Here is a 71655-nt window from a genome sequence, read left to right as displayed (position 1 = left end):
TTGCATTTTTAGTGATCTGCATTACTGATCAGCATTTTAAATTCTACATTTCATCCAGCATCAGGTGCTGTCTCCTCACCTGTCATCAGCTTAGGAGGGATTGACAGAGACAAGACAGGAGTGATGTTAGAGTGTAAATCTGCAGGTTGGCACCCAAAGCCTGAGCTGCTGTGGTTGGACGGTGAGGGAAACCTCCTCTCTGCTGGACCTACAGAGACCCTCAGAGGTCCTGATGACCTCTATACTGTCAGCAGCAGAGTGACTGTGGACAAGAGACACAGCAACAACATCACCTGCAGAGTCCAACAGAGGAACACCAACCAGAGCAGAGAGACACACATACATGTTCCAGGTAAATGTTGTTTATAAAATGTATAATGTGCTCAATTTTGGTTTGACTAAATCAAAATCTATTAAAATAATACGTAATTCTGTTTTTATTATTTCAGATGATTTCTTCAAGCTGACATGCAGTTCTTCTGCTCCCACCAATATTGGTTTGGCTGTTAGTTTGGCTGTAAACATCGTCTTGATTTTAATTGGAGTTTTTTTCATCTGGAGGCAAAACAAAACGAGTAAGACACAAATTAATTTATCATGTTGTCTAAATTACAACCTAAATTTACTCTCATAGGTTTTAAACGAACAGACATGCAAAGTTGTCAGAATGACCCTTGTTTTTGTTTGTTTTTTTCTTCTAAACTTCTTTCTGTTTTGTTTTATTGGAAGAAATCTTACAGCATATGTAATGAATTCATTTTAAAATGAGCTGATAATGTGCTGTGTTACCTTTCTGAAGCCCAGGAGGACATCATATTGACTTTCTTTTCTAAACTTTTAACAGATGTCAGGACACCCCAGTGCTTACGAAAAAAACAAGAAACAACAAATCGCTCTAAAAGAGGCAAAACTGAAACACACCAAGAGCAGGAAACGAGCTTGATGCAGGACAATGTGCCAGTGAGTGATATGAAAGAATCAGACAAGAAAACATGTTTGAAATATAAAATTACAAGATTTTATGTATATGGGGAAAATAATGTGTGGAATGAAAATAGAGACATTTTAAAGAAAAGAAAGTAAATTTTACTAACAGTAAAATGAAAATATAACAGTTCAAAATATTTTCGATCTCCACTGATCTGTCTCTCTCTCTCTCTCGCCCTCTCTCTCACACATACACACACTAATCTGTATATGTTGTCTCTCTCAGCCAGAGATGAGCAAATTTGAACCACAGCCTGAGAAATCTCAGACAAGTTTCAAGGAAAACCATAAGAGTGGTTCAGTCAATCACAGCTCAAAGAGAGGTGACATCATTTTGGACAAGGTCGAGAGATGTGGCAACTATATCTGTCTGAGAAACACTTCCAGTGAGGTACTGCTGCTTGCTTGCTGATGAACAACTACCTAAACACAAACAACAGGTTTTGTGTTTTCAAAAATATTTTTGAGATAAGGTCCTTTTCACTTGTAGATACAACTGAAAGACGTAAATGACACACATTCACTTATAAACACTTTGGATTTCACACAATGAACTTTATTATTGCCTCATTCCCCCTTTCCCCTGTTTTTCATTCTCTTGATCTCTCTTTTACAGGATAAATTGATGTCAGGTTGGGAGTTAAAACTACAGATCCACAACAGAGAACCCATCACATACACATTTAAAGAAAACTTTACACTGAAAGCTGGAGAAGGACTCACTGTGAGTCTCTGTGTTATTAGATTCTTGTTTCAGTCTGTTTTATTATTACTTTTACTTGGACATCTGTGACATTTTTATTGGCTACATTTACAGTTACACCGAAAAGGTGGCCAGAACCCAAATCCTGACAATGTTGATGTGATGTGGTTGGACATGATCGAATGGGCCTCTGGAGACCGTGTGAAGATCAGTCTCATCAGCAACACTGGAAAAGAGCACAGACTAAAGTGATGATTAGTAAAAACAGACTATATCATGTGAATTCATCAGAATTACTTTTTTATGAGTAATACAAATTTCATATGATGTTGAGTAAATTTACCATTTTTATTTAACTAAAAACTTTAAATAAAAAAAGTAAAATCTTCAAAAAGGATTTGGATTTTCATTTAGATACATCGGAAAAGTATTGAATGTTTTATATCAGTTACTGATGGCACTACTGACGACATGTTGCTGCATCGATTTCTAGTTTCTTTTTCTTTTTCTCTCTCAGATTTTCAGCTTCACCTTTTTTTTGTTTTAGCTTTTCTTTGTCCATCTGTGTCAACCACTTCATCCACACTAAACTCTGTTCTACAAGGTATGAGTAAACATACCTTGTGCTTAATCAAAAACCCAAATTTTATCTATTTCAATACCGTGAACATGTGCTTCTGTTTCAGTAGTACAAGGAAGCAACTGATTCACTGTCCAGTGTTCACACGGGAAATGACATCAGGGTTTCAACCATGTTTGCTGGGATTGTAAAAATTTTGATGAGATTTCAATTTTTAAGCCCCTTTCTATTTAAATATTGTTTTTTTTTTTTATTATTTTAATAGAGAGATACAATTTTGTTGCATAATGACTCTCAATCCTTAAAAAAAGCATATCTCTTCTTTGATATCTCCTTCACTCTCTTTTCATTTGCTGCTTGAGGAAAATTTTTCTTTTTGAACTTTTTCTCTTTATGTGAAAGATCAGTAGTGAATGATAGAGAGGAAAGAGCAGAAGACTTGCCGCAAAGGCCCACAGTCTCCACTCAAACCCAGCCTGCTGCATCTCAGCCATAAGCCATATGAACGTCTTTTCAGTCAGTCAGCTGAACTGGCCACCAGTAAAGAATTCAAGTCACGATTCAGCTCCTGCAGGACAATCAAAGAAGGGAGCACACTGAGAGGAAGGAAGAGACTCTGGACAGTCAGTTGGAATCAAACACGATTCATTTTTATGGTTAGATAAATGACCAACCCTGAGATTGCTAACAGGTTATGTGATTTCTTTTCCATCTTATTGGAACTTATCTTAAAATATGTGCATTACAGTCTATTAATTGTTTCTGTGTCATTAAACAAGAAAAAAGCACACTGTTCAATTTGCATCAAAGTAAAAGTTTTTTACAACATGATTTTTTATACAACGTAAAAAAAAAAATGTCTTCTAGAATGTCAACCACTAATAATTACTGCCTTCATGATACAGTTTTTTGTTTTTTTCTACTGTGAGTTAAACAGTTTGTAAGGCAACACTTCTCCAAGTACTGGAGCGCAGCTTTTATAAAAGTGTGTCATTACTCTCTTAAAATGAGCATTCTCCAAATGTCTTTCTACCTGCAGCTAGAACACAAATAATATTCATACCAAACAGCTTTGGGAGGTAAGACAAAAAAATGAAGCAGCTGAGAGTGAAGAGGGGAACATGAGAGATCTAAAAATCCAAGTCCCAAAATACAGAAGGGTCCTGTCACCATTGTAAACTTTTTGAATTTTGAAGACATACATAAGGGTAAAGCAAGCTCGCATGCTGGAGTGTGACAGTTATTGGAGAGCCAGTCAATAATCCATGATAAACAGTCAGCCAGGGTGGACAAAGAGGGAGTGTAACTATTTATTACAGTGGATGCTGATTTAGTTCATCTTACCATAGTACTCTATCTCTCTATGTTTCTTTGTTTGGTTGCGCAGCTCCTTGTACATGATGAGGGGTTGCACAACCAAACTCAGCACACAAGTACATCTTAGACCCCTGAAACTTTTAATGTTATAATGTGAAATTCTGACTACACCCATGCATAAGCTACATAAGCTAGAAGTGCTACATAAGCACTTGTTTTACCTTATTTATTATTTTCAATGCTCAGGGTTAAGTTTATTCTTTATTTTAGTTAGTTGTTTATGTAGTTGTGTGAAGGGAACTTCCAAAGTAAGAATTTCATTGCTCTGCATAACCATTTGTGTTTTGCTGTGTATATGACAATAAACCTCTTGAATCTTACCTAGCAACCACCTACCTACAGGCTAAAATGACCTAGTTTAACATTCATGCACCTGTAATACTTAAAGAAGATACCATTTTAATCTCATGGCCAAGAGTAAAAACAGGCCAAGTAGTGTTGGAGCACAATCATGTCCAAGTAATAACTGTATTTTAGAAACCTCCTCCCTTTCCTGTGATTATGTCTTATAACCAAATAGTGAAAGGTTCTTCTGCTGACTGGGCAGTTGTGTATATTCAATGTAATGCAATTAAATGGGGAAACAAATTATTTGTGCAAAGATCTTTGCACAAATTAATGAAATTGTGATGGAAATTTTACCACATGCATAATAAAAATAAAAAATAAAGAGTAAAGCCACAGTCTGCAGGATATTTGACAAATAACAAACAAGTATAGAATTCTATGCAGGAACAAGTTATCCACCTACCGCCATTACAGAATACAATAAGACTATTCCATGCAAAGATTATATCAGTTTTATTCTATACAATATTAGTCCAGAATAACATTTCTGTAGAGAAAGTCAAGTTGGTTTTTTGCATGACTTTTATATTAGTTACAGTGTTGATAGAATTACTAATGATATGAAACAGAAAAGACCTTGATAATGAGGGCAGCATGCGGCTACCAACAATGTGATGCTCATGCCCTACTGGAGTAAGCAATGCATCTTATACGACATCACACACTGTGGACACACTGACCACAAGCAACATGTTCTCTACATTTCATTTGTTTTCTTCTCTTTTATTACTTGTACAAGGTCAGTACGTGGACTCATGCTACTCTTTAATCATATCACTGTGACACTGGCACTGAGGTACTTTTAATGAACTAAAAATACACATATGAGAGAGTGCAGGAATTCATATATTTATAAGAGACATAAAAAACTAAGAAAAGTAAAAATGAAGTTAGTTAAAAACAGCAAACGAAAGACTGACATTGTGTTTGAGAGAAGTGCAAATTGCATTAATAAATAATATGTACACTAAAGATCAAATAATCTTATACACATTTTGTTCATATTTTACCAGTTTATATACTGTTGTACATGTGTATATAATGTATTTTTAATCTATTATGTTTATAAATGTAAAGAAGACAAAGGGAGACCAAACATTAGCTCATGTTTAAACAGGGAAGGATTATTCATTGAATTATTTATGCGCATATTTAAGGAGACTATTACTATTATTAAAACTAAACATTTTAAAACTGACTCAAAATAAACTGAATTTATAAAGAAACAATAAAATATTCAATTATGACATATTCAAATGGTTTATCAGATGTGGATGTGCTGCTTGGGGAGATGGTGTGCCTCTCCTAGATTTGTGTGTTGCACAGAAAAGGCATGGCTGGCAAAGCTTTTGTGCAAGTAGTGAAGCCTTTAGTGAAACAGTCCTGTTAAATTGGGTCAACCACTCACCCAGCTGAGAGATGGTCAAAACGATAGGTCCATTTAGCAAAATAAGAAAAAAAAATGTTTCAGCAAACACGACAGGCTTTTCTTTTACAGTTTATCAGCATCAGTGTGGAAAACTGTTGCATAGCTGTGAGGGAAGCTGGTATATTAATGTCAATAAGAAGCTCCTGCCACCCAGCTCCTGCATTCCCCATTTAGCATAGCCACACAATTATTCTCTACCACTTCATCAGCAGCAGAGTCCATTGTGGCTTTTTCAGCTGCAGCAGCAGCTGAGACACAGTGAGAACTCTGATCTGAAAATCTGTTCATGAGTAAAGTGGACTAAAATGGGTTGTTTTTTTTTTGTTTTTTTGCAAACTACCAGTTTGCTTGTAAATAGATAATTGTGAATATTACACTGTATATATTGAGCTCAGCAGTAGTAATAGTAGGAGTGTGACAGTAGAAGCAGTTACAATTTTTGATATGTTATGAATTGCTTCAGCAAACTTGGGGGAGAGTGAACTGTCCTAAGCTGTGATCACATGACCTTAAGATGTAATATATTACATTATCATCATTTATATTATTTGGATGTCAAATTATTACAGGTGAAAACACCTGTAATGGAAACCACTGAAAATAGAAGTAAAATACAAGTGCTGTGTAATCTCACATTGTGGTTCCTATTAAAAGACAACATTTTGCCAAGCAGTGCTCCTCATGATAGTTTGCACAAGGTCACTGCTTCACTTGAGGTTTGCAGATGAATTATTTTATGACACCAATCTGTTACCTGGCAACACTGTCAAAGTTCACTTCTTCACTTAAACATGACTGTTTTCAATGAGAAAAAAACATCATTCTATGTGAATTCTGTGCTATTTGAACGTTTTCATTAGGAAAATTGTGACACAATACTTACTATAAAAACTAAATCCAGTGCATGAAACTCTGCTGATAAACAGAGCAATTGAGTATTTTGAGCCTGTTAATTATTTACAGATAGTCTGTTTATTTTAAAGGATGGGCTACATGCAACATGTGCGTCAGCCTGTCACATTAATATTGGTTTCATATTATTTCATGCATTGTTTTTAAAGTGGGTCTGCATTCAGAGCTCTCTTTATTTTCTTATTCTTTTCTTCTTGTACTTTGTGCAAAACCCTCTTATTTTTAACAACAACTCAAGAGGTTAGTCAGTGCGGCTAAAACCTGGCCAGGAAATGCAGTTTGTCCTCTTTAAGAACACTGCAGGCTCCGTAGATACCTATCAATGATTTACACACTGTGATGAGATAATGGACAGCGGCATTCAGGTATGTATTTGTTTGTTTAGTGTTATCTAAAATTTATTTTAGAACTTAACTTCACAGAAAATATCACTTTGAGACTGTTCTGTGGTGTCTTAATTTAAAAGCATACTGGTGATTATCAGCTGTTATTTATGTATAATTGACACCGGACTGTGTCACATGAAAGGTTTTATTGTTCACTATAATATTCAAAAGACGTCAGCAGAAGTTTTTACGACCCTTTGGGAGATTTTTCAAAATCTTAACACGACAAAAGTAATTTTATACACGGTGACTATTAATAAAGAAAGGATCGACAGCAACACGATGAGAAAAACTGGAACAGAAGCGAAAGCTTAAAGCCACGACACATTAGCATTTATAGCAGTGACATCACCATGACGTTGGAATACATCACGGATCAGTTGGCTGTGGTCGCGAGGTCTCAGAATCTGCTCTGTGAGCAAAAGAGTGACAAGATCTCGGATTCGAAGGTAAATAACATCATGGAAAAACTCGCAGCTATCCAACGGATGATGGAGGGACCAGTGTCGGAGTGCTAAAAGAAACAGCTCGAAATTCTCATGAGTTGGTTGGAAGACAATTGCTATCATAATCTGGCTACCCCTCCGGCGCCAGCTGCGGGCTCAAGGCTGGAGCCGATCAAAACAATCCCTGATAACGACTATGTTGAGACTGTTCCTTCCCATCCCATGCAAGGCCACCTGGGTTGGCTGGTAGACTGTTTACTTAGCCTGGCAGGGCGAAGGACACTGTCTCAGCTGAACTCTGGACACGCACACACATACATATACTGATACTGATAAGCACTCACCGACGCATCACCCTCCCTACCCCGGATCCAACGCCACCTCCAACGCTTACCTCCCCTCTGATGTGGACATCGGGTCAGCTTGAGGCGCAGTCGAACGATTGCAGCGGTCCCAGATCAGATGTACACACTGGAACTCTTTCCCATGTTGCTCGTCTGTGTTTTATTGTGCTATGGTGTGTTGATATCTGTCCATTCCTGTATTATCCTTTTGTGTTACACATTTCGATGTTTTTTCCTCGCTACCTAGCCTGACCTGTCTCCCCAATGTGATGTTGTGTAATGTATGTACAGTCGGCAAGGTCTGTCATCTCGGTTGCGGGCAAAAGACCTGCAACTGACAAATAAAGGCTATCTCATCTCATCATCTCATGACAGTAAAATGACCAATTGAAAAGCTTTGTTCACCTTCAAGTTGCTTAGGTTAGGAAAGTTTTGAACTTTGTCTGCAGACGAGTGCTATGTTTTTCTAGTTAATTTTGTGTCACTCAAGCTGAAACCTCTCTTGTCTCGTTCTCTCTTTGTTTTTTTAATTGTCTTTTTACTTTCAGTCATCTTCGGTTCTTTTCCAAATGGACAGTCTTCGCATTACGTCTCAGTCCCGAATTCTCACTGTACTGCTTTTTCATTTTTTCTTAATACACATCTGCAGAGGTAAATACAACTGTGATGGCAAACACTTGAGAAATTATGAGTTACAAACAAAATAAACTGTTAGTTATATACTGTCTTATTGAAGCATGAAGTGCTACAGACCTAAAAAGAAAAGAATATAGATATGTATTTTTTAAATAACACAGAGGCTTTGGATTTCCAGGTCAACCTCCAATCTTAAAATTGGCAACACTTGGTGCTGACATCATCTTACCATGCCATGTCGACCCTACTGTATATGAAACTGACTTTACGTTGGAGTGGACACGACCTGATCTGAACCCCAGATTTGTTTATGTGTGGCGCTCCGGTCAGGAGCTTGTAGATAAAAAGCATGAATCATTTGTGGGAAGAACATCACTGTTTCCTGATGAGCTGAAACATGTCACTGAAACTCTCTAATGTGAAAATATCTGACCAGGGAACGTATAAATGTTTTATTCCAGCACTGGAAAAGAACTCATTCATTCAACTACTTGTTGGTAAGTAAATATAATTAGATTATTATGTATCTGGACAAAGGAATTAAAAAAAATGTTCCAAGATATGATTCAAGAGCACAATTCCAATATTAATTCAAAGGGATTAACAAAAGTGTTGCATTGACTGAATTATAGTCCCCAGTTTCACAGCTAGGTGAGGCCTGCTACCTGTTAATCCCTAGCAAATTGAAAGGAATTAATTTTTTTAACTGTTAGAACTTGCATTCGTTAGCTGGTGAAATTAACTCCCCATCACTCGTCTTAACTGATGATGTAAATGCTAAAACCACACTCTGCTTAAATTCAGTCAGATGCTCCAAACTAACTGACCGTGGCACAAAACCCCCTTAACCCTTTAATTAAAAGTAAAAGGCTGCACTTTAGTAACATTGTGATCATTTGATTTAAAATCTACTATTGTACTTTAAAGAGGCAACATTACAAAAACTGTTGCTGTCCAAATACTTATGGATCTGAGAGTAGGAAAGGTCTGAGTACATGTTGCAGGTTTATTTTTATACTTCAGTTTTATTCTTTGTCTTCTGCTCAGTATCAGATGCCATTTCTGTGCCTGTCATCAGTTTATCAGCCATTAACAAAGCCAGAAGTGGAGTGGTGTTACAGTGTGAGTCTGCAGGCTGGTATCCAGAGCCTGAGCTGCTGTGGTTGGACGGTGAGGGAAACCTCCTCTCTGCTGGACCTACAGAGACCCTCAGAGGTCCTGATGACCTCTATACTGTCAGCAGCAGAGTGACTGTGGAGAAGAGACACAGCAACAACATCACCTGCAGAGTCCAACAGAGGAACACCAACCAGAGCAGAGAGACACACATACATGTTCCAGGTAAACACAATTTGTAAATATGTGTCATGATGTTAACTTTGGTTTTAAGTGAGTCTAGTTTGATCAAAATGTCATTCCATTCATGTATATGCTCTCATTGCAGATGATTTCTTCCCGCTCATGTGCAGTCCTGCTGTACCCATCATTGTTTGTTTGACTGTTTGCACCATTTTAATTGTAGCAAGTGGCTTGTTTATGTTTAAATGGAGACAACCAGTAACCAGTAAGTCACAAATTAAGAACCTCATGTAAATGGGAAATTATTCTCATGTGTTTAATAGGGATTTTCAAAATGTGTAAACTAAAGTGAATCTAAATAAAAACAGATAATCTAGTTTTATTTGCTATCATCAGGGTAACTGGTTGTTAAAACCAAATCTACTGTTCTTATTTTACACAGAGACAAGGAGAAACCAGTTGGATGAAATGGAGAAGGGAGAAAAATACAGTTACTCTCAAAGGGACATAAATCAGGAAGAAAATGAGCACAAAAAACTAATGGCACATGAACCAGTGCCACCCGAAGTTTTGGAAGAAGGCGCTAACACAAGCAGTCATGTAAGAAACAGCAATGTGATCACAGGTTCAGTAAATGAAGTAAGACGCTAGAAGTGTTTCCTATGAAGCATTTAGTATTAGGAAGGGAACACAATGCTAAACACTGATAGATCTGATAACACCAAATGTGACCATGTGCAATTCTTCAGACGTGCAACAACCAAACTACTTGTTAAATTCTCCTCTCAGTGTAAATACAAAAAGAAGATCTCTAGTAATCAAGTCCAAAGGCAACTGAATTACTTCTTTATTTTTATATACATATTATTATTTTATATACATATTATATACATATTTACTTGTTTTCAGTTGCTCAGTGCAAAACATGTCGAGGATGAGGCTGTGGAAGACATGGAGAATAAAGCAGAGATGAATGAAACTGAGGAAAAACAGGTAGGTCTAAATTAAATTAATTTCAACACAAGTGTGAAATACATGACCTGTACAAAGGAAAACAACAACACCTGGATTTAACTAAGCAACGGTCACATCTGGCAAACTGTTATTTAACCTCAACTGACTGAAGTGCATTTTCTTAAACAACTGTGTTGGAAGATCCTGTGTTCCCGGAAAAGCTTACTCTAAATAGAAATTATTGACCTGCATCAAGCAAAGAAAACAACTAAGGTAAAAACAGAAACCATTAGAATTTGGTGAAAAACTGTACTTTATAAAAAATTATGACAATAGTGGTAAACAGTCATCTTCGAGGAAGAAATGTAGTCTTCAGTGATCATGATCATGGTGCACATAGTGCATGGAGTGATGTACTGTTTAGATCAACTCCTATGAGTACAGTGTTAACAGCTGGGGTTGCTTTAGTTGGTCAACTCAAGCTTCAGCAACATTCGTGAGCCATCACTTTAACAAAAATTGGACAGCACAGAGTTCAGACCTTAAGCCCAAAACTTTACACAGTGTTCTGACTCCCAACATTAATACAGGATTTTGGTGAAAAATTAATGCAACTCTAGATGGAAAAGTAACATTGTATAAGCATATCAAAAATAATCCTATGCTAAAAGCTAAAGGTGGATCAACATATTAGAATCTGTGCCCTTTGCTCTGTTGGGCCGTGCAAAAATTAAAACTGACCATTATGAGTTATTTCTGGAAAAATAACACAATTAAAAATGTGTGAATCAAAAATAACACTTTTTATGGAGACTAAAATACATTTCACACTGTTCAGTAAATGCTTGCATGTGTTTATAGTTAATCATGTAAATATTTTGTTTTCATTCACATTTGGAGGGAAACCAAGCTGCTGAATCCCAGTCATCCTGGTTTCCTTTGGTAAGCCGTAACATACAGTCACTGTTTGTTTTACATTTGTTATGCACAGAGTAATGAAAACTCCATTACTTTACAACTACTTTTAATATGATTTTCTAGCATGTTTGCTCAAAGAAAGTGTGTTACATGTCTGTTGCACTTCATCTCAGTTCAGGTATTCCTTCAAAAACCTTCAGAATACTCAGCATGGAAGGGAGGACCCTGTCAGAGAAGTCACAACTTTAAAAGAGAAGGTTAATCTTTTTTCATTATTATGTACATGCCATGTCAATGTGCTCCTGCTCTATAAAATTTTGTTCATAACTTTAGATAATACATAAATAACTCATCTTAATCTTAAAACTGAGAAATCTCCAATACGCACAACATGAAACTACAACAACAAAAAATAAACAATATGAGTTTGCATAAATTTGTGTTTAGACCTGTATGTTTCTCTTCTGGTGTTATTCAGCAGTGCGAGTCCAAAATCCATCTCAAGTCTGTCATTAAAAATCAAGGGTCTGACAAAGACTTGACTGAACTGAAAGGAGAGAATGAGCAGGTAAGAAGTACAAATACATAACGTCTTAATATATATTCATAGTTTATGCTGTCACTGTACATTCCAGATCAATTTCCAGGCCAAGAATTCCCCCATCATAAGAGCTTATGACAGCTAGTCTGTTCACTCAAAGCAGTGGTAGAAAACCTTGCATAATTAGGAATTTTGATTTCACACAATTAGTGAAACAGCAGCTCAGGTGCCTTAGTGCCTTTTCAGGTGGACAGTCTCATGGCTTCCATCAATGCACTGAACGATGAGAAACAACAACTGCAAAAGCTGCTGGAGACCAGAGAAAAAGAGGTTTATCTTAAATTCACTCAAATATAAAATACAGATGAGAAAATCTGCATATATTTTAGATGAAATGGTGATTTTAAAAGTGAAACAGTAGCTCAGGTGCCTTTGTAACTTTATCATATCCAACCCCTGTTTTAATTTCAGTTAGTGGAGAATGAATAGAAATAGTTTTATTTTGTTTAGATTATTTTGTTACATTGTAAGTACTTGGAAGGTGTATATCTTATGTCTGTTTCAAGTTGCCCTCTGACTTCTGTATGACCTCTGTTCCTTATGTGCACCATAATCATCACCCCTGTGCTGCTTTACTATTTCAGTATTTCAAGATTCAGACACGTGCAGGTTTTTAAAGTCCTGCATGTGTCTGTGTGCCTGTCTCTATGTGAAACTGGGCAAATGCCAAAGACAGACAGTTTTTGTGCCAGTGTCAAGGCCCCCGTTGAGCACCGTCACACCTGTGCCATAAAAATAAAGACATACAGATACAGATATGTCATGTATATTTATAAAATTTCAAGATTCTCTAGTTTTCATTCATTTGACCCACACTAGTGGATCTAATATCCATCTAAGGAGATACAGGTCAACTTGTTGCATCTGTAAAACAAGTATAGCATTTAAAAATATTTTTGTGTATTTTGGGTCACTATTTGAAAGTTATCAAATTTCATTATAAAAAGAATGACAATGAAGGTATTGTTACTGCTGTAACATTTGACAAAATAATCAATGTAAAGTAAAAGGTTTAATAGTGCTTTTTGTGTTTTTGTTTTGTTTTCCTTTTTTTTATTTTAAGAAATATTGTCGAGACAAATCCGTGACATACAAAAGTATGTGTCTATTATTAAGCTTACAGTAAACGATGATACCAAATTTCTAAAGACCCTTTAAGTCGCTGCCTGTTCAAACATTGCATTTTCTCTTTGTTTGTCAGGCAGAGAACCAAAAACAAGCTGATAAGAAGTTGAGTGAAGAACTGAGGGAGACACAAAAACAACTGGACAACAAGACAGAAGAAAACAAACAGATTAAAAGACATGTACACACACATCCATCAATATGTATCATTGTGTCCCATATCACACAATGTCAATGTGGTGGTGAATCACTGAGCTTCTCCATGTGCATTCACAAATATGAAGGAAATAATCCCAAGTAAACAAGGATTTTTGGATGGCTGCAAGATTTCTGTAAAGCCATCAGTATAACCATGCTCAAAACTGATGTTTTTAAAAATGATCAGTTTAACATTTTTACCAAACTAGTGTAACTCTAGTGGGATATTTCCAACTAGTTGATTCATTTTCATTGCATTAATACATTTAAAATAATATATATATATATATATATATATATATATATATATATATATATATATATATATATATATATATATATGTATATATATATCTTGTTTTTCAGGTGGACAGTCTCCTGGCTTCAATCAATAGCCTGAAAGATGAGAAACAACTGCAAAAGCTGCTGGAGACCAGAGAAAAAGAGGTTTACTTTAAACTTATTCAAATATAAAATACAGAGGAGAAAATCTGCATATATTTTAGATGAGATGGTGATTTTAAAATAAAACTTGCTGGCTTTGCTTTCATGTTCTCATTCGTATTTTTTTTTTTTTTTTAATATTTGATCCATGTGAAGAAAATTTATAGAAATATATACACCAAAGATGCACATGCTGACATTAAATTCAATTTTTTTGTCTATTAGCTGGAGAAATGGAAGGAAGCTACTAAAGGACTGAAAGAAGAGGTGGAGAAAAAGAAATCTGAAATCAGCGAGCTAAAGACCGAAGTAAACACACACGTTTTTTTTTTCTAAATCTTAAAATTTACTGGGACTTTGCCCTAAACATAATTATACAGAAACACACACACACAGCCTTGTGATAAAGAAAGTCTACCCTCTAAGATTTACCTCACAAACCAGGACATAAAAAATGATCTTAGCAGGTCTAAAAATTAAGCATACACAAACTCAGATAAAGAACAACATGGCATATTAGACTCATATAACACCCCCCACCCACATGAAGATATAAAATAGATTGTTATTGTTATATTTATTTTTTATTTTATTTATGTCTTCTCCCTTGTTAAAAGACTGGCAGCCCAGGTTTAATAGGTCATATGAAACAGAAGTGTTCTATCACTATATTGTATTTTCAATCAAGAAATTGTAATGACCCTGTAACGTCTTCTTTACAGTTCCACTTAAAATCACATATTAATTGTGATTTCAAATTAATTTTCATCTATTCATAAATAAGCTGTCTGTCTGTCCATTCTTTAACAGCTTTCTAAGCAGCTCAGCATTGAAGAGCGGAAGGAGGCGCAAACTGAATCTCAGTTGAATGAAGTCCTGATCAAGAACAAAGAGGTTAATTCACTTACAATCTTTTTTTTCTAAAAAATATGTCCCTCATAATCTAAATGTTGCAGATTTATTAAGGTCATACTGATATCATAGAAACTCAGACAACAACAAATCACTAAAACTACACATATGCACTACCATTATACAAAGAACCAATATTATTTATTCTCCTTTGAAAGAGGAGCAACATCAGGTTCTTCATTTTGCTTCATCATCTTAACAACTCACATTAAGCTTTTCCCCCTTAACTTTAGTGAAAAGTGGTTATTTGAAAGATTCATGCCAATTAGCTAAGCGGCACTCTGTCTGTTACACCTGACTCTTGCATGCACGATTTAAAATGATGAATAAATTATCCTGACCAGAGTATTATATAATGTAAATAAAGTAAAATATGCCTCTGTTGTCTTTTTTTCATCTCTTCTATTTCTCTTAGTTGACAAGGAGGCTGAAGGAGGAAATAGAAAAAAGGGAGCAAGTCAAAAAAGAAATGGAAAAGTTGAAGAATGAGCTGACCAAGGTTAATTTCATGTGCAGACTCTATTCATTCAAAGCAATCATTTCAAGCAAGCATTTCACTGAGAAATACTCAAAGTATTAAGAAAAGAATCCCTCTGCAGGAAAGAAGAAGAAAAAGAAACAGTCATTGATAAACCAAAAAACAAAACAAAAAAAATGGCATTACGGAGGAAAAATAACTTAATATTGTGTCATGTCACACCATCCAGCAATTTTGTGTAAAGATGTTTTAAACATGTATCTGTTTGTTTTTTGTCAGCTGGTAATAGAGACTGTTTTTCACAACTCTTCTATATTTTATGAAATTAAAAACTCCTGTATGCTGCCCACATGAATGACTAACTTGTGTTGTCATCCTCTCAGTTAAAGGTAGATCATTAACATTCAAGGCTGGGTAAAAATCACTGTAAGTATTTTTTCATTTTTTCAGCTTTTCTTGTTACATTATGTTTCTCTTTCTTCATAAAATTGCCTATCTGCCATTTTGTTATCTTCGTATTTAACATATTTACAGTTATGGCACTCATATCCACATGCTCTCCGCCTTTACCTGGTGTGGTTGAACCTAACCTGCCCTGGAGCTCTGAACACCATCTGCAGATCACCATCATCTTAAACAACAAACAAAACCACAACCCATTGTAATGCTTTCTAAACACTTGAATACTTACTTTCTAAATAAAAGTGAAAACTTTCTCAATCTCAAAATCTATTTTTTTAATTTAATTTTAAAACTTCTCTTTTGAAATGCCCATTTTTTATTTTTATTTTAAAACAGGTACCACCTTCTCATTTTTTGGACATTGTCAGTCACCTGGTTGCCTGTTAAAATAACAAATAGCAGGTGACTTCATGGTTTGAGAACAGGTCAAAACACTTGTGTTCATATTGTGGTTGCTCAGCTAACATTTGGTTTGATTCACCCACTGGATTACTGTGTTATTAAACCAATAATTCCATTTCAATTTATGTAAAAAATAAGGTTTTGTTTACCTAAATTCTAACTAATACAGACCAAACATGTTTCAATTTGATATTTAGATCTAGGTAAATATTATGAGCAAAAGTGCTCCTTATATTTTGTGACAAGAAGTAATTAAAAGTAATACTAATAAGTAAGATGTATGCAGAAAAGAACATATTTATCTTGAACAAAATATAAATTAAACAAGGTTACTGAACACTACTATTTGAATCTTCTTCTTCTACAGTGGCTTGCAAAAGTATTCGGCCCCCTTGAACTTTTCCACATTTTGTCACATTACAGCCACAAACATGAATCAATTTTATTGGAATTCCACGTGAAAGACCAATACAAAGTGGTGTACACGTGAGAAGTGGAACGAAAATCATACATGACTCCAAACATTTTTTACAAATAAATAACTGAAAAGTGGGGTGTGCGTAATTATTCAGCCCCCTGAGTCAATACTTTGTAGAACCACCTTTTGCTGCAATTACAGCTGCCAGTCTTTTAGGGTATGTCTCTACCAGCTTTGCACATCTACAGACTGAATCTTGCCCATTCTTCTTTGCAAAACAGCTCCAGCTCAGTCAGATTAGATGGACAGCGTTTGTGAACAGCAGTTTTCAGATCTTGCCACAGATTCTCAATTGGATTCAGATCTGGACTTTGACTGGGCCATTCTAACACATGGATATGTTTTGTTTTAAACCGTTCCATTGTTGCCCTGCCTTTATGTTTAGGGTCGTTGTCCTGCTGGAAGGTGAACCTCCGCCCCAGTCTCAAGTCTTTTGCAGACTCCAAGAGATTTTCTTCCAAGATTGCCCTGTATTTGGCTCCATCCATCTTCCCATCAACTCTGATCAGCTTCCCTGTCCCTGCTGAAGAGAAGCACCCCCAGAGCATGATGCTGCCACCACCATATTTGACAGTGGGGATGGTGTGTTCAGAGTGATGTGCAGTGTTAGTTTTCCGCCACACATAGCGTTTTGCATTTTGGCCAAAAAGTTCCATTTTGGTCTCATCTGACCAGAGCACCTTCTTCCACATGTTTGCTGTGTCCCCCACATGGCTTGTAGCAAACTGCAAACGGGACTTCTTATGGTTTTCTGTTAACAATGGCTTTCTTCTTGTCACTCTTCCATAAAGGCCAACTTTGTGCAGTGCACGACTAATAGTTGTCCTATGGACAGATTCCCCCACCTGAGCTGTAGATCTCTGCAGCTCGTCCAGAGTCACCATGGGCCTCTTGGCTGCATTTCTGATCAGCGCTCTCCTTGTTTGGCCTGTGAGTTTAGGTGGACGGCCTTGTCTCGGTAGGTTTACAGTTGTGCCATACTCCTTCCATCAGGGCCGTGCAGAGACGTTTAAAGGGGCGGGTGCTCAAAGTTAAAAAGGGGCACATTGAACCAGGCTGAATAACAACAACACACATTCATCAAGAATCTAATATGGGATCGCATCATACTATATCACTGTTGTGAGGTGGCGACAAGGTAAAGCGAACGTAGCCTATGTTTTACCTGATGGGTAAAATGTTGCTGTTGAGGGGTTTCTGCTGCTCCTGCTGCTGATAGTGCTGAAGGGCAGGGCTGTGCTGATCTGAGACTGTAGACATTAAAAAGTCCACAGGAGAGATGGTAGCTGATTAAACAAGTGTTATGAGATAATAACAAAATGCAAAGATTGGTGACAGCGCTTGGAGCCACAAGGCAACAAAAAACTGTGAGAAATAAACTAGGCTCTGCCTGTGATTCACTCTTTGCTTCTCTTCCTCCTTCATCTCCTCATCTCATATATCACTCTCAACTTGCTGTCCATCTGAGAACAAGGCACATCTTGCTATTGCAATAAACTATTATTTAATTATCCATACCTAACAACTCCTGCACTTAATCAATAATAAAATGATGACAGAAAAATTTATAGTAGCAAAACATTCCAGTTGTGCTTATTATTATTTTTATACTGGAATACCTCTCCAACAACTGGTACATGTGTTAATGTTACCTGTGCTCTTTGTAATCCAGCTGCTGAGGGATCCACTGCCTTTAGTATCCTCACACAGCTCTTACTGTTTCCTCCTCATGTCCTTACCAGCCATGTCTGGACAATGTTATATTATGAGTAATAATTTAAAAAAATCCATATACATAAAACACACACATGCACGCACACACAGTGACATTTTAGACCTTCTTCAGAATACTGTATATACTGTGGGCACAAGTTTCCATCATGGTGCTGATCCAGAATCCTTCCCTTATTATTTATTACTAGAGCTACAATAATAAAGCAATGAGGGGAAAAAAGTAATAAATGTGAAATAATGTATTTATGATGATTCCATTTGTTTCACTATCCACTCTGTGCAGGCAGAAAGCTTATTACATTTTTAAACTGTAGAGATACAATAATTTTGCTGCTGTAAAATCAGCATTTTGTCTTATTTAAAATATAAATCTAATATAATCTGTTTCTTAATGTATGTTCTTTAAAATACAGTGTGTTTTTTTAAATATTATAATTATAATAATCCATAATTATGTGGACATGCATATTAGATCATTTTAGTGAAATATAATACCCCCAGAAAGGCAGGCTGTAACTTACTTTAAAACTAAATATGTTCCCTAAAACGGTGACAGAGCTACAGACCCATGACAGCCTTACCCAGTGAGCCAGCAGCTATGACCAGCACTACTTGTGCAGTTAATAAAAACACAGGTAGTGTTTGTCGCGCTGTTACACACACAGCACGGTCGTTTGTTTCAGTTCGTCAGTTGCCACAAGACAACTTACCAACGTGTACGTAATAAGCTAACACTCCTGTGTGCTTTAGACTACAGTGTGCGCTGTACACCTACTTACTGGTTTTGTCGCATCAGTCTGTGTCTCTGAGTTAATTTGTGTTTCTCCTACAGCTCCGGACCGCAAAAAATGCGCGTGCTCTTTGTGAGCTCGTTCCCGGCTCGTAACCAGCGCGTTTTGCCGTCAAGGGCTATCATTGGTTAATGGTGATCATGTGACTAATGCAAGCCAGATCCTTTCATTTAGTAAAAATGTGATTAATAGTTAAATATTATTGTTGAGGAGCACAGACAGGATTCAGCACGCACACACACATTAAAATTAAATAAATAAATACAAATTTTTAAAAAAGTTGGCTCAACAAAAGGGCACTTTGGACACCCATCAGGAAAGGGGCAGGTGCTCAAGCCCCTCCAGCCCCCCTGCATGTGCCTGCCTTCCATTTCTGAATGATGGCTTGAACAGTGCTCAGTGGGATGTTCAAGGCTTGGGAAATCTTTTTGTAGCCTAACCCTGCTTTAAATTTCTCAGTAACTTTATCCCTGACCCAGTAGCGGTTTTAGATACGGGCGACACGGGCGGTTGCCCGGGGCGGCATCGTGGTGGGGGCGGCATCACGGGCATCGGCAAAAAAAAAAAAAAAAAAAAAATTGCTCGTACTCATGCTGCCCCAACATCATGCCAGCGCATATTGGGAATGGCATAGGCACCGATCGGTTTTCTATCGCCCATTTGCTGGGAGTAAGGGCGCCCTCCGTTATGCAGTGCGCCTGCTGCTTATGCACAGGGAGGAGAGGTCGGGGATTCTCTGGGTGGCTGGAGCAACATCTAATAACCAACTTGCAAAATAAAACAAAATAAAAACAAACCAACAACACGAAAACAGCAGACATTATGATACAGACATATAATTTGCACCAATGTTTTTTCGAAATTCAATAGGCGAAAAGTGAGCGCGAGAGCCCTCGGTGCTCCTGCTCGCTGCTGAAGTCAAAGTAAACTTTATTGTCATCTCCGCTACATACAGTCCAGTATATAGAGAGACGAGACGACGAGGCTTCAGTTACAGCAGTGCAAGTAAACAAACAACAAATATAAGAAGAGTAAGAAAATAAATATACACTTTAGGACTCGGGGTAAAGGGATCAATAACAATTTAAAATGTATATTTTATATTTTGTTGATTTAAAGTCTCACACACAACCCGTTTTTAAAGTTTAAAAAAAAGAGAAAAGAAGAGGAGGAGTGTAGCGACTTCCACAGTCGCTAGAGGCTGGGGGTGGAGCCTGCCTATTTGCCTGATGCGCTGTCAACTGTACGTAATAATGCGAGAGGTGGAATTGCTTGCTTGTTTATTAAAGTGCTTGAAAAGTTTACAGAGCAATGTGATCAGCTCGCGATTCAAACTCTTAAAACATCACAGCTCTAATGCAACAAGGGGAAACTCGTTGTGCTGCGTTCAACAAAAACTACAGCTACCCAGCCCTGCTCTGCTCTCTGTCAAAATCAAACCAGTGAAAGACAGACTGACAACGCTCTCTTAATGTCCCACGTGACTCTCGTTACACATCACCATAGCCAAACAAATGAAAACCCAGTGATCATTAAAATTCAATACATTTAATTATGGCTCCTACAAGAAGAAACGAGCAAAAGATACAGGTAAGCAGATGTGTCATTGGATAATGGCAGGTCATGTATCCTAAAACATGAAGAATCAGAATACTTTCTTAATCCCTAAGGAAATTATGTGGGTTATAGTTCCTCCAAGAAGAAATGGTAAAAATAGTAACAGTAACAGACTAAACTCCAAACAATATATACAATAATATAATATTAATTAGTCCGTGTCAATTGTTGATTTGTCCTGTTCCCATTATATGACGAATTATGATGTCTGTTTGGTAGCCGTTTGCATACTATGCATACTCTCTCTCTCATATATAGGGTCATATACAGTTAAGCCCATAATTATTCATACCCCTGCCGAATTTTGACTTAAAGTTACTTTTGTTCAACAAGCAAGTTCTTCTTTGAGCAGAAATGACACAGGTGTCTCCCCAAAGATAATAAGACGATGTACAAGAGGCATCATTGTGGAAAAAAATATTTCTCAGGTTTTATTTATATTTTAGCAAAAGGTATCATGTCCAGAATTATTCATACCCTTCTCAATAATCAATAGAAAAAAGCCTTTATTGGCTATTACAGCAATCAAACGCTTCCTATAATTGCAGACCAGCTTTTGCATGTCTCCACAGGCATTTTGCCCATTCATCTTTAGCAATGAGCTCCAAATCTTTCAGGTTGGAGGTCTTCTTGCCATCACCCTGATCTTTAGCTCCTCCACAGATTCTCAATTGGATTCAAGTCAGGACTCTGGCTGGGCCACTGCAAAACGTTAATGTTGTTGTCTGCTAACCATTTCTTCACCACGTTTGCTGTATGTTTTGGGTCATTGTCGTGCTAAAATGTCCACTGGTTCCCAAGGCCAAGTTTTTCTGCAGACTGCCTGATGTTGTTGTTGAGAATCTTCATGTATTGCTCTTTTTCATGGTGCTGTTTACTGTGATTAGGTTCCATGGTCCATTGGCTAAAAACACCCCCAAAGCATTAGGTTCCCACCACCATGTTTGACAGTGGGGATGGTGTTCTTTGGGTTGAAGGCTTCTCCATTTTTATGCCAAATGAAGGCAACATCATTGTGACCAAATAATTCAATTTTTGTTTCATCTGACCATAACACTGAAGACCAGAAACCTTCTTCTTTGTCCAGATGAGCATTTGCAAAGGCCAAATGAGCTTTGGCATGCCTTAGAAGTGCCTGGAGAAGTGACGTTTTCCTTTGTCTGCATCCGTGCAACCCAACAGTGTCCGTTGGACTGTCTGCCTTGAGACATTGCCACCAGCAGAGTCCAGATTCACCAGAATGGCCTTGGTGGTGATCCTTGGATTCTTTTTCACCTCTCTCACTATTCTCCTGGCCAACACAGGTTTCACTTTTGGCTTCCGACAACGTCCTCTGAGATTTTCCACAGTGCGGAACATCTTGTATTTTTTAATAATACTTTGCACTGTAACCACTGGAACTTGAAAACATTTGGATATGGCCTTGTAGCCCATTCCTCACTTGTGAGCAGCCACAATGCACAGCTGCAGGTCCTCACTGAGTTCCTTTGTCTTAGCCATGAAGGGCGTGTTCGCCCGGGGCACCAAACAGGCTAGGACCGCCACTGCCCTGACCTGTCTGGTGTGTTCTTTGGACTTCATGGTGTTGTTGCTCCCAATATTCTCTTAGACAACCTCTGAGGCCGTCACAGAGCAGCTGTATTTGTACTGACGTTAGATTACACACAGGTGCACTCTATTTAGTCATTAGCACTCATCAGGCAATGTCTATGGGCAACTGACTGCACTCAGACCAAAGGGGGCTGAATAATTACGCACACCCCACTTTGCAGTTATTTATTTGTAAAAAATATTTGGAATCATGTATGATTTTCGTTCCACTTCTCACGTTTACACCACTTTGTATTGGTCTGTCACCTGGAATTCCAATAAAATTGATTCATGTTTGTGGCTGTAATGTGACAAAATGTGGAAAAGTTCAAGGGGGCCGAATACTTTTGCAAGCCACTGTATTTCAAAGTCAACAAATTTCGATTAAATTTGCTGTAACTCAGGAAATTCCCAACTGTGGTATAAAGTACAACTTTAGCCTGTTTTCTTATGTCTTGGAAATTTGTGTTTCAGCGGGAAACCTATGTCTCAGTAAGTAAGTAAAGAAGTAAGTAAAATTTATTTATATAGTACTTTTCACAGATAAAAATCACAAAGTGCTTTACTACAGAAGAACTGGAAATATAAAGCAATGTAACAGTAAATGAATCAGCAATGTAAAACAATTAAAACAACATAAGAACAAATTAATCAAAAGCTTTTCTATATAAAAATGTCTTCAGCTGTTTTCTAAAAGAATCAATGGAGTACGTATAGCAGACAAGTGGAAGAGAATTCCACAACCATGGTGCCACTGTCTGAAAAGCCCGATCACCATGAGTTTAAAAACAAACGCACGGTACCACCAGCAGTCTCTGACCTAATGACCTTAAAGCTCGGGAAGATGAATGCGGTTTCATCAGGTCAGATAAATACTGGGGAGCTTTACTATGTAGGGCCCTAAAGGTTAGAGCTAAAATTTTAAAATGAAACCTAAAACTTAGTCAACCAGTAGTCTCAAACCCAAATGACCTGTGGGCCACTCCTGGCACGGTCATCTCATTGGCGGGCCGATTTAGTGTCCAAGCAGTACAAACAAATAAACAAAAAAACACCCACTAATATTTCCTAAAATGGACTGTTTTGTTTGCTTTTTTAAATGTCAAATATTGTATAACAACACAAAAGTGCAAATGTGAACTTTTTTGTGTGTGTAGTAGTAGTTTAAACCTTGTGATCCACAAAAAAGTAACAGTAAAAGAAGAATATTTTTAACCATAACATTGTTAATGAACTACATTAACAATCTAAATGGACCAAAAAGAGACAATTGAAAAACCAGTGACAATGTGAAAAAATGATGGGAATTAGTCTGGTCACTGCGTTACAGTCAGGGCGGAAGCAGCGGCTTTGCTCATGCGCGATTTATTTGAAGTTTTGATGCGTAGGGGTGAACATCTCTTGCTCTGACATTCTTCCTGCAACACAGAATACACCACCAATGAGGCTATATTTTTTAGGGCTATGCCTGTAACACTGCTCATTTTGTCTTCATATTAAATTTTTTTTTTTTTGAATAACACTTTTTAAAAAATATTTACACACCACATCAATATGCAGGCTGCAAGTAAAGGTGATGTGGGGCCACGATACAGGGAAAAAACTGACTCTTGCCATAAGCATTTATTTATACCAGTATAAAAACTAGTGAGTATAGAGCGAAACTCTGCCTAACAACCAAAAAAGCATAAAGTACAAATAAAATTCAATATGAATTTGTCATGGTCCCCGCACCTCGCCAGCTGACATCAGTCAGGCGCTATGTTTTGTTTTGTTTATTCTCCTCTCTCGCCTCTGCTCTCTCTTTCTCTCTCGTTCTCTCCCACTTTCTCTTTCTCCTGCCGGGGCGGAGCTCAGTATGGGCTCCCGCCACTGGCCCACGCTAGTGATGGTAAATTTGATTCTTTTTACTGAATCGAGTTTTAATGAGTCACTCACCAAAGTGAATCGGGTTTTTGAGTCATTTGAGTCACTGAGTCAGTTGACCAGAGAGTGCAAAAATGTACATTTTCACTCAAACTTAATTTGTTTCTCTTTTAATGTAAATCCTACTGCTAAGATGAGTGATTCTTAAAGAAAACAACTATTTTATATAGCAAAAAGAGCAAAAAGAATTTCTAAAGGAACATTTCTTTTGTTTATTTTTATTTTATTAGTATTTTCCTTACATGTGTCAAATATATATTTTCTCATCTAAATGTCCACTGGCGCTGTGAGCCAGGGGGCGATAGTCTTGCTTATAACATTGGTTTCCAACCAAGAAGAAGAAGAAGCTGCGAGCCAGGAGGGGGGGGTGAGTGAGTGAGTGAGTGATTCGTTCGCTCTATGATTCAGCACAGGAGGGAGGGGTGAGCGAGTCATGAGTGATTCGCTCGCTCTATGATTCAGCACAGGAGGGAGGGGTTAGCGAGTCATGAGTGATTCGCTCGCTCTATGATTCAGCACAGGAGGGAGGGGGTTAGCGAGTCATGAGTGATTCGCTCGCTCTATGATTCAGCACAGGAGGGAGGGGGTTAGTGAGTCCTGAGTGATTTGCTTCCCCTACGATTCAGCGCAGGAAGGGAGGGGGTGAGTAGCTCAAATGTGCTGTTAGCATGTTAGCAGAGCGATGCTACTGTGAACTGAGGAGCTATTGTCTTGATGTGAGCTTCTACTTAGGGTTTTTTCTTCCAGTTCAGAGCAGAAATGTTTTTGTTAAGATACTGGATGTTGTGTTTTTCTTCACAATTTGAATTATAAGCTAGATATATTTCTACTAATGAAATTAGTTTGCTATGGTTTGGTATATGGCTTGTGTCAAAATTTGATTGATGACCCTAGCCTTGACCTTTTGACCTTACCGGAAGTACTCCGGAAGTGACTAATCGATTCCAGATGTGTGAGTAATATGATCCATATGTGTGACTAATCGTGTCCGGCGGGGAAAAAATTTATGTTTTGTCCAGAGAGTGAGGGGGGTCATTCCAGGGGCATGAAAAGTTCATGGGGGTAGCGCAGCAGATTTCTGATGAGTCAGCGGAGCGCATGCTGTATAGAGAGACAGAATGATCGCAGCAGTTAGTTTTTCACAGACAAGAGTTGAACTCATAGTTTAAATTCTGTTTAGAACACCATTTAAATGTTTCAGTTTTATCATCAACATTATAACAAAGATCTTGATAACCATTTTCTCAGTAAAGACTGAAGGCTATTTCTTTTTACAATAGCATGCTACACCAGTGCTTGTAATGAAAAGGACTTTCTATTGCTTGTAACCATGCAAAGAATTTCATACGGGCCGCCCACTCATCTCCTTGTATGTGTAAAATAACCCAGACTAAAAACAGGACCATGCACATATTCAGAAATCGGTCCTACTTAAACAATTAAAACAATTTCACTTTCGAATGAAGTAGTTTGGTTTTGTGAGAAAAACCCTTAGTTAAAAGAAGCATCCCACACATATTCAGAACTCTGTCCTAAATAATTTTATTAAAACACCCTGAAGAGGTATTTTGGTTTTTGTGAGGTAAAGAGTTTTTCTTCATTTTTTGAGCTACTTTACAACAGGTTTTCTCATTAGCAGAAACGCTCAAAAGACAGAAAAACAGAAACCCTAAAAGAAGATGGACTTGTTTTACGCACATCAAGAAGGAGTCAGACGACCGTCTGTTCATCCCGGTCAGTTACCTCCGAGAGCTCGGGATGCTTCAACTTCCTCTGTCAGGTACCATAAGCGTATAAGAAAAAAACCCGGAGAAATTATTATTTTTGTAAGAGAGAGAGGGAGAGAGAAAGATAGAGAATTGATCAAACTTTTCTACAACACGTTATACCACTGCGGGTCAGGAGGGGCGATATAGCACGGACCGGTCGGATGACTACGCCGGATGGAAGCATAACCGGAAGCGTACCAGGCGCAAGACCGGAAGCGTCCCAGGGACTTTCCCTTTGACATTCATCCTGCTCCATGATCAACCATTAAATGTTTCCTCAATATTGCTGTAATGTAACAACAAAATTAGTTTTTTAAGATCAGACAGGGGGACAGTCCCAAAACATTCCTTACACATTCCCACAATCACCAAATTAGCATCTGTGGGACAAATAAGCTTCAGGGACTGACTTTGTTTTTTAGAACTGACCTTAAGTGTCATGATCCTGGGTCCGTTTGACCCAGCGTTTTGTGTTTTTCTATTTAGTGTGATTTTTGTTCTGTTCTGTTTCTGTTTTGTGTTTTCTCTGTTCGGCCCGTGTGTGTCCTTGTATGTGTAGTTCCTGTTTTATTGTGACAGTCTGTGTCTTTTGTCAGTGTGTCCTGTTTACATTCCCCCACCTCGTCAGCTGTTATGTCTCCCAGGTGTGTTCCCTCCTGTTTCCCATCCCCCTGATTACTGGTGTGTATTTATTGTGTGTGTTCACTCGTCCTCGTTGCTGGTTCGTCTGTGTTGTTTCCCCTCGTTCTCCCTGCGTCTCGCCATGTGTGATTTCCCCGGACCTCCCTGCATCTGTGTTTCTGGTTTGTTTTGTTAGTTTCACCCAGTTTAGGTTTTTCAGTTCTCGTTCACCTGCCTTTGTTGTTTGTACTCACGCGTGTAATAAAGACTCACCTGCACCAGAGCTGCCGCCTTTTGGGTCCTCTTTATAAACTCCACAAGCCTGCCACACCGGGCGTGTCAGCACGAACCAGCCACCATGGACCCAGCGGCAGTGAATCCGTCCGAGGAGCTAAGGGATGACATCATTTTCTCCGTTGAGAATCTTCTCAGCCTGTGGTTGGAACATCCCCCGGAGGAGCTTCGTCGCGCTTTGGAAACACGCCTACAGCGGCTCTTCTCTGGTCTTCCGTGGCTGTTTGGCTCGCTCTCTCCGACCATTCAGGCCTTCCTTCAGCGCACACCTCACCTGCTCTCTGCCACTCCTGCCTCGCTGCCCGACTCACCGGATGTGTTTTTGCCCGGCCTGTCGGAGCCGTCTGCGGGGAAGAAACGACGATCGCGCCGCCAGCACGCCACCCCACAGCCGGACGTTCGGACTTCTAAATCGCCGGCTGTGGTGAGTGAGGACTCTGTTTCTTTTTCGGACTGTGGAACTGTTTATTCCGGAGCTGTGTTTTGTGTGGCAGAGACTAAAGTGAACAGCTATGTCTCAGCTCAGTCACCAGTGTCAGCTGCTCACTCACTCTCAGCTCAGTTTTCTGGTGTCACTCCACCGCTGCTTTCAGAAGTCAGGCCCTGCAGGAGGAGCAAGCAGCGGCGAAGGAAGGATTATGTGGTGGAAGACACTGGGCTTACTCCACTGCAATCCTTTGCTTTGTTCTTGGGACTTCCACGTTCAGAGCTACACAAACTCCCCACCTCCTCGTCCCAGCCTCGCTCCGCCATTCCTGCCCAGCCTCCAGTAGCTCACTTAGCTGCCCAGCCTCCAGTAGCTCACTTAGCTGCCCAGCCTCCAGTAGCTCACTTAGCTGCCCAGCCTCCAGTAGCTCACTTAGCTGCCCAGCCTCCAGTAGCTCACTTAGCTGCCCAGCCTCCAGTGCCGCCTGTAGTCCAGTCTCCAGTGCCGCCTGTAGTCCAGGCCCCTGTGTCTCCAGTATCGCTTTCAGTTCGGTCTCCAGTGCCCCCTGTAGGTCAGGCTCCTGTAGTTCAGGTCCCTGTGCCTCCAGTATCGCTTTCAGTTCGGTCTCCAGTGCCCCCTGTAGGTCAGGCTCCTGTAGTTCAGGTCCCTGTGCCTCCAGTGTCACCGTTACTTGCAGTACAGGTTCCAGTATTACCAGTTTCACTCATTCACTCCATGCAGGGAGAAAGTCTAAGTTCCAGCCAGGGAGTTTCTTGCACTTTAGCTGCTTCAGGCACCGATATGCACTCCAGGGCCTCCCCAGAAGCTAGGTTTCAGTCCCCAGCTGTTTCTGGACCCCTGAAGATTAAGCAGCCCTCAGAGAATAACTCCGTGTCAGCGCTGTCTGAGCAGAGCCAGTGCTCAGCACAGCACCCTTTGCTTTCGTGTTTGCTAGTGGCCTTCGTGGCTGCTGGCTTAGTCCTGGCTTCCGCTGGAGGGTCCGAGGGACCGCTCCGGCCTTCGTCTCAAGTCTCCGCTGGAGGGTCCGAGGGACCGCTCCGGCCTTCGTCTCAAGTCTCCGCTGGAGGGTCCGAGGGACCGCTCCGGCCTTCGTCTCAAGTCTCCGCTGGAGGGTCCGAGGGACCCGTCCGGCCTTCGTCTCAAGTCTCCGCTGGAGGGTCCGAGGGACCCGTCCAGCCTGCAGCGTCTCCGGCTTCCACACCGCCGCCTGCAGCGCCACTGCCTCCGGCTTCCACGCCAGCTGCAGCCTCACCGTCTACGCCGCCAGCTGCAGCGCCTCCGTCTCCGGCTTCCACGCCGCCGCCAGCTGCGGCCTCTTCGTCTCCGGCTTCCACGCCGTCACCTGCGGCCTCATCAGCCACGCCAGCAGCAGCCTCCGTGTCTTCGGCCTCGCCTGGTCCAGCCTCCGTGTCTTCGGCCTCGCCTGGTCCAGCCTCCGTGTCTTCGGCCTCGCCTGGTCCTACCCCGTCGGGGTCTGCAGCTGACTGGCCACTTTCCAGGCCACTGGCCAGGCGACATCGCCGTCGTGGGCGGCCTCCGGACCGCCTTTGCCTGAGTCGCCGCCGCTGCCGTCCTCACGGCCGGCCCCCTGAACTGTCCGGGCTCCTGGGTTGTCGGCCCCCGGGCCGGCCCCCTGACCTGGGTCCACATCGCCACCGCGGCCTTCCGCACGGTCGGCCCCCGGAACTGTTTGGACTTCTGTGCGGTCGGCCCCCTGAACTCTTCGGTTTTGGACTGTGTTTTTTGGGGCTCCGGTGTGCGTCTTTTGTTGTTGTTTTTTGGTGGTGGCTCGTGTTGCGGTTTTTGTCCCTCTTGTGCACTGGTTTTGTTTTGCAGCGAGCCCTCCGTCCTGGGCCCCCACCGCCCGCCCTGGTCGGGTTTTCTGTTTTTCTGGCTGTTTTTGTTTTCTTGTTGGGCTGTCTGGTGCCAGCCTTTGAGGGGGGGGTACTGTCATGATCCTGGGTCCGTTTGACCCAGCGTTTTGTGTTTTTCTATTTAGTGTGATTTTTGTTCTGTTCTGTTTCTGTTTTGTGTTTTCTCTGTTCGGCCCGTGTGTGTCCTTGTATGTGTAGTTCCTGTTTTATTGTGACAGTCTGTGTCTTTTGTCAGTGTGTCCTGTTTACATTCCCCACCTCGTCAGCTGTTATGTCTCCCAGGTGTGTTCCTCCTGTTTCCCATCCCCTGATTACTGGTGTGTATTTATTGTGTGTGTTCACTCGTCCTCGTTGCTGGTTCGTCTGTGTTGTTTCCCCTCGTTCTCCCTGCGTCTCGCCATGTGTGATTTCCCCGGACCTCCCTGCATCTGTGTTTCTGGTTTGTTTTGTTAGTTTCACCCAGTTTAGGTTTTTCAGTTCTCGTTCACCTGCCTTTGTTGTTTGTACTCACGCGTGTAATAAAGACTCACCTGCACCAGAGCTGCCGCCTTTTGGGTCCTCTTTATAAACTCCACAAGCCTGCCACACCGGGCGTGTCATTAAGAGCCCTTTGAGACTTGGATGTTGGCTTAATTTTTATCCCAAAGAGAAATTTGACCCTTAGAAACTAAAAAAACAAAGCAAAACAAAACACGGTACTGTTTAGTTGTGGTGAACACTTACCTCAACTGATGGGTTTTTTTCTCAGCCATTTATTCTGAAAAGAAATAAACATGTTACAAGGACAGATATGGACAGTTTCGACACAATGCACATTGCAGACTACTGTACATGGTATGCCCGGTAGGCATGTCTGTTGTAGCCTGCCCTTTATAAATATCTCTTTGATTATTCAAACAGTGTTTAAAATGTGACTCGTTTGTTATCCAAAAACATTTTATCTATGTTACTGATTCAAAATATACATATATACATATATTTCAAGTTTTTAACTCAAACAGACGCTTGAGCATATTCATATAGCAAAATCCACAATGCCATAACCAGTGTGCACCCTAATGCACATCTTGTAAGTGTATGTTAATCAGTACATGAAGCGTACCTCTAGTGAGTCTTTATCCATCATTTGTGAATCTACTGATTTGTTTTTTAACTGCAGTTTTCACGAACTGCGGATGATGAAATCCTCTGTATTTTAGAAAATGTCTTTAAACTGTTGCTGTTCCTACTTACTGAGTTCCCCAGCTACTTTTTTACTATGTGAATAAACTATTTGAACAAGAAAGTGTTAAGTTAAATTGTTGAATGTTGTCATTGTGTTTCTTAAATTTGTAAAGTCTTAGTTCAAACTAGAGGATCAAGACATTCCTTTGTGCCCCTCCCCAGCCTCTCGAGGTTCTGGGAGGAGCCTGTAGTGTTTTATCACAAGCACATCCCTTGTGAAGATTCTGTTTGATGTTTGGTAAGCTTCCTGCTTTTATGATCCTTTTGGTGAGCAGGAGGTCACACAAACGCACCCTCATGACACACACACACACGTTTTTGCATACACGTGCACACACATACACACACATAGTGCCTTGTCTTTGTAACCAAGGGGGGGGGGGGGGTTACGGTGGGAGGTGCTTGTGTTGTGTTGTATTGTGTAAACTATTGTGTATTGTAACTGTCATGTCAATAAAAAGCTACGAGGAGAGCTACTCTTTGAAGGATTTGGGCTAGAGACAGAAGCATTGCGCCACTGCCTGGTTCTGACCAAAGTTTTCCCTCGTTAGCAAGTTAAGGACCGGTTGAAGATGTTCTGTCTTGTTTTCCGTTCTTCATGAGGAATAAGTCTCTAAACTAGCGGGGCCTGTGGAAACACAGACCCAACAGAAAGGTATCGTAGATTTAAAGACACATCTTAATTGAAGCAAAGGCGAAAAATGTGGAATGAAATTCATGTGACTGTTCTTCTGAAATCTGACAGAGAGTGAAAATCCAAGCGCTGCTGCAATCCTCTGCATTAATGATCTTTCTGTTTCTCTGTGTGTGTGTGTGTGTGTGTGTGTGTGTGTGTGTGTGTGCTCACAGAGGAAAGGTCACGACAGGAGTTCCCTGAGTTGACACATATGAACCATAAAGTCAGTTCGGACTGAGGACTTCCCGAGCAGTTGTAAACATAGAAGTACATTCAGTCTTGACAAAATAATTTTTTATCCAATGCATATATCACAATGATTGCATTAAAATCATATTATTTTATGGGGGTAATATCACAAATTACTGTAGATCATTAATAGGGAACAAAAAAAGGATCACTTCAGCAATGTTGCTAGGAGACAGAAGTCTTGACACGTGCTTATAACTTAAAACACAAAAAATTCTAATATCAGTTACTAGGGATGCAACGATACCAATTTTTTCAAACCGATCCGATACCGATACTTGGATCTGAGTACTTGCCGATACCGAGTACAAAAACCGATACTTCTACCACACACAAGTTAAACTTAACCAGTAGTAAAGAAACGACCCCACACAACTCTTTAACCCAAACGAAACGTTCACTGAACGTAAGGGCAGAGACAAATACTGTACAACACATCTCTTTTTTAAACTCAAATGATATTCCAATTCCTTAACCAAATGAAATACACTGTATAAATGAAATAATTCCCTTTCAAATTATATTAAACAACCCAACTTATGTTATCACCTTTTGGTAAGTGACTCACTAATATACACTCCAAAACACATTATATAAATCCACTAAACATACAATATTCACACATGGGCGCCACACACACTCACATTCACACTTGTTGCAGGCCTGTTTGTTGCTCACGCCGGACGATGGAGAAAAATCCTCTTCTCCCCAGTAAGAGCACAAAAGTCTGACTTACAGTTCAGCTGATCGGTAGGTCGCCATTCACCAGTCCCACACTAAATCCACTCCCTGCGGACCCGATGCTGTCTCTGCTACAGCACGTTAGCCCGTCACTGTCCAGCTCTCCGACAGTCCATAGCGGCTGCCTCCGAGGCGCAGCCAAGCAGTCCGGGCTAGCCTGTAGCCTCGGCGGTCGTAGCTGGAAACACAGCACGGTGGTGCGACCATTGAAACAAAAAGTCACTTCACCCACACTCTGTTGTGAAGCTCTCACACGGTCAGCTTTCTAGTCACACACTCTTTTGTGCTGGTTAACCTCAGTAAAACTAGCCGAGTCTCTCACTTTGGTTCAGCTAACCTCGTGCATCTCCCCATGCAAGGTCCCGTTTTATGCTACCTTCACAGGCCTCCAGAAAATTAGAACTCTGAAAAATATTTTAACTCCCTTCAGAGTTACATACCATAAAATAATACTTTTATGATTAACGTAACAGTTTGATTGCTCTAATTACCTGTATTTACCTTGCAACATATTACAGGGCAAATTATATTCAGGGTAGAGTTACATCACATAACATCAACTGTGAACACCTTATGTTACCGTGGCGTTTAAGTCCATGGGAATTATGAGTATCGGTTCATGGTATCGGTTAACTTTTACGAGTACGAGTACGCACACATTTTACAGTATCGGCACCAATACCCGATACCAGTATCGGTATCGGTGCATCCCTATCAGTTACAGCTGGTAAGATTTATGGTATAAACCAGACTTTCACAGTCTGCATCTTTACAGGGTTTTTTTCTGCTTTTGTTCACTCCTAGTGTGATTAAAAAACAACAACCCACAGACATCCACAAACACAGAACCCACTAACTATTAGCCGCTTTTTCCCCTAAACAGTCAGTTGACTGAGAGAAATGCAATCCATCATCGTGAAAGCTGAAGGAGATGTGCTCCGTAGTCAAACTTATATTTCCTCAACTTACATCCTATGTTCTGCTTAAATCCGGCTTCCCTTTATGGTTTGATGGAAAATTGGTTAAACCATTGCTCAACTTATGTCTGAATGACAGCAGATAATTCTGATGAAAAGGAAACTGAGCCTGTAAGCACTTTGCAGCTGAGTCGAGGGCTCATGGAAATAAGGTCAGGAGGTGTCCGGCGTGAGTACGCATGCGGCCTGACATTCCATTTGGGACATCTGACAGACTCATTAGTGCAACTCAGGGTGTGAGCAGCAACTCCTGTATAGCAGACATAAGAAAAGTAATGTTGTAGTTGTTAGTGCTTCTTTTTTTTTTTTTTTAAACCGAGATTCCAGGGCTCGTATAAATAAGTAAGAATCTCTAAAAACATGCTGTAAAGTAGAACTCTTACTTTCCAGAATTTCCAGGATTCACTTTAGGAGAACATTTACACATAATTAAAAGCACTTTAATGAGCACTTTATTTAGCACCACACTTTAAATATAAATGTGCAAACAAGGTTTAATTATTTATTGAATATTTATTGAGTATTTTAGTAATTAGCAGGTAGCCTCTTGACGAAGGCCTGCACAGCTGCCTCTCTAACATAGAACTAATGTGACTGTAGTATTAAGCTACCAGCTGAATGATTTTAAGAGAAACTGATAAAAGTGAGTATTGAACAGAAAGTTTGATGATAAGCTGCAGCCAGAACTCAGTCCTCTGATGTTATCACATGCAGCAGAAACGGAGAGGAAACTGATGGCATCAATCTGATAAGAACAGCTCAGTTCATCCTGTTTACTATGGAAATACAACCATAGATCTACAAACTGTCATGTGGCTTCTGATTTTATCAAAGTAGCGAGAATTTTAGAATTTCTGAGAATTTCTGTTATAATGGCTGGGAAGACTCAATCTCACAATAATTCCTATAGAGAGCTCCAGTAGATTTTCTTAGTGTACAGGCTGTGATTAGCTGACCTGCTGCTTTCTGTGGATGTAAACAACTGAATTCATCTAGATGTGAGCTTATGTTTCATCAGATGTCCTGGCTGATGTCCATCCTCCACACTCAGAGTACACTGTTCATGCTGTCTTTATATTAGATGGCCACTGTGCAGCAGTCACACACTGTTCTTTACTTTAAACTCATTACAGTGCAGCAAACTAACCTGTTTATCCTGCACTAACCTGCTAGGGTTTCATCAGTTCGATTAGCAGCAGGTTTCACAACATGAAATGGTTGGAGCTTATCCCAGCTGTCTTAGGGCAGGGACATAATGCCAGTCAGTCACAGGGCTACCACATCGACACAGAAAGCGAGTCACCCTCACATTAGAATGACTAGTTAACCTATCCCCACTAACTGCATATCTTTGGACTGTGAGAGGAAGCCGGAATACCCGGATCAGAACCCACACTGACACGGGGAGAACATGAAAACTCCACACAGAAAGACCAGATATTGCAATCAGAATCAGGAACTTAGCTCAGGCAACATAGCTGATCACTGGGCCAACCTCTCGTGTTTCGATAATCATGATAGCTCTGATACATTTATTGGAGCTAAGCTGCTTTAAAAAAAATCCAGCTGTTATCACTGACACTAAAATATCATTAAATACCTCGCTGTGATATCAGAGCTTAAAGCTGCTCACAGTGGAGCCAAAATCAGACAGAGAGAAGGGAAGCCCCTCCTCTTTGTGTTGCAGATACAGTGAGCACAGCACATGTGATGATCAGAGCAGAGAGACGTTGACCTGGACATGGATAACCTGCTGCTGCTGCTGCTGCTCCTTACTTGGAGCTCAGGTAAGATTATCAGCTCTGATTGGCTCACACACCAACATCACCACGACACACACAGATCATAGAAGGAAAGGAAAAGCTGCACTTTGACAGTCAGAGGCAGTTTTTCATCTGTTTACAGTCACGTCTTCATTTCATGCTTTATGACTTAACAGACTGCCCTGGTGCCATCCTTTCAGAGCTGCTGTTGGATTAAGTCATCTTTCTGAAGACTTTATCACTTTAAAAAAAAACAAAAAAACAATAATATTAATAATACAACCCCTGGGCCTGAGTCAGCTCTGTAAGTAATTACGATCTGAGGTCTTGGGCCGAAAACCACAGCAACTAGCACTACAACCAATCCAAACAGGTCATCATATAGAAGGGAAAAATCTCTTTCACAAAAATACTCATTAATCCTCCTTTTGTATCAGAGGAAGTGAGTAAAAGAGCTTTTCTTTTTCAGGAAGAAGTCCCCCTTAAGTATCCACTCCTTTTTTTCTCCGCCAATTCCAGATGTTCATCATCTCTGTTTCCAGTGATCTATTCACCTTTTCTTTTTTGCTGTGCTCCTTCATTTCCCAATTACCTGATTTGATTTGTTCTGTGTGAGGTTGGAACATGTCCTGTTTTGCTGCTGTAGTTTTTTGTTCTCACTTTTCTCTTTGTTATAGACTAGATGTTCTGTGCTGTTGTATTTTCTACATGTTGGAAGAACGTAGGGATGTGTTGAACTTCTGAAGCACAGATATTTGGAAGTGCAGTTCAAAACACCCAGGTCACGTGACCATGGCAAGTTTTGGTTTTTCTTCACACCAGTCTCAACAGGTGGCATACCTGCTGCTTCTAAGTACTGCCAGGTTTCACATTTTTATAAAGCAGAGAGATTTTTAATGACTAAAGTAATGTTTTTGATATTATTAATTATAGCCCATGTGCAAAACAACACCCTCTCTCTGATTATTATTTTTGCTGCAGATTGTGAAAACCAATAGACTATGCAATCACTTAAAAACTCGAGTCAAAAGTGTAATCCAAATAAATATGACATAGATATGTCAATGATATATAAATATCTTATTCAAATCATTTCTAGTATATAGATGAGAGAAAGCCAGATATTAATTACAGGTGAAGTATTTCTTAACACCTTTTCATTAGGGCTGGGTTTAAAAAATTCTATTTCCCCGAATCAAATTGATTTTAGCTTGTATAACGTGATATCGATTCATTAAATCCTGAATCGATTTTTAACCTTAGATTTTACCAGAAATGCCAAAATCTAAGGTTAAAGCTCACAAAACTATTTCAACAACCACCAAACAGCTGAAACAGCAAATTAGAGCTGGTATATGGATTCTGCACAAAGATGCAAACACAGAGGGTGGATCGTTCACGTACACGTACATGCTGTCAGGACTGAAAGCCGACATCTCACAGATTCTGAAGCTGTAGGTTTCGTCACTCCGACCAAAATTCACTGAACCAGCAGCAAAAGAAGATCAAAATTACACTTCACGTTTGATAAACATCGTCATTAATTCCCTCTTAGTACCATATCACCCTATTAGAGCACCTCGCTCTCGCTCTGCAGGCCTACTTGTTGTTCCTAGAGTATTTAAAAGTAGAATGGGAGGCAGAGCCTTCAGTTTTCAGGCCCCTCTTCTGTGGAACCAGCTTCCAGTTTGGATTCGGGAGACAGACACTATCTCTACTTTTAAGATTAGGCTTAAAACTTTCCTCTTTGCTAAAGCATATAGTTAGGGCTGGACCAGGTGACCCTGAATCCTCCCTTAGTTATGCTGCAATAGACGTAGGCTGCCGGGGATTCCCATGATGCATTGAGTTTTTCCTTTCCAGTCACCTTTCTCACTCACTATGTGTTAGACCTCTCTGCATCGAATCATACTTGTTATCAATCTCTGTCTCTCTTCCACAGCATGTCTTTATCCCGTCTTCCTTCTCTCACCCCAACCGGTCGCAGCAGATGGCCCCGTCCCTCCCTGAGCCTGGTTCTGCCGGAGGTTTCTTCCTGTTAAAAGGGAGTTTTTCCTTCCCACTGTCGCCAAAGTGCTTGCTCATAGGGGGTCATATGATTGTTGGGTTTTTCTCTGTATCTATTATTATAGGATATACTTGAGGCGACTGTTGTGATTTGGCGCTATATAAATAAAATTGAATTGAACTCTTACCTTTGCTGTTTTGCTTCCACCACGATAAAATCACACTTCCTGCACAGTTCTCTCTTTCTCAGTGTACTCAGATACCAGTTTACCATCAAAAATCTGTTTTCTGCATTATTCTCTGCTTATTACACACCAATCTACTGTTGTATTCAGTGCTGTCTGCCTCCAACATGAAAGCCTCACTTCTGCTGTTCAATACCAAAGAAATTTAAACTTTTAAAAATGATGCCAAATTGCAAAATGGTTAGCTGTGTCTCTAATAAAACCTCTTGCAGCTTTGCTCTGCTTCACTTCAGCAGCATCAGGTTCATATGCTGATTCATTGTTTTCTTCTGTTTGTGATCTACTGCAGAATATTTTTAAGGAGGTTACCTGCTATAAAAAGCCGGTTACTCAGTTACTTGGACACAAAGGCATCTGCTGTGGTGTTTACACCTCTGATGAAGTCTCACAAGTGTCAGCTTTGTTTTTATAGACATGTAAAAATATGGATATGTACTGAGAGATGATCAGAATTATAACATTTCTGTCTGAGTCAGAACTGAATCGAATCACATCGGGGCCTTGTGAATCACAATCGAATCAGTTATAGAGAACAATGACAATACCCAGCCCAACTTTATATGACAGATGAGGTTTTTCCTTTCCTTCTTTTATTGTCTCTGACCCTTTTGCTGAAAATATCTCATAAACAGTACGAGGCAAGCTCACTATGACCCTAACTCCAGACATAGTAAACATCATGTCAGTGTTGTAAGATGCCATATCCACAGCAGTGGAAGTTAAGAAAAGTTTCTCCATGGTTACGAGGTTGCTCAGAGGATAATCTAAAAGTGTATTAGTCAACATGTGTTACGACCCGGCTCAAGGCCGCAACAAAAAAAAAAAAAAAAAAAAAAAAGGATGAATACCAGGTTGTGGGTGAGAAGAGGCTTTATCTTAAACTGGACAACCAGGTTGGCTAAAAAATGGCTGGTGCCACTAAAGCAAACACAACAAAAGAGATGGACAAAATGGTGAACGGAGAACTAAACTATACTGGGAAAAACTAAACTACTGACCCTGAACAGAAACACAAACCTGAACACAAATAACAGCCAGCAGAAAACAGATGACGGTTGGGCAGCAGGGAAACACACGGATGAGACATGGTGGATACACAGACGGACCAGCCAAACTACAAAGAAAGAGGACGCGACTTAAATACACACAGGGAAACACAGGGAGATTGCACACAGGTGGGGAACAAAGCTGGGAATAATCAACAAGACGAGACAGAGGTAAAACTGAACACACTCACATGAGACGCAGACCTGCACAATAAAACAGGAAACGAGAACAAATCCTTAAACATAACACAAAACACTGACAACATTAAATCGTAACATTTCCCCCCACCCAAAAATCAAACATTTAACCCCAAATGAAAATGTTTGATTCATGACCTAGAGAGCCATGAATGCTGTAGTCCTGGAGGACCAGCGCACAAGGCACTGGCCGCTATTCTGCAGGCAGACTGAATGCTGAAGCGGTCCTCCGGACCCTCCAGCGAAGACGGACGAAGGCTGGACAGGCCCCTCGGACCCTCCAGCGAAGATTTAATGTTGGCTGGACAGGCCCCTTGGACCCTCCAGCGGAGATCGAATGAAGGCTGGACAGGCCCCTCGGACCCTCCAGCTGAAACAGAACGCTGAAGCGGTCCTCTGGACCCTCCAGCGAAGACGAATGATGGCTGGACAGGCCCCTTGGACCCTCCAGCGGAGACTGAAGGCTGAAGCGGTCCCTCGGACCCTCCAGCGAAGACGGAATGCTGAAGCGGTCCCTCGGACCCTCCAGCGAAGACAGACGAAGGCTGAACAGGCCCCTCGGACCCTCCAGCGAAGACGAATGTTGGCTGGACAGGCCCCTTGGACCCCTCCAGCAGAAACGGAAGGCTGAAGCGGTCCCTCGGACCCTCCAGCGAAGACTAATGTTGGCTGGACAGGCCCATTGGACCCCTCCAGCGGAAACGGAAGGCTGAAGCGGTCCCTCGGACCCTCCAGCGAAGACTGAAGGCTGAAGCCTGAAGGTTGTGGGTGAGAAGAGGCTTTATCTTAAACTGGACAACCAGGTTGGCTAAAAAATGGCTGGTGCCACTAAAGCAAACACAACAAAAGAGATGGACAAAATGGTGAACGGAGAACTAAACTATACTGGGAAAAACTAAACTACTGACCCTGAACAGAAACACAAACCTGAACACAAATAACAGCCAGCAGAAAACAGATGACGGTTGGGCAGCAGGGAAACACACGGATGAGACATGGTGGATACACAGACGGACCAGCCAAACTACAAAGACAGAGGACGCGACTTAAATACACACAGGGAAACACAGGGAGATTGCACACAGGTGGGGAACACAGCTGGGAATAATCAACCAGACGAGACAGAGGTAAAACTGAACACACTCACATGAGACGCAGACCTGCACAATAAAACAGGAAACGAGAACAAATCCTTAAACATAACACAAAACAAAACACTGACAACATTCAATCGTAACAACGTGCGTGAAATGGACTGTTACAACTGATCAGAATCTGGACATCAAAATATAATAAATGTAACCTTTTTATAAACAAGGTAAACACATTTAGTCTTTTTCTTTTTTGTTTAAAAATATATTTTTAAATTGATTAAAAGTAATACCTAACGCTATGCCAGCTTCTACCTATGCTGAACAGTGTGTAGAACAAACATGATAATGTGAACTTCCTTACCTAATAAGACTGATTCAGGACAGATTCAGTAAAAGGACTAGCTGTTAGAATCCCTGACAATGCATTGCTTTAAATGGAGAAAATCTTGGGGGATGGTAGGTATGAGGAAAAGCAGCCCAGAAACTTTACCAGCAGCACACATCGTTGTGAGCCTCAACTTTCGTTCTTTTACTAATCTGCCATTTTTCCTTGGTTAGGTTTAGGGATTAGAGATCTGATCTAAATTATCCTATTAAATTTGGGACACATCATCAGTAGTGGACCTTGGATTCATCAGGTGTTTCAGCCATTATCACTAGATCCAAGGAGGCCCTGGCAGGGTTGATAAGGCCCTGGAGTGTGTCACTGGTTTATGTTAAAATTGTTATATCTCTACTTCTTTCTGCTGTTTAGTTTTCTACTGTTTATTCTATTTATTCACTGCAACTGAGAAATACTTACCTCTTTAACATTTGGGGAGCCTAATTTCTTCAAAGAGACAGAAATGGTGATAGAGAGAAGTAAGACAAGTAAGATAAGATAGGAGAGAGCAGAGAGGAGAGAGGAGAGCCGGAAGGGGGGCACCCGATCTGGCTTCCCACACCTCCCTGCCGGATCGGGCTGTATGCTCTGCCTCCCCATTGCCTCCCAGAAAAGGGAAGAAGAGCAGAGGGGAGAAGAGCGGAACATTTTTCTTTCCTATTTTTTCATTCCTCTCTATAGTTTCACTACCATGACGTTAACTGCACAGTCTCCAGGAGGCCCTGAGACAGCTGTATCAGTCAACCAGCAAATGTCATGTCTTCTAATGTCATGTTTTACCCATTTGACACCCCCTGTTGAGGCAGGCCCACCACAAGTTGATCAATCCTGGGCATGTGTATCGCGGTTAGCTGACTGCCTTAGCTGCCCAAGTGATATCAGCCCTTTTTAGCCATAGCCAGTGACTGGTCCTCTCAGCAGTGTTAGCTTATAGCCTGCCGTTGCGCCTGTCCTCTGATCTCCAGTAGCGGTCCTAGCCTGTTTGGCGCCCTGGGCGAGTCTCCATGTGTATCTGCCCTGAGTAAGGTTAGTCCTACAACCAACCAAGATGTGATTGAGTGTGGCTGGATGGGTCCTTTCCGAACCACAGCTGCAGATTTATTGGATTGGATTTATGTCGCTCGGATGATGAAACTTAGTGTATTAGACTCCATTAACCAGATTTCAATTAATGAGTTTCCTCTTTTCAACACTCTCAATTCATCCACAGATCCTACTTGGCCAGAGCTATGGCTCTGGCATGTCTGCCTGTTTCCTCCTGTCGTCGCACCATTTTCCGATGTTCGATTACAGATGCCTGTTGCCACCGAGGTGTTACTGCTCCAAAACCAAATCCTCCTCTGCCCTGTTGGATGTGACCCACCACATTACGATACTGAAGAGCAGATTTGGTCTGTAGCCAAATACATACATACATACTTTAGGTTTCTGATTATTAAACTTGTTGCTGCCGTTCATAGTGTGTAACTTGAAGGCCCTGAGTACTTTCTCCCACACTGAAAACACTGGAATGATAACATTATTTGAACATTACCTAATAAGACTGATTCAGGACAGACAATTAGTTATGTTAAACTTTCCTAGCAGTCCTTCACAAACAGGGAACAGTCTGTCTATTCTCTCCATCTGTCAGCTGCTGCTGGCTCTTCCTCCTCCTCTTCCTCACACACTGCTGAGTTTGTCCTGGTGGATCATCAGGGGTGCAAAGCCTCACAGATGATGTGCAGCAGTGGGTCCCTCAGTCTGTCCTCACTCTGGACACTTGCAGTTGTCACACATGGAAATCAAATGGCAGCAATATAACATAGCTAACATTAACAGTGCAGTGAATGCTGCTCAGGACTGCAAACCGAGCAGCAGCACTGACTTTCAGCTTGTTGTGTTTGTGGATATATGACTGACTTTAATTATCCATAAAATCATCACATTCTCTGTAAGATTAAGGTCGACTATTGAACGGCGTATATTTTAAAGTGAAGGCTTTAAAACCAAGTTAACACTGAAAGTACAAACATCACTAATGTCACATAACTTTGCCGACATGTGGCCAACAGTAATGTTTTAATGTCCTTCATTATTAAACATTCGCACATAAATAAGTGACATAATACTCAGTACTTACTTTTGAAAGTTTACTCTTCGGCCACCCCATTTCAGCTGTCCGCCTTTTTTTTCTGAAAAAATATCCACACCCACTGCCGCGCTAGGAATCCTGGGATATATGGGACCACGAAGTCTACACCGGACCCACCCTTCAAATTTGGGGAAATGAAGGGCACATTTGTCGACCGCATTTGGAGTACACTTCGAATTGGGACACCCTTTGTCGTGTCGTTGTGATGTAATCGGTCTACAAATGCGCACTACGAAGCATGCAGTCGCTGCGAATGGGACACAGCTCTTGTCAGATATCAACGGCTGGCTGTAGGCTGATGCACCTCAGGGCTGAAAGATGAGACAGTGCCCTCTGCTGAAATCTTTCTGCTCATGACAGAAAATGATATCCACAGAAATTCCAGCAGAGGCAAATCTGTTTTTACTTGGTTTGGATCCAGAAAGACACCAACAAGAATGAAGCTGATTTTTTTTTTAAATGACACAAAGACAACAGCACTGTTTTGGAAAATAAATGTTTCACACTAGATTAAAAAAAAAAAGGATCAAAGCTTTAACTAGAAACAAGAACCGATAAAGTGAATAACAAACAAAGATCTGAAAGCTTTGAGGACCTCCATGAACTTTTTGAAAGATTTGGATCCATGTGCTGCTGATAGGGATCATGTGATGTTTGGGGTTCTCTCCCAGCGGTTGTAGGTTCTGATAGCACCTGTGGATGAATGTTGTTGTTAATTATTGCCATATAAATACACTGGACTGACCCTTGAAGAGGTTTTTTCTCAACAGGCTATCTATTCATCGCAAGACAAATATGAAACAGTCAGAAAACCATTTAAAATCACCAATTAACCTACCGAGTATGGTGAGCATGCTCTACAGTGTCAGCATGATGTCTGATGAACAGTACAATGTGAATCTGCCTCAGTCTGATTTAAGGAAAACTCCCTTTTTCATATTCTGAGAGTTTTTATCCACAGCCGAGCTCCAATCCGAATCCTGCTTCATACTGATGGATTTTCTCTGATTTTTGTTATCAGGAGTCCAGCCTGAAGGAGAACACATTTCAATAGGTAAACAGAGAACTCAGATACAATTTTTTAAACCACAGAAGCACCAGCAAAGTTTGACTTTAATGTTTTTAGAGGGAAATTCATTTTTATTACTGATGACTCTATGCTTTCTGCTCAGAACCTGGTGATGTCAGGTTGGTGGGAGGAGCCAGTCGCTGTGCAGGTATACTGGAGCTGAAACATCTGGGAGAATGGAGACCAGTCAGTGGCTCATTCTATGTTGTGACCGCGAAAGTAGCAGCTGTCTTCTGTGAACATCTGGACTGTGGCTCTGTTGTTAATGTAGAAAAACAATATGAGTCCACAGAGAGATCTGTGTGGAGGATCAACATTGACTATGCTAATCCTGGATCTGCTCTGAGGAATTGTACAAATTCAGCTGAATCTTCCGACATTCTGAATGCCACCTGCTCAGGTAAGGTTTAGTGACACCATCAATGACCTCAGACCAAGCAGAACTTAAGGAGTCCTCTGGGCCAATCATAAACCAGCCTGAAAGGTCTCCTCCTTCAGCATTACGGCTTTCTGAGTCACTCGTTTAGAGTAGCTGCTGACCGTTTGACTGTTTTGCTGTTTTATTGTCAGGTCTCTGTCCAGGCAAGGGTTTGTCAGCTGATTTTTGGCTTTGTCTTCATGTTTATAAGAACAACTAGAAAATACAAACAGCAAATGCAAAAGAATGTAAGTTAGATTAAAAAAAACTTCTCACACCAAACATTGTGTTCAGTGTCTGAAGGGTTTCGCTAGATTAGCTTAGCTCGTAGCACACACACAAGCAGCATGATCTCTTCAGTTGTCCCTCCTGCACTTTCCTGGTCAACAACGACTGAAAGATAAAAAAAAAATCACAAAGAAAGAACAACACAGTATCCACATCTGCACCAAAGCATAAAACAGTGAAATGATAATAGCTGATCAACAAATCGATTTACTCTGCCTTACAGAAACCTGGTTGCAGCAGGATGATTATGTTAGTTTAAATGAATCAACACCCCCGAGTCATTCTAACTACCAGAAAACTCAAAGCACAGGCTGATGAGGCAGTGTGGCAGCAATTTTTCACACCAGCCTATTAATCAACTAAAGACCAAGACAGACTTTTAATTCATATGCCTAAGCATGATGCTTAGCCTTTTCCACCCTATCTGCAAAACTCAAAAAACAGTCTTATTTGTTATCATATATCGTCCACCTGGGCCTTACACAGAGTTTCTGTCGGATTTCTCAGACTTTTTATCTGATTTAGTGCTCAGCTCAGATAAAATAATTATTGTGGGTGATTTTAACATCCATGTAGATGCTAAAAATTACAGCCTCGTTTCAAAATGTAAAAGTCCTGCCCTGTACCAACACAGAGCAGAGCAGCTACCTGAACTCCACTCTAACAGATGTAGATTATCTTGTTAATAATTTTACCTCCTCACTACTTATGACTCTGGATACTGTAGCTCCTGTGAAAAATAGAGCCTCAAATCAGAAGAATTCGACTCCCTGGTATAATTCTCAAACACACAGCATAAAGCAGATAACTATGGGCTCAAAATGTGGTCATAAATATTTTGTACTTGTAAATCAGTTTTGTACTTGTAAATCAGGATTTGTATGTGTAAAAAGAATTTGTGTGTGTGTAACCTCCCCCTCCCCCCTCCCGGTCAACTGTTCTCCTTGTCCCCTGAAGAAAACAAGGCCATGGTAAATGGTAAATGGCCTGTATTTATATAGCGCCTTTACTAGTCCCTAAGGACCCCAAAGCGCTTTACATATCCAGTCATTCACCCATTCACGCACACATTCACACACTGGTGATGGCAAGCTACATTGTAGCCACAGCCACCCTGGGGCGCACTGACAGAGGCCATGGAGGAGTACGTTGCAGAGGCCTTCCAGCAGGGCTTATTTGACCCTCCACCTCCCCTGCAGCCGCTAGGTTCTTTGTTGAGTAGAAGGATGGGGGTATCCATTCCTGTGCTGATTATTGGGGTTTGAATAAAGTCCCCATCAAGAATACCATCCTCCTCCTCTGCTCTCGACCACATTTGACTCCCTCTCCCAGGCCAGTATCTTCACTAAACTGGATCTGTGAAGCACCTACAATTTCGTGCACATTTTAGAAGGGGACGGGTGGAAGACAGCCTTCATCACACCTAACGGGCACGGGGACTAACTGGTAATGATTTCCAGCCTGTGCAACAGCCCTACCGTCTTCCAACACCTGATCAATGACGTCCTTCATGACATTCTAGGCTGGCAGGTGTTTGCCTTTTTTCGACTCCTGTTGCGGATTGGACTGAATCATACTTGTTATTAATCTCTGGCTCTCTTCCACATCGTGTCTTTTATCCTTTATTCCTTCTCTCACCCCAACCGGTCATGACAGTCATTCTGCTGGAGGTTTATTCCTGTTAAAAGGGAGTTTTTCCTTCTAACTGTTGCCAACGTGCTTGCTCATAGGGGGTCATATGATTGTTAGGCTTTTCTCTGTATGTTTTATTGTAGAGTCTACCTTACAATATAAAGCACCTTGAGGTGACTGTTGTGATTTGGTGCTGTATGAATACATTGAATTGAATTGAACAAACAAAACCAAATCCAAAGAACTGCAGCACACTCAAGTTTCAGTAAAGCCATTAAAATAGATTTCAACTGAACAAATCTCAGAGTCACAAAAAACCTTCAGCTTAGAACACGTGTCAAAGTCAAGGCCCACGGGCCACGGCGTACGTTTATATCCGGCCCGCGAGATCATTTTATATAGATTTATTATTATTGTTATGCATGGCCCGGTGATATGAGCAGTAGCGGTTTTAGATACGGGCGACACGGGCGGTTGCCCGGGGCGGCATCGTGGTGGGGGGCGGCATCACGGGCATCGGCAAAAAAAAAAAAAAAAATTGCTCGTACTCATGCTGCCCCGACATCATGCCAGCGCATACTGGGAATGTCACAGGCACCGATCGGTTATCTATCGCCCATTTGCTGGGAGTAAGGCGCCCTCCGTTTGCGGGTGCGCCTGCTGCTTGCGGCACAGGGAGGAGAGGGCGGGCGGCGGGGATTCTCTGGCTGGCTGGAGCAGCATCTAATAACCAACTCGCATAATAAAACAAAATAAAAACAAAACAACAAACACGAAAACACCGGACATCATGATACAGACTTATAATTTGCACCGATGTTTTTCAAAATTCTATACTGCGAAAAGTGAGCGAGAGCCCCTCGATGCGCCTGCGCGCTGCTGAAGTCAAAGTAACTTTATTGTCATCTCCGCTACATACAGTCCAGTATATAGAGAGACGAGACGACGAGGCTCCAGTTACAGCAGTGCAAGTAAACAAACAATAAATATTTAAGAGTAAAAAAATAAATATACACTTTAGGACTCGGGGTAAAGGGATAAATAACAATTTAAAATGTATATTTTATATTTTGTTGATTTAAAGTCTCACACACAACCCGTTTTTAAAGTTTTAAAAAAAAAGAGAAAAGAAGAGGAGGAGTGTAGCGACTTCCACAGTCGCTAGAGGCTGGGGGTGGAGCCTGCCTATTTGCCTGATGCGCTGTCAACTGTACGCAATAATGCGAGAGGTGGAATTGCTTCCTTGTTTATTAAAAGTTACAGAGCAATGTGATCGGCTCGCGATTCAAACTCTTAAAACATCACAGGCTCTAATGCAACAAGGGGAAACTCGTTGTGCTGCGGTCAACAAAAACTACGGCTACCCAGCCCTGCTCTGTCAAAATCAAACCAGTGAATGACAGACTGACAACGCCCTCTTAATGTCCCACGTGACTCTCGTTACACATCACCATAGCAACCAAACAAATGAAAACCCAGTGATCATTAAAATTCAATACATTTAATTATGGCTCCTACAAGGAGAAACGAGCAAAAGATACAGGTAAGCAGATGTGTCATTGGATAATGGCAGGTCATGTATCCTAAAACATTAAGAATCAGAATACTTTCTTAATCCCTAAGGAAATTATGTGGGTTACAGTTCCTCCAAGAAGAAATGGTAAAAATAGTAACAGTAACAAATTAAACTCCAAACAATATATACAATAATATAATATTAATTAGTCAGTGTCAATTGTTGATTTGTCCTGTTCTCATTGTATGACGAATTATGATGTCTGTTTAGTAGCCGTTTGCATACAATGCATACTCTCTCTCTCTTCATGTGTGTGTGCGTGTGTGTGTGTGTGTGTGTGTGTGGGGGGGCCAGAGGGGGGTGTTCGCCCAGGGCGCCAAACAGGCTAGGACCGCCACTGGATATGAGGCACTAATAACACACAAACTACAGATCCCATAATGCAGCGCTGCAGCCTCCTTTCCGAACGCTAGGCTAACTGGGAACATTCTGTGTCTTTAAGTCAAACTTCTGTTAGCTAGCCCCTCACAATGGTGGAGAGAAAAGTTGATTCTGAAAACAGAGCCTTTCAGCACCGCCGGCGGGAGGCTGAATATATGTTTACAGACATTGCTGGTAAACCCGTATCTTATTTGTGGAGCTAATGTGGCTGTAATTAAGGGATTTAATTTAAGACACTACGAGTCAAAACATAAGCTGAAAAATCGAAAGGCAGAGCAGAAACTACAGAAAGTAGAAGAGCTAAAGAAGAATCTGACACTTCAGCAGATGATTTTCAACAGAGCAAAATCACAAAGTGAAGCTGTTGTGAAAGCAAGTTTTATTGTAGCAGAGGAGATAGCCAAATGAGCCCGGTACCACTCTGAAGAGCTGCATGATGAAGCTGTGCGACGTCTTGTGTCCAGTCAAAACGCAGATTTTGGCAAATGTGAGCCTGAGGAGAAATACGATTGCTGATCGGGTTTGTGAGATGGCCACTGATTTAAGAACACAGTTGTGTGAAAGAAGCAAAAACTTCATTGCATACTCGCTTGCTGTGGATGAAAGTACAGACATGATGGACATTGCACAGCTGGCCATCTTCATCCGTGGAGAGGAAATATTGGAAATTAAATCGATGCACAGGACAACGACAGGAAAAGACATTTTTGAAAACGTATTTCAAAGTGTAACCGACATGAAACTGCCCTGGGACAAACTTGTTGGACTTACAACAGATGGAGCGCCGGTGTTGTGCAGGATGTAGGATCTAGTAAAGATGCAGGAGGAGAACTGTACCGGTGAGTTATCAGCATATCACTGCATCATACACCAGGAAACGCTGTGTGGTAAAGTCCTAAAAATGGAGCATGTAATGATCACCGTAACGCAGACCGTACATTTTCTGAGCTAAAAGTTTAAATCACCGTTAATTTCAGTCTTTTATGTGGGAAATAGATTCAGAGTTTGCCGACATTCCTCATCATACAGAGGTCCGTTGGCTGAGTTGGGGATAAGTTCTCAATCGAGTTTTTGAGCTCAGCAAGGAAATCTGTCAGTTCATGGACATGGCATGTATGATGCGGTGAAGGCATTTCAAGTGAAGCTGTCACAAATGCACCAGTGCAACTTGCCTCACTTTCCCTGTTGCCAAGTAATGTTGAACCAAGTCGGCGCACTTTTCTCCGTCTGCATGCTCCAACCTTGTGTATGCTTTCATTTATTTTTTTCTGGGGTTTTGGCAGCATGTTCATATTTCTAACTTGCATAATTTTGACAGGATATATTTTTATGGACAGCAAAATATTTAAAGTTAAAGTTGTTTTTTTTTTAAGTTTATTTATTCTGGAATTATATTCTTGTCTGTTTTTATTCACATTTATGTTTAAAAACATTGTTTTAGTGTGTTCAAAAAATGTTTATCTTGTTTGGCCCGAGACCTAAAGTGTGCCTTGAGTTTTGGCCCCCTGGCTTAGAAAATCCTTTAACTCCAAGACCCTTTCAGCATTTTCCTTTCTAGACAGCTCAGTTTAGGTTCTCACTCATCTACAAATTGGATAAGATGTTAGAATAAGGAAAGATACACATTATCTTTCACAAAACTGAAAAATGCCCATGTTAAAGAAGCCAAAACATGAAAAACAGTAAAATAAAATATCACAGAAAAAAAATCAGGGACAGGTAAAAACCAGGTTAAAATATCGAGCTATCACAAATGGAAAAGAACAAAAATGCAGGGCTCAATAAGCGTAAAACTACATCTAATCTAATCCAATAAGCAACTCAAAAAGTAAAATTTGCCAAAAAAATATAGGCATGAGGTGCTAACCATTTCCTTTATCTGTATCTTGTCCATTAACCAGGAGAGTGAAGACCACTTAAAAATGATTAAGGATGAGAATTTGATCAGTTTCATGTTCACAAATTGAATATTTTCCTCTGAGTCCACTTGAGGTCCTCACACTGTTTTATGGATAAGGTTTGAAGGTTAAAGCCAGCCGGGAGCAAATCAGTGACTAAAGCATGGCTGTAAGTGGAAGTTACTGGGAGTGCTGACACATTTACAGCAGCCACATTATCAACCACAGACAATGATGTACTGACATCAGCTTTGAGCAGTTGAGCTAAGCTGGGTTAATCAATATCTCCACACCCACATGGCCTACTTCACCCTGCACTCCTCCCTAAAAGGCAACAGTTTAGATTTTTGAGATCTTTGGTGTGTTTTCTAATTTATCCTGGGTTACAGAAACATGAGAAAGAATGGAAAGGGTTGACCTTGTTTGCATGGAAAGCAAAGGAGTAGCTGAGCAGAAGAAACAGAGAAGATGATCATAAGAATGATGATGATTAGAAGCATCGGATATCAGTAAGAGCTGTTCCAGTGTATGAAATACAGTTGTGATGCTGACATGACTCCAGTGTGTGCTGTTATAACGGTGTATTCTGTTGTTAATGATGCATTCATGTTGTGATGGGTTGGAATCAGTAAATGGTAAATGGACTGGTTCTTATATAGCACTTCTACTCTGAGCACTTAAAGCACTTTACACAACTTGTACATTCACCCATTCAAACAAGCACTTTTTTGTCTATGCTGTTTCTAAGTGCTTACTATCTAACATTCATACACATTCAGAGGAACATGGGCTCCAGACTGGAACCAAACCACAAGCCTTCTGGTTACTGAGTGACCTGCTCTACCACCTGAGCTACAGCCACCCCATCTAATCGGAATCAGTGAATAGTCGTTTGCTGCCATCTTTTTCTTGTGTGTCTGCTGTCTCTGATCTCTCTGTTTGATCTTCTCTGATGTCTCCAGACTCTGTCAGGCTGCTGAATGGTTCCAATCTGTGTTCAGGCAGACTGCAGGTGAAGTCTAACCAGAAATGGTCCTCAGTGTGTGAAGCTGACTTTGACCTGCAGGATGCAGAGGTGGTCTGTAGGGAGCTTGGCTGTGGGCCTCCTTCAGTCCTCCAGAGGGCGCTCTATGGAGAAGTGGAGACTCCAGTATGGAGCAAAGAGTTCCAGTGTGAAGGCCATGAGTCTGCTCTCCTGGACTGTAGAAGCTCAGGCTCAGCTAGAAGCAGCTGCTCACCTGGCAAAGCTGTTGGACTCACCTGCTCAGGTAAAAGAGGAGCTGCAGCTTTGATCTGGTTCAAACTCACTTTATTCTTTTACTGACGGCTCTCTGTTTTCTATGCAGAACCTCTCGGGCTGGTGGGAGGAGCCAGTCGCTGTGCAGGTACACTGGAGTTCAAACATCTGGGAGAGTGGAGACCAGTATCTGGGTTTTCCTCTAAGTGGACTCTGAAGTCAGCAGCTTTTGTTTGTGAACATCTGGACTGTGGGTCTGCTGCTTATACAGGAAATACAAACAGGTTACCATACCAGGCCAAAGGTATGTGGCCGATGGAACCTGACTGTCTTCAGTCTGGCTCTGCTCTGAGAGAGTGTTTAACATCACATGTTGGACTTCCATATGGAGTACATATTGTGATGACAGAATACTCTAGCCACGTGTATCTCACCTGTTCAGGTAAGCCTATCAGTGATATCAACATCATCATCATATCAAGGTTGGTAGGGTAGAGAATGGGTGTTTTTCGTTACCCTAACTTCTGCTTTCTCACATCCTCTCTCCTCCTGTCACCTGTAAATCGTTCCCTTTTCTCCATAATGATGGATCATCCACTTCCTTAAATGCACCTGGAAGAGATGAGATGAGAACACAGGTCTATTCTAGATGGGAATTTTGGAATTTGTTTTCTTTAATTAGGTTCAACACCCACCTGCGGCTTCTTGCCAAACAAGAACTCAAAGGAAGAAAATAAATCCCAGCTATCCCAATTGTGTTCATTCTCATGAATGAACTTATGAATCATGGACTTTAAAGTCTTATTCAGGTGCTCCACCACCCCGTCAGTCTGCAGGTGGTAGATGCTGGTCCGTACAGATTTAATGTGCAGTAATCCATACAGATCATGTGTGACACATGAACATTGCCTTGGTCAGTCAGTATCTCTTTTGAGATGCTGGCTCGTGAGATGACCCGAAACAGTGCCTGCACCACAGGCTTTGCAAAAATGATGGGCATGGGCACTGTCTCAGAATATCGCATTGTACAATCCACCACAACCAATACAAAGCAATATTCCCCTGCACCCCGGTGAAATGGCCCAATGAGGTCCATGCCATTTCACTAAACGTGACCTCCATGGATGGTAACAGGCACAAAAATAATTTTGGTATGGGTGTTTGGCTCACAAGCAGACACACAGGGCTGGACACAGACCATCTCCCTAGATGCCCAGCTAAGAAATTCTGGCCATGTTTACTTCAGCGTTTTTCACATCACTGCTGTTGGGTTATTATGAGCAGCCTGGAAAATCATTTTTTGGCAGATTTTTGGCACCAACAACTGAGTGTATTCCGCTTTCTTGCAAGTGTCACGACAAACTTGATGCAGCCTGTCTCTGATCAACACAAAATGCGGGTAGCTCAGTGCTGTGTCAGAGCATGCCATGTGACCATCAATTTTCATCACTCTGTCAAAGGCTGAGCCTAGAATTTCATTGTGAGATTGCTCTACTGGGAAATCTCCTATGAAGTAAAACAGGCTGACCTCCAAAGAATGCTGTGCCGTCTCCTCCTCCCCAGAGTCGGCATTGAATGACCTTGTGTAACCACTGAGTTGCCCTTGTATTTTGTCTGTAGTAGCTCTATGAGTTAGGTGTGTCCCCATACACACACCAAATCTCCAATCAGCTTGCCTCCAACAATGGGGTGGCTGTAGCTCAGGTAGCTCAGGTGGTAGAGCAGGTCCGCCACCAATCAGAAGGTCGGTGGTTCGATCCCAGGCTGCCTCCTGGCTGCATGCCAAATATCCGTGGGCAAGATACTAACCCCATGTTTGCCTACTGGTGGTGGTCAGAGGGCCCAGTGGCGCCAGTGTCCGGCAGCTTCGCCTCTGTCAGTGCAGCTGTGGCTACAATGTAGCTTGCCATCGCGTGTGAATGGGTGAATGACTGAATGTAGTGTAAAGCGCTTTGGGGTAATTAGGGACTGAGTAAAGCGTTATACAAATGCAGGCCATTTACCATAACAATCCACCTGGCCAAACCAGGTTTTGGTGGATCATGGACTGCGTGCAGTCTGAGTCAACCATAGCCTGCAGTATACCCCTTTAGCACCTTGCCAGCACACAATATGTTCCTCTCAGACTCAGGAAGGGTGTTGGAGAGCTGGCAACATGGATTACCTATCCCACCTTCATCAGCAGGCAGTCACGACAAACAGCTGCTGCACCTCCAACACTTCTGCACCGACATTTATGCAGCCCCTGGTGGGTAGTTGCTGAAGAGTGTTAAGCTTGGACATCGTGGTGTACTTATCGTCATGACACTCACCTGGTTGGCGGACTTCCCTGCTCTCCACTTTCCAATGTACTCCATGCCTGAGACGCTCACTCCCTGCCAGGCATTCGGGATTAAAGTTCCTGACTTTAATAAAGGTTCATGTTTTTATGTGAAAACATTTGTCAGTTGAGTCAGCTTTTGGGTCCCCTCTACGTACCGGCCATTTGATAAGTTGTTTCCTGCCATCTTTTTCTTGTGTGTGTTTTCTCTGATCTCTCTCTGTTTGATCTTCTCTGATGTCTCCAGACTCTGTCAGGCTGCTGAATGGTTCCAGTCTGTGTTCAGGCAGACTGCAGGTGAAGTCTAACCAGAAATGGTCCTCAGTGTGTGAAGCTGACTTTGACCTGCAGGATGCAGAGGTGGTCTGTAGGGAGCTTGCCTGTGGGCCTCCTTTGGTCCTCCAAGGGGGGCTCTATGGAGAAGTGGAGGCTCCAGTGTGGAGCAAAGAGTTCCAGTGTGGAGGCCATGAGTCTGCTCTCCTGGACTGTAGAAGCTCAGGCTCAGCTAGAAGCAGCTGCTCACCTGGCAAAGCTGTTGGACTCACCTGCTCAGGTAGAAGAGGAGCTGCAGCTTTGATCTGGTTCAAACTCACTTTATTCTTTTACTGACGACTCTCTGCTTTCTGTTAGAGCCTGTCAGATTGGTGCGAGGAGCCAGTCGCTGTTCAGGTACACTGGAGTTCAACCACCAGGGAAACTGGAGACCAGTATCTGGTTTTGGCTGGAGCCTGAAGGAATCAGCTATTGTCTGTCAACATCTGGGCTGTGGCTCTGCTGTTTTTGTAGGACAGAGAGACGACTCCTTATGGGGAGATCGTATGAGCATCAACCCTGACTGTGTTCATTCTGGACCTGCCCTGAAGGATTGTGCAACATTAGGTTACTCCAGTTACAACTTGGATCTCAAGTGTTCAGGTAAGCCTATTAATGATATCAACTATGACATCATCGGAGCTGTGTAGCATGGACAAATGGTGCTTTGTATAGTGCGCTATCCTGCATCCTCACATTTGGTTGCAAACAGATAAACCCACTGAACACCAGAACTAAAGACACTGATTCTTAGATGAAATAGAAGATTTAAAGGAAATATGAAGTAATTATTAAAAACAACAACAGTAATAATGTTGCTAATAATCAGCTCTGTCAGTCAGGTCACTTCTCTAAATGAATAATGGCCTGTTGGATTTTATTGGCTATCAGAGAAGACACTGTGCGACATTGGTAGTTGGTCTGACAGCTGATCTAGCTGTACAGCACCTCATAACTAACTGGCATCTCTTCACACTGAAACTCTGGAAGCAAAGATATCTTATTTGGAAGTTGCAGCTCCTCTGTCCTCACATCTCTGTCACATCCGCATTGGGAGGGGCTGGGATTTGAGGAAAGGATGGAAGTGAAAGAAGCAAGGAGACCCTATAGCATGATGAGAAACAGCCAAAGGCTTGAGCCCAGTAAAAGTTCTGTTTGATAATTGCTCCTGTTTTTGTCGTCACTCTTTAGTTTCTTCTTTACGTTTGCGCACTTTTATCCCAGTTCAGCTGTGTGTCTGTTACCGTTGTGTGTTTATGCTTTCGATTTATTGTTGGACCTCTGACTTTTATATGCTGAAAGTTTGAATCAGTGAATAGTTTTTTGCTGCCATCTTTCTCTTGTGTGTCTGCTGTCTCTGATCTCTCTGTTTGATCTTCTCTGATGTCTCCAGACTCTGTCAGGCTGCTGAATGGTTCCAGTCTGTGTTCAGGCAGACTGCAGGTGAAGTCTAACCAGAAATGGTCCTCAGTGTGTGAAGCTGACTTTGACCTGCAGGATGCAGAGGTGGTCTGTAGGGAGCTTGCCTGTGGGCCTCCTTTGGTCCTCCAAGGGGGGCTCTATGGAGAAGTGGAGGCTCCAGTGTGGAGCAAAGAGTTCCAGTGTGGAGGCCATGAGTCTGCTCTCCTGGACTGTAGAAGCTCAGGCTCAGCTAGAAGCAGCTGCTCACCTGGCAAAGCTGTTGGACTCACCTGCTCAGGTAGAAGAGGAGCTGCAGCTTTGATCTGGTTCAAACTCATTTTATTCTTTCACTGATGACTCTCTTTCTGTTCAGAGTCTCATGTCAGGTTGGTGGGAGGAGCCAGTCAGTGCACAGGTACACTGGAGGTGAAACACCTGGAAGAATGGAGACCAGTGCATGGCTCTGATTGGACCCTGAAGGAAGCAGCTGCTGTTTGTGAACATCTGGACTGTGGCTCTGCTGTTTATGTAGGAGAGAGAGAAGAGTTCTCATACAGATCCGTGTGGGAGATCAAACCTGACTGTGTTAACTTTCGATCTGGTCAAATCGAGTGCGCAACATCAACTCTTTTATCCTCCATCCTGGATCTCACCTGCTCCGGTAAGGTTCAGTGACATCATCAATGACATAATCAGAGCTGGGTCCAGTAAACGTGGACTACATTTAAATGACCAAAAAAATCTACCTCTCATCTTTTCCTACCCGTTTTGAGCTGATGTCAGTGAACACTGTCTTGACATCAAGGACAGTGTGTTGGAGAGTTGATTAAGAGTTGGGAAAAGATAAGAGTGGTGTGCAGAGATTCCAGCTGCATTGACACTTGACTCCTAAATGTCACTGACTACAAGGTCCAGACGCTGGACTACAAATTATATGTCTTACTTCAGCCAGATATATTTGACCTCTGTTATTTGATGCATGTTAAATTAATGAGAGCAGCCTGGGAAAACTATGCCTTCATTACAAAGGCCAGAATTTTAAAGGAAAATGAACATAAGGGGATAGATTTACTGCAGCAGAAGAAAACATGATTTGGTGTTAAAAACCTGCTGTGAGGATCTACCTAAGAGGCACAGTACCATTGGCTGAGAGGATGGGGCTGTTTCTCAGGCTGGCCTTACTGCAAAAGCAGGAGTTTCATTTTCAGAGCACAAAATCTAGGGAGGAAAGTACCTAAATGAATCAGGCACAGTGAGACATATTCAGGTCTGCAAAAAGCTGTTGCTTTTATTGTTCATTTATTTAGAATAAGAGTCAGAGATGTTGTCAGAACAAGTGTGTAATTATCAGAGGTGGATGGTTCAGAGCCGTGAGCACAGGCCCAAAACTGGCTCTGTGCTGTAGATCTTCACTCTGTAATGCTGGAAATTCACAGAAAGGCTTCATTATGTTAGTGTTCTTCTGCACGTTGTACAGGTCAGCTGCTCCACATCATGCAGCTGTACTCTGATTAACCCTGATTTCGACCTCAGTCTCCATCCTTAGGACCTCACACAGTCCCAGCAGTTTCTACCAGCATAGTTCTCCTAATACTACAAACATGATGATTCTCCTTCAGCCTCATCTCATTAATCTGAGCTGCATCACTGTTTTCCACACAACAGTAAAACCTGAGCTCACACTCCTGCATCATTCTCTCCCTCATTGGCTTTGCTGGTTTCTGAGCTGCTCTCTGCAGATTGCTGGTTATTCCTGAAGTGAACTGGCTGCTGTTTGTATGGTGATGGTGTACTGTTAGTAGAACAACCTGCGACTGCAGCATCACAGTAATTTACCCCAATTAGTAAATCTGCCTCGTAGCCAGTAAAATGTTCCTGCTGTTCCTGCTGCAGAGATGACCCAGTGGAACTCGTTTCCTCCTTGTTTAGGATTTGTGTGACCTCTTTCCTCACTGATCCCAGCTGATCAAGAGTAAACATGAATCCATGGTCATCATGTAGGCCAGGGGTCTGCAACCTTTAACACTCAAAGAGCCACTTGGACCCGGTTTCCACGCAAAAGAAAACACTGGGAGCCGCAAATACTTTTTGAAATCTAAAATGAAGTTAACACTGTATATATTGTTTTTTACCTTTGTGCTTTGTGCGAACAACTAAAGTAAGTAAAGTTTTTTTATTAAGCGCTTTTCACAGACAGGCAGTCACAAAGCGCTGTACACAAATATTAAAATAAACAATACAATCAATAGACATTATACACAATGTAAAAGATCAAATGTAAATAATGTAAAGAATATAAAATATGTAGATCAACAACAGGCTTGTTTGAACAGAAAAGTTTTTAACTGCTTTTTAAAAGAATCCACAGAGCAACTAAGGTCTGTTGCTTATAAAATCCATGAAGTGCAACAGAGAAAATTACATTTTATTTATGTAATTAACACATTTTGAACTCTTAAAGAAATATAACAAAAGGAAAGACACCAACCTGAACTAAAATGATCCATGTAGCAAACAAAAACTGTTGTCAGCCGCCACCCTTTTAAAAAGTAATTGGAAAAAAAGCACTATGCCGCTAAAAAAAAGTAGATATTTGCAAAATTCTGCCTAAATATCTATTTTACCATGTTAATGTGTGTGGCGGGGCGTGGTCTGCAGTGCCGCTGCATGGGAGGAGTCGGACGCACCCGAGCGGCACCCGCAATCACGCCTCGCCGCCTTAAAGTCTGTGCTCTCTCTGCTGTTGTGTTGTCGGGCTGTGAGCTGAAAAGCTATAGCCGGCTGTATGCGTACAGCAACTGTGTGTGAAAAGTGGTCAATAAAGAGATGCTGAAAAGCGTGTTCATGTAAACATCGTCGGGTCTGCCGTGATTTGTTTACAATGAGACTTATGGTCCCAAACCTCTGCGCACAGCGTCTGCAAATCGGGGCTTTCATCTTTACGCAGGACTGTAAGCTGTCATCTGTCAGGCGTGAGCGGTGTTTGTTTTTAACATAGTTCACGGTGGAGAACAGCTGCTGACATAATGTGGATCCGAAGATCCATAACTGGCCTATCTGGGGTTGAAAGTCTTGATAAATGCACGGCGTTTCGGCGGGTATACCGGCTTCCCCGAGTGTGACGCTTATTTTGAGCGATGACAAATAATACTAAAATATAATTTTATTTTTATATTTATATTTCAAAATCACAACAATCTTCCAATATAGAACTACAAGTTTTTTAAAAAAGAACTAAACACAAATAAAATGCACTTCAGCTAAATACTTCTAATTTATTTTCCCAAACCACGCGGAGCCGCAGTATAAGGACTAAAGAGCCGCGGGTTGCTGACCCCTGATGTAGGGTGACTCACCTCTGCAGACATTAAATGGTAAATGGACTGGCTTCTTATATAGCACTTTTCTACTCTCCTGGAGTACTCAAATCGCTCTATACAACACACCCCATACACACCCATACACACAAGCACTATTATCTATACGTTGAGTGCTTACTAACTGTCATTCATACGCATTCATACTCCGATGAATGCATCGGAGAGCAAGTCGGGGTTAGTATCTTGCCCAAGGCATGCAAACTAGGGGAGCCAGGGATCGAACCACCAACCTTCCGATCAGCAGCTGACCTGCTCTAGCTCCTGAGCTACAGCCACCCAACGAAGAAAGGGTGCAGATAGGGCTCGATATATCGAGTTTTTTAAAAATATCGATATATTTTTATACGAGATATAAGATGTGACAATATCCTTTATATCGATATAGTCTGTGTTACGTTATAATTATAGTTGTGGAGACACAAGTTTGCCTCTCTTTCGTCCACTTTTGTCTTTACGCAACGTTACTCGACCTCGCCTCTCCTTCACTGAACACAACTCCCCCTCCTCCCCCATCGCTTCACCTGCAGGCAGCGACAAGATGGACACGGCAAATCTCCGTTAACGAGTTACTGCGCATCGCCCCGTGCGTGGGGCTGGACGGCGTCAACGTGTTAACGAGCTAACCACGCTAACGAGCTAGCCACGCTAACGCCATGCAGCCCAAAGGGGCTTTTCATTCTCTCAAAAGTTGACTGCGCGCCTTTTGTATGAATTCTGGTTGTGCTTGATGATCGCGAACCGATTTTATGTGATACACAGCGCTCAATCTGTCAAAAAATGTTTTAGTTCGACTTTGCTAAGCTACGGAGCTGCACCGCTTGATGGATTGTCGGAGCATTACGGCTACCGAGGAGCCTCGCGGAGTAATACGTACTGTGCTTCAACGTAATATTACCGTACTGTGTGTGTATAAGGACCATAAATGACACCTGTTCAGAGACATGGTTACGAAGCGGATTTCAAACTCCAGGCTGTCAGTCACGCAGTAGAAGTTGGGAACAGAGCAGCTGTGAAATCTGTCTATGTTATTATGCTCAGCGCCTTTTAGTTTACATTTTGACTGCACAATTGTGAGCTTTTTGTTATGCACAAAACAACATAGTTTTCTTTTATTTATGGAGCATCATTATTTAATAAATGCTCATAATTTATTTTTGAGTAGTTTTTTTCATGTACATCTATGCTGTATGTTAATAAAAGTGCCTGTGTGACATCTGGGACACAGCTTTGACTAAGAACTCTCTCTTTGTTCTTACTTTATGGCTTTTAAAAAATATTGAGATATATATCTTATATCGCCATCCAGCTAAAAAATATCGAGATATGAATTTTGGGCCATATCGCCCAGCCCTAGGTGCAGATGCAGACTGGATCATCCAGAACAGAAACATTCCGATCAGCTCACAGGGCTCATAATCTGACTCAGTTTCTATAAATTTACGTTCTTCAAATGCAGCAGTAACAGTGACCAAATGTTTTTCCAGCTGTGTGATGTTTGATTATGCAGATCTGAATCATACAAACAGATAAACGTCAGAACTAATAACACTGATCCTTACATGAACTAGAAGATTTGAAGGAAATATGAAATAATGAAAACAACAACAGTAATAATGTTGCTAATAATCAGCTCTGTCAGTCAGGTCACTTTTCTAAACAAATAAAGGCCTGTTGGATTTTATCAGCCTATCAGAGAAGACATTGTGTGATGTTAGTAGTCAGTCTGACAGCTGATCCAGCTGTGCAACACGTCATAACTAACTGGCATCTCTTTGCACTGAAGCTCTGGAAACACTTTTATATGCCGAAAGTTTGAATATGTGAACAGTTTGCTGTTATCGTTTTCTTGTGATCTCTGCAGACTCTGTCAGGCTGCTGAATGGTTCCAGTCTGTGTTCAGGCAGACTGCAGGTGAAGTCTAACCAGAAATGGTCCTCAGTGTGTGAAGCTGACTTTGACCTGCAGGATGCAGAGGTGGTCTGTAGGGAGCTTGCCTGTGGGCCTCCTTTGGTCCTCCAAGGGGGGCTCTATGGAGAAGTGGAGGCTCCAGTGTGGAGCAAAGAGTTCCAGTGTGGAGGCCATGAGTCTGCTCTCCTGGACTGTAGAAGCTCAGGCTCAGCTAGAAGCAGCTGCTCACCTGGCAAAGCTGTTGGACTCACCTGCTCAGGTAGAAGAGGAGCTGCAGCTTTGATGTGGTTCAAACCCACTTTATTCTTTTACTGATGACTCTCTGCTTTTTATACAGCGCGTGTTGATGTCAGGTTGGAGGGAGGAGCCAGTCGCTGTGCAGGTACACTGGAGGTGAAAGTGAGAGAATGGAGACCACTGGCTGACTATGACTATTTCGGAGAAGATGGATATCTTACCTGCAAACATCTGAACTGTGGCTCTCCTGCTTCTATAGTAATTAGACAAAAATTCTCATACAGTTCTGTGTGGAAGATTAAACGTCACTGTATTGAGTCTGGATCTACTCTGAGAGAGTGTGTGAAATCAAGAATATCAGGAAGATCAAGCCCAAGATCACGAAGGTCACAAATAATTCCAAGACCACATGTATTAGATTTTGTCTATATTCTGGATGTCACCTGCTCAGGTAATGATAAATGACATCATGTACGTCATCCCCAGTCATCATGTAATGTGATGATCACATTGTGTTCCTTCCCCAATCACAATGATGCTCAGCAGTTTCTGTTGGACTGAATTCTAAAGTTTGTGCAAGTTTCCACAGACATCACTTCCTCTTTCTTGATTTGAAATTTCATTGTCTGTGTGTGTTTACAGAAGTGCTGGTTCAGCCAAACATCTCTGTGTCTTCCTCCATGGATGTGGTGTCTGAAGCCCAGCAGCATTGGCTTCAGCTTTTTAGAGGCTCCAGCTTCAACATCAGCTGCTCCATTCAGCCACAGTACCCTGGAGGCTTCTTCCAGCTCACCTTCACTTCCTCCAACACATCATACAACTACACCCAGCCAGCTGTCAATCACTCTTCCCACTTCCTGTTTCCTGCTGCAGAGCCGGCCCACCAAGGACGTTACAGCTGTCTTTATCACGTACACGCTTTGTCACATAGCTTATACTCTGAAAGCCACCGGCTGTCTGTGTCTGTCTCAGGTAAGCTGAAGCAGAAACTCACAGGTTCTATAAAACCAAAGTTATAGAAAGTATTTAACCCGGAGCAGAAAGTGCAGGACAGAGCATGTTTCGTTACTACTGTAACTGTGGTCACTCATTAGTGGATCTGTTCATGTTCAGAAGATCATTACTCTGCTAAAATGTCCTCTTCAGATTCAGCTTCAGCGTTCACACAAATGATCTGACATTATCTCCCAGTTCTCTTTAATACGAAGCAGAGTTGAAGCAAACACTGAAAGATGTCCAGTCTCTGAGGCAGCGAAGCAACAGCCATAACATGTCCACCTCCATGCTTTACAGCGGCTTTCAGCTTCCTCTCCTGTTAATCTATCTTAGGTCTAAATCAAATATGTCTGCTGTCACTGTGGCGCCTCCATCTCTGCTTCCTGTGTTCAGAGCACATTATTCCTGAAGTTTCTCTGTGACAGATGATCTTTGACAAACTGTAGTTTGTCTCTGTTCTTCTTGGACAGTAATCTTACAGACACAGCAAGCAGCTCCATGTGGAAGTGATGCTAAAAGATTTCACTGCAGTTTGTGTTTAATAGCAGCTGTTGTACTCATGATGACTGTGAATGTGTTTGATCAGATCCTCCAGATCCCACAGGTTTCATCATCAGAGCGGTCGTCCTACCACTGATTCTGCTGCTGGAGAATCTTGTCCTGTATTTCTACTGTAAGGTACTGAACATATGTTTGTATCTGACAAGCCCTCAGGCTGTTTATTGAGCTAAAGAGAGGAGCAATGAAGTCAGTCTGATGTGTGCTCCTGTGTCTCTCCAGGCCAGCAGGGGGATAAAGCTGGGCAGACGGGAGAACATTGAGCTGGTTGACCGTAACCTCGGTGGTGGTGCAGCTGAAGGAGGGCCAGCTGAAGAGGAAGGAGTTCAGGGAGCAGAAGAGGACCTCTGAGGAGTTCATCTCACATCCTGATGAATTTCTGAGCTGACTCATAAGTGACTATCCCATCGGCTGAGTCAAAGATTCTTTTTCTATTGAAGATCCATTAAAGCAATCAGGCTGGAATGATTCTGTAGTTTTCTTACCATTAACATTAAAATACCTAAACCATAAATGTTTTTATGAATCTCTCTGGATTTTCTGATCTCCATGCCAACTGTTTCCTGCTAAACATATTGAATGCAGTTTGAATTTCAGGTGCTTTTACTGGTTCTGCTCTCCCAGTTAAAATCAAGAGGTGACGGGTTGTGTTCAAACTTTTTCAGAAGAAAGTACAGGAAAAAAAATCTCTCATTTAAAAAGATTTAATCATGTTCATATTATCCTACTACTGATTCTAATATATAGTTTGGGACATTTGGCCCAGAGAATATCTATTTGACATCTCTTTTATTCTGTCTTAGCTATTCTGGTATTGTTGCACCGCTAATATATATATCTATGTTTTGTAATTTTTTTTTACCTCATTTATTTACTTCTTCCTTTTATTTGATTACATTGTCCCTCCATTCAGCACTTTGGGCAACTCTTGTAAATGTACTATACAAATAAAGCTGACTTGACTTGATTGTATTTATTTATCGTCAATTAACAACATCTACCAGCAAAAGCTATTTTACATTGTAAGGAAGAGACCAAACAACTCCAAAAACTGTGAGCAAGCACCTGTGCAACAGTCGAAAGGAAAAACTCCCTTTAACAGGAAGAAACCTCCATCAGTTCCTGTATCACTTCCTTTTCCTGTTCCAACACACAGTGGTGCTTTTGTGTAGTTTGTCTTTGTAGCCAATTTAATTAAAAACTAATAGTGGTAACTGCTTATTTCATTGTGTAATCTTCACGTGCTTCATCCAAAGCACATTCTCTGTGCACTCACCCACTAATTATTGTTACAGTATTCACTCACTGTGTTTTTAGGGATTTGCTAGCTTAGCAGCCTGTAGCCGACTCGCTAGCAGCATGCCTTCTTCACCTGTCCCTCCTGCACTTCCTGCTCATTGCGTCAGATGTTTAATTACGCCTCCGCTTCTTTTAGCAGTAATGATGCTACCTAGCCAGGCCTCTGTAGCTGGTGCAGGCAAGGCCCCGCTAGCTTCCCCCGTCCGATAGTCCCGAGCAGCCAGGGAAATGGGATGGCTGAGTGACGGTGAGAAGGAAGCATAGTCCTAACCTGTCAAACTCTCGGTTAAACAGGTATAGATATATATAAAAAGTGTGTGAGTAGGCTTTTCAAGTGTATATGTATTTGTTTGTGTCCATTCCTTGAGTTTCTTGGCCCACACAAATCTCCTCTGCTTTCTGCTTTTGTCACGGTTCCAGTGCAACATGTCATTGTTTTTGTTCTCTCTCTCTCCCTCTCCCTCTTTCCCCAGCCACGGCGGTGCTCACTGCGGGCTCCGCCCCTGGCAGCAGGTGCTCTTCATCACACCTGTCGCTGTTTACTGCAATCAGAAGGGCCTTTTAAGATGGCAGACCTATACTACTCGTCGCTGGAACGTTGAGCCACCCGTATCGGGCTAACTTACTTAGCGAGGTACGAAGAACGGACCCCTGGTCTGTGCCTGAGTCAGTTTACAAAACCGTGTCAGCTTTTCCTTAGTAGTGGTATCTTAGCAGGTATTTGACCATAAAGACCTGATTTGCTCAGTCTCCTATGAACTAGAGATGAGTTTAATAAATTGATTTTCCAATTAAAATCAATTTTAGTTTAAATAACGCAATATCGAATCATTAAATCCTGAATCGATTTTTAAATATAAATGTATTTTGCCAGACACGCCAGAATCTCAAGTTAAAGCTCACAAAACAACCACCGAACAGCGAAAACAGCAAATAGAAAAAGGTAAATGTATTAACAAAAATGCAAACACAGATCACTGATCGTTCAACCGACAGCACAGACATGGACACACTGTCTGTGCTGAAAAGCCAACACCTCACAGATTCTGATGCTGCAGGTGTTGTGACTCTCCGATCAAAATTCACTGAACCAGCAGCAAAAGAAGATCCAAACTACATTTCACGTTTATCGTCATTAATTGCCTCTTACTTTGGCTGCTGTCACCACAATAAAATCATACTACCCACACAGTTTCCCATCTCAAATCTCTGTTTTCTGCATTATTCGCTTGGTTATTTCACACAAGTCTATCATTGTTTACAGTGCTGTCGGATGCATTTTTAATTTTTTTTTTTTTTTTTGCAAAAGGCTTAGCTTTGTCTCTAATAAAACCTCTGTAACTTTGCTTCACTTCAGCAGCATCAGGTAATGTTCTTATGCTGATTCATTGGTTTCTTCTATTTTTGATCTACTGCGGAATATTTCAAGGGGGTTATGTGCTTTAAAAAGTCAGGCAAGGAAAGTCTCCTTTATGTTTTTCTATGTTTTATCCTCAGTTACTTTGACACAAAGTACTCTGCTGTGATGCTTACGCCTTTGATGAAGTATCAAAAGTATCAGCTTTGCTTTGGCTTAATTTTTGGGAAGCTGTCAGGTTGTCCATGTTTTATACAGTCATTGGACAGGAACACCTTTGCTGCTGGAGTGAGTCTGTGTTTTGTTAGTTTTCTCCATAACATTTCTCTTTTGCCACTGTTGTCCAGAGTGCTGACATTACTGAAAAAATATAGGCAGAATATAAGTTACTGCTTTAAAAGCTGTCTAGAAATATAGCATCTGACTTTAATATTTCTAGTTTTTTGGTTTCATGTTGGTTCTCTTTTTCGTCTCCAGTCTGTGTTCTGTCTTCAGCATCTCCTGTTGTTTGTCTGATCTGTGTTTTGTCTCCCCAGCCTGTGTGTGTCCATGTCTTTTTTTTCTCAGTCCCAGTGTCTTAGTTTGAGTCTCATTGTGCGTTACTTCAAGTCTCTTGTCCTGTGTGCATTGTGTTGTTTTTCTCTCTCTTTTTATTCTGTTATCAGAGTTATTATAAACATTTTTTGCAATTCTCTATCCTGAATACTATCCTCACATTTAGTGGAGGAAGAAACTTTAAAAAACTGGATTTTCTAAGGAAACTGCTAAGTGCAAAAAAAAAACAAAAACAAAAAAAAAAACACCAAAAAAACAACAACAAAACCACAAAAAAAAACCCAAAACAAAGATGGTATAAAAAACAATGAGGCGACAACTAAATGTCCAGTTGCTGGCCTTATAGACAACATGAGGAGTGATTCACCCTGAAGGTGTCAGGCTTGTAAAGTAACCTCTTTCATGTGGTGGACCAAGACAGACAAAGCAGGGGATCGAACCAGTAACCATATACAGGGGTGAGGGGAGATGACCCTTCTTTATGACCAGCAGGAAGTCAACACAACACTCAGTCACACACACCCGTGCTCGCACGTGCATGCACACACACAGTGCCTTACGACACACCACATGGGGTTTACAAGGGGGGGTTGTGTAAAAACTGTATGCATTTCAATAAAAAGGCTGCAAGCGCAGACCCAACAGTGGACAAGAACGATTTTTTGCAGTAACAGAAATAATCTGTGTGGCATCTTAATGTGACATCTGATCATTTTGTGAATAGTTGTACAAAAACCACCTGAGGCATTGCTGCATTTTAATGTAAATAGTTGTGTATAAGCTTGTTTGGTGCATTTTTGCTTAATTTTGAGTTTGTATTTGCATTTCAAGTTGTGAAAATAGTTTCCTACTCACAATGATTTCATGCCCCATTTGTTAATGCTGTTCGAGTCTGTGTGCGATGACACCCAAATACAGACACGAAGGCAGAAGAACAGAAAATAATAATAATATGGTGGAACAAACACAAATGAACACGAAAATCATAAAAAGCAAAAACGGGAAATTGTGGTGGAAATAACACTGGGGAAACTGGAGTACAGAACATGATAACATGAAGCTTGGCAGGTGCATAACAAGGAACATAACAGACACTCTTAAGAGAGACAAACAGACACTGACACCATGTATACACAGGAGGGTGATCAGGGGAAGTGGAGACATATGTGAACACAGACATCCACATCATTCCTCTCCCCTGATAAAACAAAAAAACATTAAGAAATTACATATATCAGTAAATACAACCTAAATATTAATGAATTACATGGGGAATATAAATGTGTCAAATTACTGTATCCTCACAACCTACAAAAACTCAGCTGAGCTTGGTCCAGCTTGGTTAGTCTCCTTGTTCTCATGCAGTGCTCTGTAATGCCTCAGCATAGATGAGGTGTTGTTGCTGTATCCAAGTTCTTTAGAGCACAGCAAATACTTCACCTTTTAATAAACTAAAAGACCGAAATCTGATTATAGGATCTGTGGTGTGGTTTATTTATGTTATGGTAATTATGATTTATTTATTACAGTGTGTATACCTTATTAGGAGAGATGAGATCAAAATGTTGCCAGACCGGGGAAAATTTTCTTCTCCTTGCTGGTTCCATCAAGGGAGGAAATGCTCAAGTAACTATGTAACACGTACACAATCCAATTCCACAACACAATGTGATGGGGGAATCAGCTGTATTTTGCTGCCTATTTCATTTCAAATCTGGCGCGAACCGGCGAACCAGTTCCTGAATCAGTCACGTGGTACGGGCTACCCACGAGGCCCCTGCATATGTAATCAAAACAAGCCTCGATACACGCTTCACAAAAAGTCCCCAGAGATTACCCGACACACGCTTTGGAGCTTCGACACACAGGACACATCACTACCCGAGAGTTTCTCCCCGTGGTGAGGAGTTAATTAGCAAGTGTGAGAGGTGGGAAGTTCCTCCTTTAGTTGTTTGGTAGTTTTCTTTTGTTGCTGTGACTGTTTCCTCTGTTTCTTTGGCATTATTGATAAAACGGCGTTGTCAGCTCTTTAAGTTAAGGTTATTTGTAATAAAACCATATTATTTTAGAACACCTCTCCCTGTTTTCCTTTTTATTTTTATTTCTGGAACCATTTGTTACTGGTCCCCACACCCCTAGACCTCTTCGTGGGGAAGTAACTCGTGTGGCCGTGATGGGGCGAATCAGGTGGACCGCAACTGGCCCTGCGGTCGGCCTCCTGATCCACGGAAATATGGACTCTGGTGCCATTGCCCTTTGGTTTGGGATCCCACACGGAATAATCATGGAGGTTTGTGCCATCGACCCCCAGGTCGCCCTCCAGAAGATCCATATTATGGATGCTTGTATTGTCGACCTCGAGGTTGACCCCGTGAACTGAGTAGCTATGGACTTTTGTGATGTGACCTCCGGGTCGCCCCTGACCTAGTTGTTTTGGTTTTGGGGCCTCCATCCTGGACCCTCAAGTTGTCTAGTTTAGGATAGTTTTGAACTTTGTTTGAAAGTTCAGAACTATGCTAACCTAGACAACTTGAACCAACCTTTTCTCTTGGTCATTTTACTGTCAGGGTGATGTCACTGCTACAAATGCTAATGTGTCATGGCTTTATACTTTCACTTCTGTTCCAGTTTTTCTTATCATGGGGCTTTCGATGCTTTCTATATTAATAATGACCATATACAACATTACTTTTGTCGTGTTAAGATTTAATGTGTTATAAGCCTTTTGAATACTTTACTGAAAGTTATTTAAAATTTCCTTGAGATAACATTAAAACAAACAAACCAACAACTACTTACCTCACCCATGATTTCATTACACTGTGTAAATCATTGATAGGTATCTACGGAGCCTGGCAGTGCTCTTAAAGTGTCCATTTCCTGGCCAGGTTTTAGCTGCACTCACTAAACTTTTTTGAAATGTATTTTTTATTGTGCATACAATATAATTCCTTTCTGAATTTCATTAATTTGTGCAAATATTTTGCATAATTTGTTGCCCCAACAAATTAACAAATTTGAGTATAAATATAAATAAACATCCAGAAGAACATTAAAAAAATTCTAAAAAGGTTTTCCCAAGGATTTACATTACTAGTATCATCATCATTACAATCAAAAAGATATATTTTCTGCCTATTGTAAAAACAAAAAAATCATCAATAAACTCTTGAGTTAAAAATAGCAGACTTCTGCACAAAGTACAAAAAAAGAAAAAGGATGAAAGCCCTGAATGCAGAAGCAATTTAAAAACAATGCACAGAATAATAGTAAACCAGTATTAAATTCACAGGCTGACGTACATGTTGCAGGTAGCCCGTCCTTTAAAATGAACAGAATATCTGTAAACAATTAACAGCCTCAAAATATGTCAAAACAGTTTTCCACTGATGCTGACAAACTTTGAAAGAAAAACCTGCCATGTTTGCTGAAACATTTTTTTCCCCATTTCGCTAAATGGACCTATACTACGTCTAAAAAGGGAGAATGGTTGAACTGTTTCACTAAAGGCTTCTCTGACAAGGCGTGGTCTGCGATGCTCCTGCAGGTGAGAGATGGATGAACCTGTGCAGCATCTGCAAAAATGCCTCACCAGTGTAAAAAGCTGTGCTTTTGTCATTAGTGGTTGTTGTTGTTGGTTATGTTGAGCAGTGGGAGACCTGCAGCCAGGTGTGCACAGCAACCGTGTGTATAGTATAGTGCGTGTGTATTAATAAAATGTGATGAAAAACATTAAAGTGCCATTTGAATATGTCATGCTTGATTATTTTTTTGTTTCTGTATAAATTCAGTTTATTTTCTGTTAACTTTAAAATGTTTAGTTTTGGTCTTCTTAATGTTTATTATCTAGGGAATATATACCACAGGTAAAATTTAAGAAAATCAGCACATTTTAAAATAGAAAAAAAAAACATAACAAAAAACAGATGCAGTTTACTGAAAGTCCTCTAGACATCCAAAGTCTCCATAACCATGCACATAAATAATTATGATGAACAAACCTTTGATGTTTAAACTTCTGCTAAACTAAAGCTAATGTTTGGTCTTCCTTTTCTTTTGTCTTCTTTACATATAAACATAATAAAAACATAATAGATTAAAAATAGATGAAAAAATAGATTATAATACAGTATAATAGATTTAAAAAAAATGTGTGACATGAAAATCATGTCATATGTAAAACACATTTATAGATTCATTCCAACACGCTCCCATACCTCCCAACGTGTAACAAATTGTCACAGTTGTGGCTTTATTATGTATTGGGATGAGAATGTGTTGGTCCAGTTTAATACAAGATTATTTTCCCTTAGTTTTGCTACAGCTATATGCTTGATTATGATAGAAGTAGTACACATATGAACTACCATTACACAAAGAACTAATATTATTAATTGTCCTTTGAAACAGGAGGAACAGCAGAGTCTTCATTTTGAGCTTTTTTTCCCCCTTAACTAAATGACATGTACCTTTAAAATAACCACATTTCACTAAAGTTAAGTAGCACTCTGGCTGTTACATCTGAATCTCGCATGCACACTATACGACTGAACATATGTACATTAAACCTCTCAGAATTAGGTCGACCCTACGATTTAATATAAATGAATAAATTACCAGACTATAATATAATGTAAATAAAGTCAAACATGCCTCACATTGTCTTTTTAACTACTTCTATTTCTTTTAGTTGATAGAGAGGCTGAAGGAGGAAATACAAAAAAGAGAGCAAGATAGCAATTTTATTTCATGTGCAGAATCTAATCATACAAAGCAATCTCAGAGCATTTCAGTGAGAACAAGTACTCAAAAAATAAGCAAAAGAATTCCCCTGAAAAAAGAAGAGAAAAAAATCATTCCTTGATAAACAAAACAAACAAACAAACAAAAAATCCCAAACAAAACAAAAAATGGCAATAAGGTGGAAAACTAACTTAACATTGCGTCATGTCACACCACTCAGTATTTGTGTTTAGAGAAAGATGTTTTATGTATTTGCTTGTTTTTATCAACTTGTAATAGAGACTGTTTTTCACAACTTGTCTATATTTTATGACGATCGAGTGATCGTGGCTCAAGAGTTGGGAGGTTGCCTTGTAATCGGAAGGTTGCCGGTTCGGGCCCTGGCTTAAATAGTCTTGGTCGTTGTGTCCTTCACCCGTTGCCTACTGGTGGTGGGCAGAGGGCCCGGGGGCGCCAGTGTCCGGCAGCCTTGCCTCTGTCAGTGCGCCCCAGGGCAGCTGTGGCTACAATGTAGCTTACCATCACCAGTGTGTGAATGGGTGGATGACTGGATGTGTAAAGTGCTTTGGGGTCCTTAGGGACTAGTAAAGCGCTATACAAATACAGGCCATTTACACTAAAAACTCCTGTATGCTGACCATAAACACATATGAATGACAGAATTGTGTTACCAACCTCTCAGTTAAAGGTACTTCATTTACATTCAAGGCTGAGTAGAAATCACTGTAAGTAGTTTTCTATTTTTTCTGTTTTTGTTGTTAGATTTTGTTTTAACCTTCTTTGACCTTCTTCCTGTTATTGTCTACCTGTCAATGTCTGTGTGATCTCTGTATTTAATATATTTACAGTTATGGCACTCAGATCCATATGATCCCCACCTTTACCCGGTGTGGTTGAACCTAACCTGCCCTGGAGCTCTGAACACCATTTGCAGATCACCATCATCTTAAACATTGAACAAAACCACAACCTACAATAATGCAATAATAGTTAAATACTTACTTTCTAAATAAAAGTGAAGACTTTTTGAATATTAAAATGAACATATTGTTTTGTTTTTTAAATTGTAATTTAAAATTTCTCTTTTGAAATGCCCATTTGGTATTTTTATTTTAAAACCGGCATCACTTTCTGATCTTTTTGACATATCAGTCACCTGGTTGCCTTTTTAAATAACAAATAGCAGGTGACTTCATGGTTTGAAGACAGGTAAAAATACTGTGGGCTACATTTTGTTCATATTGTGGTTGCTCAGCAAACGTTGGGTTTCATTTACCTGCTATATTATATAAAAAAAGGTCTTGACAAAAACTATGACATGATTGATCAAATAAACAATTAAAGCAAAAGACCTTGATTTCTGAAAACATATTGTAACATCAGGCCATGCAGTAGAACGACACAGTGAAGGGACACAGCACCTCCACCCTTAGTGACTCGTTTGTGTACGTAATTGGTACATTGCGATAAAGTGTTATCGTATATTCTTCACAGAAAATGAGTCAAGGGCAAGGAATCTGAGGTTGAAATAACAAGAAGTTGCATGACCTTTCTTTTGATAATCACTTAAAATGGGACCCTTTCTTCAATAAGTTATATGAATTTATTTTTTCAAGCTTAAGTCATCAGGACACATTTGAATAATCAAGATATAACAAATTTAAAAAGTGAGTACATCTGTAGTTTTACACGGAACCATTAATTTGAATTTGTAAAATTCTCACATACACAACTATAAGTAACCAATGTCACACTGAAATGTACAACACAACATTTATAAAAAACAACATGGAAAAACCATCAAAAAGCATTAAAAGACTAAAAGTCATCAACATTCACACTATTTGTACACACATTCACAAGAACAATATTTTAACTGCCTTTTCATATTATCACAATTTAATTTATCCCACTTCTAGCTATTCTTCTGTGCTATTCTTCCAAACCAGGTCATCTTCCTCACTAACTGTATTCAAATCCCAAATGAAAATATATATATCTTCTCACAGTCCTTTTAAATTTCAGACTTTTTTAATTTACAGTGTCAGTTACACTACTGTGTCATTTAAACAATTTTTTTGGCCCCGCCTAATAATTTTGACATTTCTATTATTTTTGCGCAGATTCTTAAACTTGGATTGGATCTCATTTCTCTTACTCTCTATCTCCTCCATTTGTCTTTTTATTTGCACTAAGTTTTTCTCCAATTCTTCTTTCTGTTGTGTCGTTCTAGAAGCCTCCTTATTTATATACTTTATTAGCTTGTCTGTA

The 71655-nt window shown here is 40.9% G+C and overlaps 4 protein-coding genes across 5 annotated transcripts in view; 3 read left to right on the top strand and 1 right to left on the bottom strand.

The window, feature by feature from the left end:
* Nucleotides 1–2039, top strand: part of LOC116309316 (butyrophilin subfamily 3 member A2-like) — a 3669-nt gene extending 1630 nt beyond the window's left edge. The window contains exons 4-9 of one of the 2 annotated variants that reach the window (XM_039609752.1): nucleotides 59–352; nucleotides 450–575; nucleotides 845–960; nucleotides 1214–1378; nucleotides 1604–1711; nucleotides 1805–2039. In XM_039609752.1, the coding sequence (XP_039465686.1) occupies nucleotides 59–352; nucleotides 450–575; nucleotides 845–960; nucleotides 1214–1378; nucleotides 1604–1711; nucleotides 1805–1942 (947 nt within the window). In that variant the 3' untranslated portion in view covers nucleotides 1943–2039. The remainder of the gene's footprint in view (nucleotides 1–58; nucleotides 353–449; nucleotides 576–844; nucleotides 961–1213; nucleotides 1379–1603; nucleotides 1712–1804) is intronic. The other variant, XM_039609753.1, reaches the window with a different exon arrangement.
* A 6355-nt stretch (nucleotides 2040–8394) lies between these two features.
* On the top strand, nucleotides 8395–15743 carry LOC120438926 (interaptin-like). Its single transcript, XM_039609532.1, has 15 exons — nucleotides 8395–8645; nucleotides 9196–9489; nucleotides 9593–9712; nucleotides 9890–10047; nucleotides 10357–10440; nucleotides 11302–11343; nucleotides 11493–11576; nucleotides 11798–11887; nucleotides 13122–13226; nucleotides 13610–13690; nucleotides 13913–13996; nucleotides 14498–14581; nucleotides 15015–15098; nucleotides 15461–15503; nucleotides 15612–15743. The coding sequence occupies exons 1-14, from the start codon at nucleotides 8546–8548 to the stop codon at nucleotides 15476–15478; spliced, it is 1428 nt and encodes a 475-aa protein (XP_039465466.1). The 5' UTR covers nucleotides 8395–8545; the 3' UTR covers nucleotides 15479–15503; nucleotides 15612–15743.
* Nucleotides 15744–34691: 18948 nt separating this feature from the next.
* On the top strand, nucleotides 34692–62484 carry LOC116321510 (scavenger receptor cysteine-rich type 1 protein M130-like). The gene is made up of 16 exons (XM_039599335.1): nucleotides 34692–34737; nucleotides 40896–41076; nucleotides 42841–42873; nucleotides 42992–43288; nucleotides 50044–50349; nucleotides 50428–50760; nucleotides 52886–53191; nucleotides 53269–53307; nucleotides 53425–53553; nucleotides 54344–54649; nucleotides 54725–55012; nucleotides 59593–59898; nucleotides 59977–60327; nucleotides 60519–60848; nucleotides 61459–61550; nucleotides 61653–62484. Exons 2-16 carry the CDS (start codon nucleotides 40926–40928, stop codon nucleotides 61779–61781), a joined length of 3396 nt encoding a protein of 1131 aa, XP_039455269.1. The 5' UTR covers nucleotides 34692–34737; nucleotides 40896–40925; the 3' UTR covers nucleotides 61782–62484.
* Nucleotides 62485–70900: 8416 nt separating this feature from the next.
* LOC116321508 (butyrophilin subfamily 3 member A2-like) overlaps nucleotides 70901–71655 on the bottom strand; it is a 6776-nt gene continuing 6021 nt past the window's right edge. Inside the window, exon 6 of the mRNA XM_039608176.1 lies at nucleotides 70901–71655. This exon is cut by the window's right edge and continues 361 nt beyond it. Coding sequence (XP_039464110.1) covers nucleotides 71433–71655 — 223 coding nt within the window. The 3' untranslated portion in view covers nucleotides 70901–71432.

Source organism: Oreochromis aureus, linkage group 3, assembly GCF_013358895.1.
Source record: "Oreochromis aureus strain Israel breed Guangdong linkage group 3, ZZ_aureus, whole genome shotgun sequence".
NCBI lineage: Eukaryota > Metazoa > Chordata > Actinopteri > Cichliformes > Cichlidae > Oreochromis > Oreochromis aureus.
The sequence above is the reverse complement of the archived record's forward strand: the minus strand, read 5'-3'. Positions and strand labels throughout refer to the sequence as shown.

Excerpts from the sequence above, each read along its gene's own strand:
- LOC116321510 (XM_039599335.1), top strand. The coding sequence starts at position 40,926 with ATGTCTGCCTGTTTCCTCCTGTCGTCGCACCATTTTCCGATGTTCGAT. Across the intron at positions 53,308-53,424 it reads AGGAGCCAGTCGCTGTTCAG|GACAGAGAGACGACTCCTTA; the intron begins GTACACTGGAGT and ends CTGTTTTTGTAG. Across the intron at positions 54,650-54,724 it reads TGTTGGACTCACCTGCTCAG|AGTCTCATGTCAGGTTGGTG; the intron begins GTAGAAGAGGAG and ends CTTTCTGTTCAG.
- LOC120438926 (XM_039609532.1), top strand. The coding sequence starts at position 8,546 with ATGTCACTGAAACTCTCTAATGTGAAAATATCTGACCAGGGAACGTAT. Across the intron at positions 9,490-9,592 it reads GACACACATACATGTTCCAG|ATGATTTCTTCCCGCTCATG; the intron begins GTAAACACAATT and ends CTCTCATTGCAG. Across the intron at positions 11,577-11,797 it reads TCACAACTTTAAAAGAGAAG|CAGTGCGAGTCCAAAATCCA; the intron begins GTTAATCTTTTT and ends GGTGTTATTCAG.